The 64,013-nt window shown below is 47.0% G+C and overlaps 2 protein-coding genes across 2 annotated transcripts; one reads left to right on the forward strand and one right to left on the reverse strand.

Annotated features, from left to right (window-relative positions):
• Positions 1-272: 272 nt before the first annotated feature.
• Positions 273-8,590, forward strand: LOC135270923 (NACHT, LRR and PYD domains-containing protein 4-like). Its single transcript, XM_064367335.1, has 6 exons — positions 273-358; positions 645-812; positions 1,369-1,539; positions 4,739-4,909; positions 6,346-6,516; positions 8,497-8,590. Exons 1-6 carry the CDS (start codon positions 273-275, stop codon positions 8,588-8,590), a joined length of 861 nt encoding a protein of 286 aa, XP_064223405.1.
• A 7,782-nt stretch (positions 8,591-16,372) lies between these two features.
• Positions 16,373-46,842, reverse strand: NLRP13 (NLR family pyrin domain containing 13). The gene is made up of 13 exons (XM_064367329.1): positions 46,524-46,842; positions 43,405-43,470; positions 43,031-43,033; positions 42,360-42,425; positions 41,384-41,449; positions 37,322-38,909; positions 34,774-34,944; positions 32,092-32,256; positions 29,315-29,485; positions 25,616-25,786; positions 23,176-23,346; positions 20,595-20,722; positions 16,373-16,488 (listed from the first exon to the last, which is right to left on the reverse strand). Exons 1-13 carry the CDS (start codon positions 46,840-46,842, stop codon positions 16,460-16,462), a joined length of 3,114 nt encoding a protein of 1,037 aa, XP_064223399.1. The 3' UTR covers positions 16,373-16,459.
• Between the last annotated feature and the right edge of the window lie 17,171 nt (positions 46,843-64,013).

Raw genomic sequence — 64,013 nt, forward strand, 5'->3', positions numbered from 1 at the left:
AGAGTAAGTAAGGAGAGTGGCTGAGTTGACACAAAACCACAACTACTGGCCACCCAAGTCATCTCCAGCCACCGAAAAAGGAGCCCCGTTGGACTCGGGTTCAAGGCTTCTTCCATGCTCTTTGAGGAGATATTACTTGAGCGAAGACCCAAACGATAAGGATGTGTCTAACCACAGGCCGGAAAAAGAGCATTCTACTTGGGGTGCACACGTGCAGAATGCCCCAAGTTCGGTAAAGGAGCTGGGGGAGGTGAGTTTGGGGAGGATCGAACATGAATAATACCTTACGAGTGAAACCTGGTGTCATCAAGCAACTGAAAAGAACCAGGGTGTCTGGGACACGGGGACTTGGGGACAGGTAGGAGCCTCATGGATCGTGGTGTGTGTTTTGAGGTTTTCTCTAAGTGCAGTGAGGTAAGTTGCTGGGGGAGGCTGAGCCAAGCATGGTTGTGACTGAGACTGTGAGTCCCAGGTTGGCTGTCACCGTACCCCGGAGACTGGGTGGAGAGGGGTCAGGAACGGAGTTGGGAGGACTGAGTTTCTCAAGGCCATCAAGTCGGGCTTCCCGACTCCCCTAGGATCAGCTGGAGGAGCGGGTCTGGGAACCGGAAACCGGCAGAACGTGACATGTTCCCTTCCTACAGGCTGGTCAGTTGTGAACTCTCACCAATGGATTGTGAAGTCTTTGCCTTCGCTCTGACCAAGAACAGGAAGCTCAAGTATCTGAACGTATCCTGCAACCACATAGACGAGGGCGTGCGCCATCTGTGTGAAGCCCTGGGCCGCCCAGACACGGTCCTGACATACCTGATGTGAGTGGGTGTTGGGGGGGCCGTGGTGGCAGTTCAGGCTTTGGCTTGTTGACCACGATGTGCTCATTGATGGAGCCCACACAGCAGAGGTTTAAAGCTCACACTCGGCTGGGTATAGTGGCTCACGCCTGTAATCCCAGCACTTTGGGAGGCAGAGGTGGGCAGATCACGAGGTCAAGAAATCGAGACCAGCCTGACCAACATGGTGAAACCCTGTCTCTACTAAAAATACAAAAATCAGCCGGGCGTGGTGGCACATGCCTGTAATCCCAGCTACTTGGGAGGCTGAGGCAGGAGAATCGCTTGAACCTGGGAGGCGGAGGTTGCAGTGAGCTGAGATCACACCACTGCACTCCAGCCTGGGCGATGAGAGCGAAACTCTGCCTCAAAAAAAAAATGAGAGGAGATGTTTTCAGATAAGCCAGAGCTTCATCTCAGTTGGGGAGTTTGTAAGATTGTAGAGATACCACCCTCAGTGTGGGGTGAAGCAAAGTTCCCCGAGATGACACTTCCCTCTTCCCTCTCCTTCTTTTCTTCTTGGCTTTTGTCCCCGTAGGTTGGCTTACTGTCACCTCAGTGAGCAGTGCTGGGAATACTTCTCCGAGATGCTTCTGCGTAACAGCAGCCTGCGCCACGTAGACCTCGGCGCTAACGTCCTGAAGGATGAAGGTCTGAAAACCCTCTGCAAGGCCTTGAAACACCCAGACTGCCACCTCGATTCGCTGTGGTAGGCCCTTTGCCATTTCTTTGAAGACCAAGCCATCTTTTCAAGGGTTTGCATTGCTGGGAAGGGGCACCTGGAACTGAGGAGGGCCACAGTGTCTGTGCCTGGGAACGTGAAGGTTAAAAGATACTTGCCTCAGTTTCCTGTAGGATGTTCATGTAAACAAATCTTTACCTTTAATATGGTGCAAATAGTTCTCCACTGGAATACAGGTGAGGAGTGAGAGAGCCAGAATCATGTCTGGGACCTGAGGGCCAATTTTACGGCAAAGATGACATTTGGTATGTATTCCACAACATTTCATTTGCACCTGATGAATACATTTCATCAGGTGCAAAAATAAAGCCAAAATTCCAGATAGAAGGGTAAAACATGAAGGTGGGAGATCCAGAAATAACATGTGAGAATTAACATGAAAATACTTTAATTCTTAAAAATACTTTATTTTTGCACCTGATGAATACATTTGAAACACCTGGAATTCTAACATCTTCAGTTTATGCAATACTTATAAAAAAGGGGGGAGGACAGGAGAATTATACGCATTTGTGTCTATTTTTTAATCACAAATGTCACTGGAAGAAACAGAATTATAGGTTGCCTGTGAGAACCAGAACTGGGAAGCTGGGAGATATAGGGTGGGAGGGAGATTTAGGAATACATTTCATCAAGTGCAAAAATAAAGCCAGAGTTCCAGGTAGAAGGGTAAAACATGAAGGTGGGAGATCCAGAAATTACCTGTGAGAATTAACGTGGATAACATAGAGAATGCTTTAGAAGGGAATCAAAGGCAGCATGAGCTAAGCAGGAAGGGAGACAGTGAAAAGACTTAATCTCACGTCACCAAACAGAGAAATATTTGGGTAACCCCTGCAGCGGTGGTGCTGGTGTTTTGGAGTGACCGGTTAGGATAACATTTCATTATGCTCTTTCCCCGAAAAATCCAGAGACTTGTGAAATCTGGCAGTGTGATTTTACCTAATCCATTAGGAAATCAGACTTGAGAATTTTGTATTCCTCACTTGAGGAGGATGTTAAATAATGTGACAAAAACACCAGATGCATTCTTTCTCTAACAGTGGTGGGTCAGGCTATCTGGGCTAGTCTTTGAAACCGAAAGATACCAAAAATGTCAGATACAATATTTTTAAAAAATTTAAAGCATCCAGAAGCTAAACAGAAATATTCTTAAGTAGCAGGCTAAGTATATAGCACTTAAGGCTCTCCAAAAATCCTTAAGATGTATTTAAAAAAACGCAACATAACCTTAAACTAGTACCGAACAGACGCCTGAAAGAAAGAAGAGACAGTCTCTGGAGGTACGTAATAGGATGACATGGTTCTTGACCTTGGCTTATTCCTTAAAGGATTTTTAAGGTCAGCAAATACTGCACAGTTAAAATAACCCAAAGCACAAGGAAATAAAGCACACTGAGCAACAACAAGTCAAAACACGAACACCTACCAAACTTATTTAATTATCTATAAAGCAAACATATTTACTGTGTTTACAGAAAAATTACAAGTTTGAATCTTAGGGAACAGGAAGCCATAAGATTAAATAAGCAAATAATAAAGCATCTAGAAATTATAATATTAATAACCGAATATATGGGGTGAATAGTAGATTAGACATAATAAAAGAAAAAATTAGTAAAATAGAAGATAGATTATAATTACCCAGAAAGCAGCATGAGAACCGAAAAATACGTAAACTGTGGAAGAGTTTATGAGACTTAGATGATAGATTAAGAAGTTCTAACACACTTACTGGAATCCCAGAAAGGTAAAATATTTTAAGAAGGCTAAAATTTTTCTGTAACCGACGAAAGATTCCACTTCAGATTTAAGCATCCAAATAAGTTCTTAACAGGATAACTCGCAGAGAAACTGCAGAACACCAGATATGAAGATGTTGATCTCTGAACACTTAACAAGGGGCCGGAAGCTGGGGGAAATGGTGATATCTACAAGAGGACAGACAGACGTGGGTGGAGAGTCACAGTGGAAACCAAGGGCCGTACAATGAGATGCACAGTATGGCGGGGAGAGGGGAGGGTGGATTGTCAACCCAAAAACTATCAGGAATGAGGATAAAAACACATTTGCAAACAAATAAACACAAAGTTTCTTACCAGCAGATCCTTCCTAAAAGTAATCCCAAAGACTGTTTCCTTAGACAGAAGTAAATTATTCCAGATGGAAGACATGTGGAGCAAAGAAAGTGGTGATCTCTGGATAAATGTAAACAAAACATGGATTGTATATAAAATAATACTGTCTTATGGAAATAATACACAACAGCCATAACAAAGTGCGAAGGGGTAAATCAAAGTGAATACACAAATTAGTAGAAAAGGGGAGATCTCAGAAACAGACTGATCCCCGTGTGCTCAGAGATTGCATCATGGAATAGTGTATCACCAGTGCAGAGAGAGGATGGACCTTCAAGGACCGATGCTGAGACAGTTCCAGTTGTCCCTCCATGTCTGTGGAAGTTGGCTACAGAATCCCCCTGAGGATTCCAAAATCTGCAGATGCTCAAGTTCCTTATGTAAAATGGTGTAGTGTTTTTGTTGTGTTGTTTTTTGAGACAGTCTCACCTTGTCATCCAGGCTGGATTGCAGTCGCACGATCTTGACTCACTGCAACCTCCACCTCCTGAGTTCAAGTGATTCTCGTGCCTCAGCCTTCTGAGTAGCTGGGACTACAGGTGCGCACCACCATGCCTGGCTGATTTTTTAGTAGAGATGGTGTTTCACCATGTTGGCCAGGCTGGTCTGAAACTCCTGACCTTAGGTGATCTGCGTGCCTCAGCCTCCCAAAGTGCTGGCATTACAGGTGTGAGCCACCACGCCTGGCCCATAGTGTTTGCATGTAACCTACATGCATCCTCCCATGATACTGTAAATCATCTCCAGGTTACCGTGATACCTGATACAATGTAAATGTCGTGTCAAAAGTTGTTATACTTAGTTGATTTTCTACTTGTATTATTTTTTGTCGTCGTATTGTTATGTGTTGTTGTTTTAATTCATGGGTAATTCCCATCTGCAGCTAGTTGAACGTGTGGATACGGAGGACTGACGGTACCTGTCCACGCGAATGACAAAGGCTGTCGTGCTTTGGTCCCTTTCTTTTCCTGATATCAGACCAAGGTGTCATGGCCTTTAAGTCTGGTACCCTGACTCTTCTCTTGCAGTTTGGTAAAATGTTTTATCACTGCTGCTGGCTGTGAAGACCTCGCCTCGGTTCTCATCAGCAATCAGAACCTGAAGAATCTGGAAATTGGGTGCAATGAAATAGGAGATGTGGGCGTGAAGCTGCTGTGTGGGGCTCTGACGCATCCGGATTGCCGCGTAGAGGTTCTTGGGTGGGTATCGCCAAGTTCCTGGTCATGTTTTCATGAGTGGCAGAGATGGAGGATTGATGGGAACAAGGAGAAAGATGAAAACCCCAACAGGACAGCGTAGCAGCTAGCCGCGGTTGCATAATGAACCAGCGTGAAACGTCAGGGCTTAAGGCAATGGGCACTTAGATTGCCGGTGGCGCGGCTTGTCTGGGCGGGCGTCACTGACCTCGGCCACGTGTGCTTAGGAAGCTGCGGTTAACTGAGGCGTTGGCCGGGCTGGGTTGGCCTCGCCGTATGCTGTGGAGGTTGGCCGGCTGGGCTGGCTGTCCCCTTCGGGATGACAGATGTGAGTGGGCCGAGTGTCCTTACCTGACGGGTTAGCCTGAGCTCATTGACGTGGCATCTGTGTCAGTTTTCCAGGGTTTAAAAAGTACCACGGACTGCGTGGCTTAGATAACAGATGCATCGTTTCGCAGCTCTGGACGCTGGAAGTCTGAGATGAAGGTGTCAGCAGGGTCGGTCCCTTCTGAGGGCCCTGAGGGAGAATCTGCTCAGGCCCTTCTTGTCTTGTCGATGGCTGTCTTCTCCCTGTGTCTTCGTGTTCTCTTCCCTCTATGTGTGTTTGTCCAGATTTCCTCTTACAAGGATACTAGTCATACGATTAGCACCCCCACAATGTTGCCATTTTAGCTTAATTGCCTCTATAAAGACCGTGTACTCAAATACCACGTTTTGAAGTACTGGCGTTAGGACTTCAATGTAGAAATTCTGGCAGGGACAGAATTGACCCCAGAGTAGCACCTCAGGAGTTCAAGAGATGAAGTGCAGAAAGAATCCAGGATCACTGGGTGTGATGGCTTATTCCTGGGATCCCAGAACTACAGGAGGCTGAGGTGGTCCAATAGCTTGAGCCTAGGAGTTCAAGACCAGCCTGGGCCACATGGTGAAACCCCATCTCCACAAAAATCAGCCGGGCGTGGTGTGTGCGTGTAGCCCCAGCTACTCAGGAGGCTGAGGCAGGAACTGCTAGAGCCCAGGAGGTTAAGATTGCAGTGAGCCATGATCATGCCACTGCACTCCAGCGGGGATGACAGAGAGAGACCCCACCTCCAAAGAATAAAAAAGCGTCCAACATGGTGGCTCAGAACCCTCCTAACCTTGCTTCCATTGTATTAGATGATCCAAAGCAAGGTGTGAAGCCAACTCAGATTCAGTGGAAATAGACTCTGGTAGTGGAATGAGCTGCAAAGTCACATCGCTGTGGGCAGGGATACAGAGAAGAATGGACACTTTTACCACCTACCACAGAGGCGTGATCCGATGTCACACACGGTGGACTGTGAGAGACTGCACTTGAGGCAATGGGGCGTGCCTCAGCCAGACATCTTAGCTCACATCCCGTCCTGCCTCCACCCTGAGGCTGGGGCCGCTTCTCACCGTGTGTCTTTTTATTGCAGGTTGGAAGACTGTGCGTTAACAAGCGCCTGCTGTAAGGATCTCGCGTCTGTTCTCACCGGCAGTAAGACCCTGCAGCAGCTAAACCTGACCTTGAACGCCTTGGACCACGGAGGGGTGGTTGTGCTCTGTGAGGCCCTGAGACACCCAGAGTGTGCCCTGAGGGTGCTCGGGTGAGTGGGGTCTGTTGTTCTCTGTGGGGGAGTGCTCGGGGCTAAGAAGGCATTGGCGGGGACCTGCAGTGTAATCACATTGCATTTAAACTGCAAATGATGTTCCTTGTCATCAACTCCTGGTTGTTGCATGAGTAAGAACCAAGCAGGTGAGTATAAAACTCTTACTTAACAGTAAGTGGTGAATGGTGAGTGCCCAACAAATGGAAGTGCTTGTGAAGCAGCCTCCTCGTCTGGGGTAACACCCACAGCCATGGAAATCAAGGATGCGCACACACAGAGGAGGTTAAGAGCAGAAGTTTAATAGGCAAAAGAAAGAGAATAGCTCTGTGCTGCAGAGAGGGGTCTTGGAAAAATGGATTGCTGGATCCACAGTGAAATGCAGGGAGTTTTACAGAGGAGCCGGTGGGGAGGTGGTGTCTGATCTACATAGGGCGTGAAAAACCGTTATGACCAGGTGCGCTGTAAGCACAGAGTGCACATGTCTGGCAGCCCCGCCCCAGTTTCTCTGCCTGAGAAACCCACAAACATTATTTTACTAGATAACTATAAAATCCTTAACACTTATTTTTCTCATTCATTTTCCCCTACTGTTTTCAAACCAATATGAGGAGATCAAGGCACTCATGGGCAGTTATTAGGCTGTTCATTTCCAGAAAAGAGAAAGATGACATGATGGGTTAAAACTGTTACGACTCGAACACTGAACAACATTCACTGATTTTCCCCTTTTGTGAAGATGCAGGTTTGTTTTCTTGAAGTCTGTCCTTACAAATCTCCACCTGGAAAGGCGGAGAGCCAGCATCATTCCTTTCTCATTTGAATGTTTGCTAAAGAGTCGGAACGTAGACTCCCAAAGCGGATGCGTGGTTAAGGGGAAGGGCTCGAATTGCCTGTTCCGAGTCATGGTGGACTCTCTGTCCTCTGGCCTTGCCGTGCTTGGCCCTAACCCTGAGCAAGGCATTTGTCCTCTTTGATGATCAGCCTCCTGTCTACAAAATAGGGGTGATTATTTGGCATGGTAATTATGAAAATGTACACCAGATAATGTGATAAATATGACAGAAGTAAATGAGTTTTCATCTTTGACTACAGTCTCAGCCATGGATAGTCTCACAAAGATGTGTGTTAAGATACACAACTGCACTAAAGAACGTAGCTTACCACAACAGTGGGGGACAGTGGCACATAAACAGATGCCAGATGGAGAGTAGACATTACCCACAGAAGGAAGGACCAAGACATGGTGGTACTTAATCCTTCCGTCTGATTCAAAGCAATGATACCACGTATGGGGGGCTCCAGAAACAAATGGCTGGAATTTGTATCCAGGATGCCACTTTCTGGTTTTGTGACCTTAACATCGCTTATTCTCATTGTCTTCATCACAAGTCGGGACAGTCATGCTACCTCCTAAAGCTGTTGTGAAAATTAAATGAGATGTGTGTGTAAAAGCCTTAGCAGAGGGCCGGGACCCAGGTGCTCGAATGATGGAAACTGCTAATATTTTATCTTTGAAAAAATAAAAATAGCTTCAGGCTTTCTCCCTAGCTTCCCTTGACTTCTTGTTGCAAACAGAAATGTTTGTGTAGTTCACGCCTTCTATTACCAATTCTGGACATTCGTTCCGTCCAGTAGCATGTTGGAGCCAGCTCCTACAAGCTGGGGAGAGCCAGTTGTGTGTGTACATCGCTCTGTAACTGTTTAGTGACAGCAAGTGGGCAGCTCGAAACTGGCCGTGACTGACTTGGAGAATTTACACCACAGAAAATGGCAGAGCTATAAATTAGGACTTTTTTCCTGGAGATCTGGGGTAACATTTATCAGCATACCACTGCATTTGGTGTGTACGCCTTTCCTCTCGGAGGTAACATCAGGGTTTCCTAGGCTTGTCCTGGGATGAGTTACGGAGAAAGATGAGCTCCAGAAAGGGAGAAAGAATGTGAAATAAAAACAGAACCTTTAAAAATATTTTACCAGGCTGAAAAAAGCTGATTTTGGTGAGGAAACCCAGGCACTTCTGATGGCTGAGGAAGAGAGAAATCCCAAATTGACAATCGTAGACCACCTCTGAAGCAGACACAACCACATGGGCAGAAATCTGATGGCGAGGAGCCTGGCTCTGACTCGAACACCCGCCGAGGACAGGGATTGGGACCCTTATAACACTCTGCACGCAGGAGCTACAAATCATTGGCACTCTGAGTTGTGAGTTTTCTGGCACCCCATTCACGTTTTATATGATGTTTGTGGTTTTTATTTGCTCTGTGGCCTTGGACGAGCCACTGGAAGACCTTCATGGTTAAATTTCATCTTAACCCCTCAATAAAGTGTTGTATTTCCACACATTGGAAAACCTTTTTGCCTTATTTGTATAAATTTAAGGTCCAAATGCAGTTTTGTTACATGAATATATTGTGTAGTAAAAGCTGGGCTTTTAGCATACCCATCACCCAGATAGTGTACATCGTACCCGTTAGGTAATTTCCCACCCTGCACCTCCCTCGACCCTCCTGAGCCTCCAGTGTCTACCGTTCCACACTCTTTACGTGTTTAGCTCCAACACAGAAGTGAGAACATGTCTTATTTGACTTTGGTTCTGAGTTACCTCACTTAAGATCGTGGCTTCCAGCTCCATCCATGTTGCAGCAAAGGACATGATTTTTTTTTATGGCTGAAAAGGATTCCATTGTATATAAATCATGTTTTCTTTATCCAGTCATCTGCTGCTTCCATGACTTTGGAATTCCATGCTGATTCCATGACTTTGCTATTGTGAATAGTGTTTCAGTTAAATACATGGATGCAGGTATCTTTTTAATGTGATTTCTCTCGCTTTGGGTGGAACTCAGTAGTGAGATTGCTGGGCAAAACGGTAGCTCTATGTTTAGTTCTCTGGGACATCTCCATACTGTCTGGAAAATCTTGAAACAGTGTTTGCTACTGGTGAATGACTGGAACAGAGTATAGGTGGAAGACAGCGTGCCCCCCACTCCTCTGCCATGTTGACCTGGAAAGACGCTGGCCATGCTGAGAGCACCAGAAAGGCTGGTCTGAGCTGGGCACCCTTCTGTCGGTCCTCCTGGGATTCCAACTTGGGCTGTTGCTCTGTTCTCGCCTGATGAAAGTACCTTTTTTTATGGGTATGTAATAGTTGTACATATTTTGGGGTTCATGTGACTGTATGGATCATTTCCTTGGCATAGCTAATATTACCTCTCCCTGCAGTCTTGGCCTCTCGTATTCCTCCCCAGACCCCACTCTGGCTCGTCTTTGCTTATTGGGTCTCCCCTCCCTTTGAATAAAGAGCTCTTGGGAGTGGGAGCCGGAAGGAAATTCTAGGGATGTGGGTATTTCGCTTCTGAACTTCTGTGCCACGATTTACGAGTGAAGACTGAGAAAATCAGCAATCTGAAGGTCTGTCGATGGATAAATGGATAAACAAAATGTGGCATAGACATAAAATGAGTCTTCAGAAGGAAGGAAGTTCTGATACACGACAGAACATGGAAGAGCCTTGAGGACGTTACGGTAAATGGCACGAGCCAGTCACAGAAGAACAAACACCATGCATTCTGCTTCTATGAGGTACTTGCCGTAGTCAGATTCACAGAGGCAAAAAGTCAAATGGTGGTTACCGGAGGCCAGGGGACGGAGGAGAAAATGGGGAGTTATTTAACAAGGACAGAGTTTGCTTGGCAGGATGGCAAGGTTCTGGGGAGGGATGGTGCTGACGGTCGTACAGCGCTGTGAGTGTGCTTAATACCGCAGGGCTGTACGCTTCAAACGGGTTAAAATGGCAAATTACGCATGTTCTAGCACAATAAAAAAGTGGGGAAAGAAAGATAACGAGGGAAAGAAAAAGGAAATTTGGAAAGTCATTTAGTCACCTGTGAAATGGTGATGATGAAGGACTTCCCATCGGGGTGAGATGGAGGTGATAAAACACAAAAGTGGCTCGAAGAACCAAAGAGTGGACTTTGCTAGCTACCTTCCTTATGTTCACGAGCTGTCCGTTTCCATCCCCAGAGGAACATTAACATTTTTCTCCTAACAGTCCCCCCCACACACACTGAAAGTAGAGGTCAGTGGAAAAGATGGAGAGGGAAAAGCTGATAGATACTGAGCTGGCCGGGCACAGTGGCTCACGCCTGTAATCCCAGCACTTTAAAGGCCAAGTTAGGAGGATCACATGAGCCCAGGAGTTACAAACAAGCTTGGGAAACATACCGAGACCCTACCTCTACAATTGTTTTTAAAAAATGATCCAGGCCTGGTGAGTCATGCCTGTGGTCCCAGCTACTCAGGAGACTGGGGAAGGAGGATCACTTGAGCCCGGGAGGGTGAGGCTGCAGTGAGCCGCGATCACACTACACTCTAGCCTGGGTGACAGAGCAAGACATCGTCTGAAAAACATTTAAGTCATAAAAGAGGTATTGAGCTATAAAGTCTAAGATACAAGTAAAGAATTTTAATGACAGGACTGAAGGAGATTGATTATTCACCTAATTAACACATTGACAGGTGCTTACCACAAGCGGGCTATTTTGTGTTATTTTAATTCTTGCAAAATCTGAGGTTGATGCTATAAGACCCTTCTTGTAATGAGAAAATTGGTTTAGAAGGTACAAGTAATGGCTGCCAGGCTAAGAAGCTGCCACTCCTGCTGGTTTCACTCTGGGCATCCTTTTCTCCATCAAAACTCCTCCATTATTCCTGGAATTCCATCTGTCTCTCTTCTTCAGTCTAAGGATCTCCTGAGCTGTTCCAGTACGCTACCACCTCTGTCTTATGCCCCGAGATACGTGCCAGCCTGGACTTGCCCCAGCCACACACTACTCCTGGGCACATCTAGCCACGCTTTTAAGATTGCAAGGTGCTGGGTAAGTGAGGAAGTTGTGTGTCAAAAGAGACAGCAGGGTGGGTAAGAGGAGGAGTGGGAGGGAAGGTGAGTGAATGAGTGAAGCTGGAGACATGGGCAATCCCGTGACCTTCCTCATAATCACAGGCTTGAAGTTAGACAGTCGGTCACAAGCTAATTAGTCTGTGTCGGTTCACGGGCTTGATAATTTGGAGTGAGCCTAGAAAAAAAGTTCAGCAGTCAAGATACACTGGAATCCCGTCTCTCTCTTTTCCTGAGTCACCAATCAAACCTTCCAGACAGGCAGGACCTGTTACAGACTTCCCCAGTCCTCCAAAGTAACATTGGCATGACTGTAGAGTGGCTTTGGAATAATCTGACTACTCTAAAAAAATGTTGCTTTAAGATACTTTGATGTAATTGAATTCTAGGACAAACTTAGGAATTGGAGAATAAAAAATCCCCAAATGCAAGCATTTAGGGAGTAGACTAAATGTGATTGACTTGAGTATTGATTATTAAATTGAAATTTTGTAATTGAGAATTTGTGGATCAAGCACTAAACAGAGGATATCCCTGTGTTTTTTATTTTTAAGACAGTCTCACTGTCACCAGGCTGGAGTGCAGTGATGCGATTTTGGGTCACTGCAACCTCTGCCTCCCAGGTTCAAGTGATTCTCATGCCTCAGCCTCCCAAGTAGCTGGGATCACAGGCATGTGCCACCACACCCAGCTAATTTTTGTATTTTTAGTAGAGATGGGGTTTCACCGTGTTGGCCAGATGGTCTCGATCTCTTGACCATGTGATCTGCCAGTCTCGGCCTCCCAAAGTGCTGGGATTACAGGGCATGAGCCACCACACCTGGACATACCTGTTACTTTTAAAGAAACAATGGAGAAGTCGTGGGGTAGTCTTTACCTTGTCAGATTCTTAGAAGTAACATCGTTGGCTGGTTTGCAGTGGCTTATGCCTGTAATCTCAGCACTTTGGGTGGCCAAGGCTGGAGGAATGGTTGAGCTCAGGAGTTTGAGACCAATCTGGGCAACATGGCAAAATCCTATCTCTACTAAAACAGATTTCATGGTGGCATACACCTGTAGTCCCAGCTACTCAGGAGGTCAAAGTGGGAGGACCCCTCGAGTCTGGGAGGCGCAGGCTGCAGTGAGCCAAGACGGTGCCACTGCATTCCAGCCTGGGTGACTGAGGAAAATAAAAATTTTAAAAAGCCAATTTTAATAGCTGGTAACAGAATATGAATCGATGAGATGAAGACTAAGGCAGTTAACCTGTGTTCTTTTTATTTTTAATCTTTATTGCCTTCACAATTTTTTTTTGAGATGGAGTTTTGCTCTTGTTGCCCAGGCTAGAATGCAATGGCATGATCTTGGCTCACTGCAAATCCTGCCTCCTGGGTTCAAGTGATTCTCCTGCCTCAGCCTCCAGAGTAGCTGGGATTACAGGTGCACCACTGCACCCAGCTAATTTTGTATTTTTAGTAGAGATGGGGTTTCTCCATGTTGGTCAGGCTGGTCTCGAACTCCCGACCTCAGGTGATCCACCTGCCTCAGCCTCCCACAGTGCTGGGATTACAGGCATGAGCCACCCTCCCAGCCGACAGTATTTTTAAAATCAGTTCACATACGTCTTTGTATCCCAGACTTCATCTACAGAGGGCAACAAAAATACAGAAAAAGGAAGAGAATAAAGTACTTCAAGGACTCTGGGTTTTGCTATGTCTAATAGTGAGAACGTGGATAGACAGAAGGATTATAGCATTCAATTTATTGAAAGATCCCATCGGGTGTTGTCAAGTGGGTCAGATATTAAAAGAGAAAAGTTGGATTTACAGGGCAATTATTTGACTTACTATCTCTAATCTGTTGTAAAGCACTCTTTCAATATCTTTGCTTTTAAATCAGTGAAGTAAGGCTATTACAGGGCTTTAGTAAGGATTTAGACCCTCTACAAAGGTGTTTTAAGCTACAAAATGCTAAATGGATCTCCAGCTATTCCATAAGCCTGCTTTTGATAGAATCTGGTTGTTGAATAATAGTGCAAGAAAGACTCTTGGTGTTGGGCTGGAGAGAGAAAATTATAACTTCATATCTTATTCTTTCTAGAAATTTCCATCCATGACATTGACTTCACATATCCTGTGCAGGATACAGCTTCTTTCATATTTTCGGGTGAGTAAAGAACATTTTAGACAGGTTACACAGCCACAGAGCTAACCAAGGCAGAAGTGAAAGTGAAAATTGGGTCTAATTTTATTATAAATTTTTTCTGCCCTCATTTTGAAGATGAGGTAATTAGGTCCAGAGAAAGGAAGTGACTGGCCCAAAAGTAACAAAATAAGGAATGATCCTGGGGTCTAAAGACAGTCTATGGCTAGAGGGAGAGCATCATAATTCCATGCAAATGGACAGGACGGAGTGGTGGTTAGTTCATGGAGGAAGGACGGAAGACCACATCTTTGGCATCTAACACTCAACCAAAATGATTAAGAAAACCTTGATCATACACCGTGGAATACTATGCATCCATAAAAAAGGAAGAGTTAATGTTTTCCTGCAGGGACATGGTTGAGGCTGGAAACCATCATTCTCAGCAAACTAACACAAGTACAGAAAACCAAACACCGCATGTTCTCATAAGTGGGAGTTGGACAATGAGAACACATGGACACAGGGAGGGGAACATCACACACCGGGGTCTGTGGCGGGGGCGGTCGGGGGGCTGGAAGAGGGATAGCATTAGGAAAAATACCTAATGTAGATGACTGGTTGATGAGAGCAAACCACCATGGCACATGCATACGTATGTAACAAACCTGCACGTTCTGCACGTGTCCCAGAACTTAAAGTATTAGAAAATGTTCAGAGGTGGTCCTTATGATGGTTTTGTGTTAACCTGAATGTTATGATCTCTGTAAACAGGGTCCCATTCTGGTTCCGTCCATGTCCTGCACATCTGCAGAACATAGAAGGCAGACTTTCACCTTCCAGAGAAAAATTTCTAGTCTCCTTGATCAGTAGTCTTCGGTCCCCAATCCACAGCATCCAGGCCTTTGTGTATTAGAGGATTTGGCTCTCTTAGCCTGAAGTTAACTCAGGTTGACACTTTCTCTGCCTCAGAGCCTTGATTTTTGGCTTACTGGGATATAGACGCCGGCGGATGTGGCAGTGGGCACTTGTGGAAGATTCCGATGCTTTTTTGTTTTTTTGAGACGGAGTTTCACTCTTGTTACCCAGGCTGGAGTGCAATGGCGCGATCTCGGCTCACCGCAACCTCTGCCTCCTGGGTTCGGGCAATTCTCCTGCCTCAGCCTCCTGAGTAGCTGGGATTACAGGCACGCGCCACCATGCCCAGCTAATTTTTTTTTTTTGTATTTTTAGTAGAGACGGGGTTTCACCACTTTGACCAGGATGGTCTCGATCTCTTGACCTCGTGATCCACCCGCCTCGGCCTCCCAAAGTGCTGGGATTACAGGCGTGAGCCACCGTGCCCGGCTTTCTTTTTTTTTGAAGATGGAATGTCACGCTCTCACCCAGGCTGTAGTGCAGTGGTGAGATCTCAGCTCACTGCAGTCTTCGCCTCCTGGGTTCAGGCAATTCTCCTGCCTCAGCCTCCCGTGTAGCTGGGACTACAGGCATGCACCACTATGTCCTACTAATTTTTGTGTGTGTGTTTTTAGTAGAGACAGGATTTCACACCATGTTGGCCAGGATGGTCTCGATCTCCTGATCTCATGATCCACCCACCTCAGTCTCCCAAAGTGCCAATTCTTCTTTCTTAAAGAAATATCTAAAATCAACTGAGTGAAAATGGAGACCGACGAGGCAGATGCAAGTTGAGTGGAAGAACGCCTTAAACCAGGACGCTGCCGTGTCACGTGCAGCGCTGTGACTCATGCTGAGGAATCTCTTAGACATAAGCAGAGTTTAACATCTGTCTTCAGCATGTTCAGCTCTGTGGATACAAGTGTGAAGCAGGTAGAACACTGGAGTGAAAAAGGTTTGTGGTTTTGTCGAGCGCATACAACAAAGTGAGGGGCATGCAGAGCATGGAGAATGCTGACAGATTCGAAGGGTGTCAGCTAAATAGATAAACTCTAGAAGAAGTGAAGTGTAGTGAAAAGGTAGCTGTCTCCAGGAACTGAGAAGGGTTTCGGATTTTATTCTACTTACGAGCCAAAAAGCTAGTCTATTCCTATTTCATGGAAGCTAGCAGAGGATATGAGACTCCTGGCCCAGAAACAATTTTATCATCCATGACAAAAGCATGAGTCAGCATGTCCTGAGGCAGGTGGATCCATTGAGGCCAGGAGTTCAAGACCAGCCTGGGCAAACAGTGAAACCCCATGTCTACTAAAAATACCAAAATTAGCCAGGTGTGTTGCTGCATGCCTGTAATCCCAGCTACTTGGGAGGCCGACGCAGGAGAATCACTTGAACTCGGGAAGTGGAGGTGGCAGTGAGCCGAGATGGTGCCACCATACCCCTCCAGCCTGTGTGACACAGTGACACTCCATCTCAAAAAAAAAAAAAGTCAGTACAGAATCTAATACTTCTTACAGGCATCAATATAAGATACGGGCATCTTAGGAGAAGTTCTGGGTGTCTGCGTGGCTTACTCACAGTATAGTAATTATGGAATTACACTTTCATCCCAGTTCTCAATCCATGAGGAATGAGGCTTTTGGCTTTTCCGGAGCTATTCTTATATCCTTTGCTTTATTCAATTCTCTCCACACCTCGAAGAATTAGAAACATACTGAGGAGGACATAAATAAGACAAGGCACAGCCAACTTACGATCTTGGGACAAGACAGTTATTAGACAAATTCCAGACCTGGGCGTGAAATGGGCTGCTTCCAACGACCGTACTGAAGCCTCCTGCAGGGAACAGCTCATTTGTCCCCATGATGGTGATACTGGAACGACACACAGGCCAGGAGGTCCTGGTGGCTTTACTCCAAGGTCCGTGGCATCACCACCACCACTTGTCTTGAAGGTCATTAAAATCCCAAGTACACTTGACCTTCAGACAGTGCTCCTTCTGTGGCATCCGGATCTCCTCTCTCACGACTCTGTGCAAGTCTTTTTGAAGCCTGCAGCAAAACAAGTACTGAAGTTTAGAAGCAGTGAGAAAACTCAGAAGTAACGAATTTTTAAGGTTCAGGGGAAGATGTGCAGGTTTGTTACGGGGGTCTGTTGAGCGGCCTCAAGTTTGGTGTGTGAATGATCCCGTCACGCGGGGACTGAGCACAGTACCTGAGAGGTAGTTCAACCCTCGCAGCCTTCCCACCCTCCCCGCTCCAGGAGTCGCCAGTGGCTACTGTCAACATTTTTTTTTTTTTTTGAGACCGAGTCTCGCTCTGTTGCCCAGGCTGGAGTGCAATGGTGCGATCTCGGCTCACTGCAGCCTCCACCTCCTGGGTTCAAGTGATTCTTCTGCCTCAGCCTCCCGTGTAGCTGGAATTACAGGTGACCATCACCATGCCCAGCTAACTTTTTTGTATTTTTAGTAAAGACGAGATTTCTCCTTGTTGGTCGGGCTGGTCTTGAACTCCTGACCTCAGGTGATCTGCCCACCTCAGCCTCCCAAAGTGTTGGGATTACAGACATGAGCCACCGTGCCCAACCCTTTTTTTTTTTTTTTTTTATATTAAGACGGAGTCTGTCTTTGTCACCCAGGCCGAAGTGCAATGGTGTGATCTCGGCTCACTGCAACCTCCGCCTCCCGGGTTCAAGCAATTTTCCTGCCTCAGCCACCTGAGTATTGGGGATTATAGTTGCCCACCACCATGCCTGGCTCACTTTTCTGTTTTTAGTACAGACAGGGAGTCACCATGTCAGCCAGGCTGGTCTCGAACTCCTGACCTGAGCTGATCTGCCGACCTCGGCCTCCCAAAGTGCTGGGATTACAGGCATGAGCCATCATGCCTGGCCTATTGTTACTATCTTTAAGTCCACATGTACTCATTATTTAGCTCCAACTTGTGACAACATATGATATGTGGTTTTCTGTTCCTGCATTAATTCACTTAGGCTAATGGCCCCAGCTGCATCCACGTTGCTGCAAGGGACCTGATTTCATTCCTTTTTGTGGCTGTGTAGCATTCCGTGGTGTATATGGACCACATGCGTGTGAGTTCATCACAGCACTATTCACTATCACAGTGACATGGACCGAACCTCGGTGCTCATCACCAGCGGACTGGACGGAAGCAGGGAAGTGTCGGAAGTGAACGTACAGGCGTGGTGCAGAGCAAAGTGATGCAGTGAGAAAGCAAATAAAGGTTTAGGTGCCGCGTAGGAAGACTGACAAATGCGGCCGGGCGCGCTGGCTGACGCCTGTAATCCCGGCAACTGGGGAGGCTGAGGCAGGTATATCACAAAGGCGGGAGACTGAGACCAGCCCGGCCAACATGGTGAAACCCTGTCTCTCCTAAAAACACAAAAAATTAGCCGGGTGTGGTGGCGGGCACCTGTAATCCCAGCTTCTCAACAGGCTGAGGCAGGAGAACTGCTTGAACCCGGGAGGCGCAGGTTGCCAGGAGCCGAGATCATACCATTGCACTCAAGGCTGGTGACAGAGCAAGACTTCATCTCAAAAGACTAATAAATGAAGGGAAACTTTTGCTTACCCGTTGAGTGGGCCCTCCCACCTCCCTAGCCTTACCCACAGATGTCGGGAGAAAACTTGATGGCACAGGAGCCCCTTTTCATAGAGAAAAGGCACACCCACAAAAGCAGAGGTTGAGGAAACCCCGGTGAAGATGACACAGGAGACCTCGCGGGCAGGCCAGGCTCACTCAGGCCACTGACGCTGAATAAATCTAAGCACTTCCTTGCAACCTGTGTCTGGCAGTTTTTGGAAAATAAAAGCTGGGTGTTCTCTTCAAGAGTAAGCGAGGGTCTGGGCACCCAGGCAGAAGGTCCCTTCTGCACACATGCACGACTGACTGCAGAGAAGCTTCAACTGTAACAGTCGCCGTCCCAGAGCCCCCACCCCCTTTCTTTTTTTGAGATAGAGTTTCACTCTCGTTGCCCAGGCTGGAGTGCAATGGCGCGATTTTGGTTCGCCACAATTTATGCCTCCCGGGTTCAAGCGATACTCCTGCCTCAGTCTACTGAATACCTGGGATTTTAGGCATGTGCCACCACACCCGGCTAATTTTGTATTATTAGTAGAGATGGAGTTTCTCCATGTTGGTCAGGCTGGTATTGAACTCCCGACCTCAGGTGATCCGCCCACCTCGGCCTCCCAGAGTGCTGGGATGACAGGCGTGAGCCACTGAACCCGGCCCCGGAGCCCTTTTTAAATTCACCACTCAAATGGGAAGTTGGCAACATCGTATCTTAAATCTAAATGTGCAGATTTTGACGCGCTTCCGAAAATAAGCAAGGTTTCGTGGCATCGGAGATGACTCCTGCTGAAATGTACCTAGTAACGACTGGGAACTGCTTTCCTTTCTCCCGCACCCCTCAACTTTTTTTGAGAGGGGGTCTTTGCTCTGTTACCCAGGCTGGAGTGCAGTGGCATGATCACAGCCCACTGCATTCTCGCACTCCTGGGTTCAGGCAATCCTCCCACCTCAGCCTCCCACGTTGCCGGGACCACAGGTGTGTGCCTCCATGCTGAGCAATATTTTAAAACTTTTTCTGTAGAGACAGATCTCCCTATGTGGCCGACGCTGGTCTCAAAATCCTGGCCCCAAGTGATCCTCCTGCTTCGGCCTCACAAATGCTGGGATTACAGGCATGAGCCACTGCAGTGGGCCTGCTTACCTTTTGGATTTCTTCTCAGAATACTGAATGGGGTTGAAAGAGTTCCAATTAAATGATCTTCTTTCAGTGCCTCAAAGGGGCAACATATAGCTTGGTGCAACCTCAGGGCCTTTGCACATGCTACTGAAACATCCTTAGTACATTCCACCCTTCAGCTCCAGTCACCTCTCGTGGTCCCTTCCTGATGCATGGACTCCTCCTTCCAGCCTCCTTGGGACTCAGCATCAATGGTACCAGCTCAGGCAAGCTCCTTGCTCTTCTGATCACCCTCCTGTCTCCACATCTCAACTCAGACGTTCTTTCTCAGCACTCATGACACAAGATTGCTTGTATGTCTCAGACCTGCTATTTCCTGGAGGAGAACTCAAGGCTCAGGAGGACAAGGCTCCTGTCCATTCGTTTTCCTCCTGCCTACCAGGCCGTGGTGCTTGGCCCAGAGTCGGTATTGAAGCAGCAGCCATGAGTGAATGGCTGTGGAGTGAAATGTAGAGCAGGTCTGAGAATGATGAAAGTAAGTGGGCGCTCAAAATACCCAACAGTCTCTAGGACTGCACCATCCAATACGGCAGTCATTGGCCATATGTGGCTGTAAATATTTAATCATAGCCGGGTGAGGTGGCTTACACCTGTAATCCCAGCACTTTGGGAGTCCGAAGCCGGTAGATCACGAGGCCAGGAGATCAAGACCATCCTGGCCAACATGGTGAAACCCCGTCTCTACTAAAAATACAAAAATTAGCTGGGCATGGTGGCGCGTGCCTGTAGTCCCAGCTACTCAGGAGGCTGAGGCAGAATTACTTGAACCCAGGAGGCAGAGATTGCGGTGAGCCGAGATTGCCCCACTACACTACAGACTGATGGCAGAGTAAGACTCCATCTCAAAAAAAACCAAACCAAAACAACAACAAAAAAAAGGAAAGCAAACAGTCCAGGCGCGGTGGCTCAATCCTGTAATCCCAGCACTTTGGGAGGCTGAGACGGGTGGATCACCTGTGGTCAGGAGTTCAGTGGTGAAACCCTGTCTCTACAAAAATACAAAAATTAGCCAGCATGGTGGAAGGCACCTGTAATTCCAGCTACTCAGGAGCTGACGCAGGAAAACTCCTTGAACCCGGGAGGTGGAGGTTGCAGTGAGTCGATGTTGTGCCACTGCACTCCAGCCTGGGCGACAGAGCGAGACTCTGTCTCACAAAAGAAAACAAAACTATTAACTCAGGTCCCAGTCACACTAACCATATTTCAAGTGCCCAATTATGAGATGCAGCTAGTGGCTATGCGGCAGGTGCACAGCGCAGATAGAGATCATTCCCATCCTACTGAAAGCTCCATCAGCCAGCACTGCCTGAGGAAACGGAGTGCAATGTTGTCAGTGGGGATTACCCGAGTTTCTGTAGCCTGCACGTCGACTTCCTCAAGGCCTTACATAGCATCTTGACACCATCAGGATCCAGCTCATTGCCTAGAAGGTTCAGATTGACCAGGGTCTTACTGCTGCGGAGAACAGAGACAAGAGGCGGGCAGCAAGCCGTCGTCAGATTGCATTTTGCCAACCTAGGGGCGGGCGAGAAGAAAGCGTAACAGATACCTCTGAGACTCAGGAGTTACACGAGTGATGCTACATCTAGAGGGAAAAACTTACTAAAACAGTGCTTAAAAGTGGAGCACTTACTCCATCTTACTCCATGCTGGGAACCTTTTTTTTTTTTTTGAGATGGAGTCTCGCTCTGTCACCAGGCTGGAGTGCAGTGGCCTGATTTCAGCTCACTGAAACTTCCTTCTCCAGGGTTCAAGTGATTCTCTTGCCTCAGCCTCCCAAGCAGCTGGGACTGCAGGTGCACGCCACCATGCCCAGCTAATTTTTGTATTTTTAGTAAAGATGGGGTTTCAAAATGTTGGCCAGGATGGTCTCAATCTCCTGACCTCGTGATCTGCCCACCTCAGTCTCCCAAACTGCTAGGATTACAGGCGTGAGCCACCACACCCAGCCACTCTTTAATACTTGCACGTAACTCATCCAACCCATCTATCAAGCCCGTCAAAGGTAGATAGTACTTTAAACTCTATTTGACAGAGGAGGAAACAAAAACTTGCCCTGCCAGCATGTGAGACAAACCATTTTAATGTGAGTTTAGTAGATCTGTCAAAGAACTGAAATAGCAATATTATTCCTGGTTTATACTTTTTTCCGTCTTATTTCTAAATTCAACAATACAAAATTTGAACATACGATTGACTAGCTACCAGAAACACAAAGACAAAAGGAGAAAGTGTATTAGATCGGTTTAACACAGCAGAAATCTCCGAGTTCACAGTGAACTAGGACACGCTGGCCAAGCACAGTGCTCGTGTCAGCAATCCCAACACTTCGGGAGACTGAGGCAGGCAGAGCACTTGAACTCAGGATTCAGGACTAGCCTGGGCAACATGGTCAAACCTCATCTCTTTGATCAACACAAGAAAACAGGCAATGTCATAGCATGCACCTGTTGTTCCAGCTACTTGGGAGGCTGAGCGGGGAGGACTGCTTGAGCCCGGGAAGCAGAGGTTGCACTGAGCCGAGATCACACCACTGCCCTCCAGCCTGGGTGACAAAGTGAGACCCCATCTTAAAAAAACAACAACAACCATAAAGCCCTTCTTTTATAAAGAAAAATGTCAGAATGAGTCTCGCTCAAGGAAATAGTTCAATAAATTGCTTCATTGACTTTTTGGAAGTAAAGATGAGCTTGATCCAGAATGCGTTTATGCCAAACTATCTTAAATTTGGCACTGCAGATAACATTAACCTATTCATGTCTCTTTAAGGCTATGAGAGAACAAGTCTAGTTTATGTTTAAACCAATAATTTAATTCGTGATGTCTATAAAGTAGATTTAACAATCTCTGAATAGAAGTTTGAGGTGGCTGCTAAGTTTGACTCAGTTCATTCGATACCAACAAATCCTAATAAACACCTTTTCTGCAAACATCACTGAGCTATTGTATTAACCAACCCTGGAGCCATTCCCTACATAAGAGATTGCTATCACGTCAGCCACATTTGGCAAAAAATCCTAGGTTTGAGAACAAACCATCTTGGTCTGCTGAGTACACATCATATGATGGTTAACAGTGCAGAGAGACGGCTGCACCCCACCCCCAGCACCTGGCACCCACAGTGGGCAGACTGGGAGAAACAGTATTTACAGTGTACCAGGGATGGCGGTATCAAGAGTAAAACACCTCTCTAAATTCAGAGCTTATCATCCAGCAGGAGAGAATTTTTCTTTTTTTTACTTTGAGATGGAGTTTTGCTCTTGTTGCCCAGGCTGGAGTGCAATGGTGCAATCTTGGCTCACTGCAACCTCCACCTCCCAGGTTCAAGCAATTCTCCTGCCTCACCCTCCCAAGTAGCTGGGATTACAGGCACATGCCAGCACACCCAGATGATTTTTATATTTTTAGTAGAGATGGAGTTTCACTGTGTTGGCCAGGCTGGTTTCGAACTCCTGACCTGAGGTGATCCACCCACCTCGCCTCCCAAAGTGCTGGGATTATAGGCGTGAGCCACCGCGCCTGGCCAGGATTTCTTTCTTTCTTTTTTTTTTTTTTTTTTTGAGACGGAGTTTCACTCTTGTTACCCAGGCTGGAGTGCAATGGCGCGATCTCGGCTCACCGCAACCTCCGCCTCCTGGGTTCAGGCAATTCTCCTGCCTTAGCCTCCTGAGTAGCTGGGATTACAGGCACACGCCACCATGCCCAGCTAATTTTTTGTATTTTTAGTAGAGACGGGGTTTCACCATGTTGACCAGGATGGTCTCGATCTCTTGACCTCGTGATCCACCCGCCTCGGCCTCCCAAAGTGCTGGGATTACAGGCGTGAGCCACCGTGCCCGGCCCCAGGATTTCTTAAATGAGGCCTTTGTTCTTACACTGTCTCACTTTCTAACCCCTGATGGGATCCTACCGTTGGACCTCCCCAAGAATAGAGAAGGGAGACTGTGAGGAGAACAGCGTCAACTCACCCCAGTGTGTACAAAGCATGATGTGAAGCTTTCAGAGCCTCACACAGCAGCTTTACTCCATCATCCCGAAGATCATTTTCTCCAATGTCCAAGATTTTCACATTGTGATTGTGCTTGAGGGCAGTAGCCAGATCTTGACAGCCCTCTCTTGTGAAAGAACAGCCTGACAAACTGCAAAACAAAAAGATACAAAGGGGGAAGAGAGATCGCACCCTGAAGCTCTGCTGTGCTCACACCTGCCCATCTCACATCCGATGAAAGGAGACACTGAGGCCAGACGTTTGTCCCACACCTGGAGTCAGGAGGGTGCGAGTCAGCAGGGCCCAGGCACCTCCAGGGGCTCCATTTACCTGCGATAGAAAGAGAGCAGATGGCACAGCAGTGCAGCCCTCTCCCCCCGTGCCCCCTGCAGGTGTGCCAGCGTGAAGGGCATCTCTGTGGTGTTTGCCACCCAGCACCTGGAGGTGGCCTGGTTGCCACGGTGCACCTGTCTAAGCCTTCAAGTGCAACCGAAGAGCTGAAGAGACCAGAAACCTACCCTAATGTCAGGTCTACATTTTCCAGACTGAATTTCTATGCCATAGTAAGATCAAAACAGTCCAGGTGACTGGAGAAAATACGGGAATATGGGGTAGGGATGAGGAGAGGAGGAAGGAGGAAGAGACGGGAGGAGAGAGGAATGTTGGAAGGCTGATACCCTTCTGTGGAGAAGGCACAGGGAAATTCAAAATCCTTAACCCATTAAAAAAAAAAAGGTTTGAAAAATGTCCATGTGGCTAAACCACCAAAGGCCAAGTCTGAGAACTGCCAGCCTGAGAAACGATACGAGCAAATCAAACCCAAGACAGCCAGATTGCCTAGAGCTTAGACGTGGTGGTCGAAGGGTGTAGCAGTCTCCGTTAGCAGGAATATCGTTGTTTTGGGGGTTTTGTTGAGAAAGAGTCTCACTCTGTCTCCCAGGCTAGAGTGCAATGGTGTGGTCTCGGCTCACTGCATCCTCTGCCTCCCAGGTTCAAGTGATTCTCCTGCCTCAGCCTCCCGAGTAGCTGGGATTACAGGCGTCTGCCACCACACTCAGCTAATTTTTGTATTTTTAAGTAGAGATGAGTTTTCACTATGTTGGCCAGGCTGGTCTCGAACTCCTGACCCCATGATCTGCCCGCCTCAGCCTCCCAAAGTGCTAGGATTACAGGCGTGAGCCACCACACACACCCAGCCTTGCGATCTGTTGCACAGCATGATGAATGTAGTTAATATTCTGCCTTTCAAAATTGCTAACCTAAGCACCTCCAAATGTTACCACAACAAAAGGTACTTGAGGTGATGGGCGTGTTAACTAGCTTAATTATTCCACATTGTATTGATAATCATAACACTTTGAATCCCAAAATATATATACAGATGGTAAATTTACAATAAAAAGATTAAAATTTTAAAAACAAGAAAAAATACCTCCAAGTTAGTATGGGAAAAAATGCAGCAGGTAAAAAAAAAAAAAAAAAAAAAAAACCCATCAGCAAATGTTATCAACAGGTTTTTTATCTGGACGTTTACATAAGTGGTTGTCAGCATTTGAAAACACAGTCAACTTTATTCTTATAAACGCGGATACAAATGTAAAACTATGTTGCATTTACAAAGGAAGACATATGACCCTTGGGATGGGCCTCAAGGTAATCTTAGAGGAAATTATTTCAACCATTGTGGAAGACAGTGTGGCGATTCCTCAAGAATCTAGAACCAGAAATACCATTTGACCCAGCGATCCCATTAGTGAGTGTTGGTGACGTTTTAGATGTAAGGGGATAGGCTGCGAATCAATAATTGTTGAAGTTTCAACATGGATTAGGTTATATGCTTTTCTCTCTACTCTTAAGTTTCAAATTCCCCTGGAAGAATAAAAATACGCTGACTGGCCAGGCGCGGTGGTTCACGTCTTGGAACATGCTAAACCACACATTACCAGCACCCAGTAAAAATTCAGGACACGGCGTCTCCAATGAGCCGCCCTGGTAGACCACACTTTGCGTGATTGCCGCGGCCGCCTGCTGGAGGAATTCGGTGCGTCTTGTGTGGCTGCACGGCGAGAGGACTCCTGGGAGCTTGTGTCTGCTTTCCTCTGGACTTGGTCCCAAGCCCCTTTCACCATGAAGTGTAGCCACGCATATGACTCCGGGCTGACTCCCGAGTCCTCCCAGAGAAACAGCAAAAACCTGAGGGCTGGTCTCAAGGAACCCCGGAAACACACATGTTCATAGCCATCCCACTTTCCCCTCACAGGGACCACCCCATCCCATACCCCCAAGAAAACCAGAAGCTCCTCTACAGCAAAGCGCTAGTCCACACTTCCCTCAACCCCCTTCAGGGACTCAGGCATTGGTGGGTCAATTTCCCTTGCTCTCTTCCAACCGCTAAATGAGACGCAGCCAAGAAAACTTACTTCAGGCTCTGCAGGTTACAGTCTGGGCGACCCAAGGCCGCACACAGGAACCTGACTCCCTCATCTCCCAGGCAGTTCTTGCTCAGATTCAGGTGCATCAGGGTCCTGTTCTGCAAGAGAGCATCTGACAAGTGCCTGCAGCCATGTGCTCCCAGCTGGCAAAACCAGAGCCTGCAGGGTGAGAGCCACAGAGACGGGTGCTCAGGAAAGCAGGCCAGACCCAGGCGCCCGGGGCCGAGCCTCAGGCCCCCTAAGTTCACCCATGCAGTGGCTCCCTGGACCACTGTGTCTTTCTTTACAGCTGGACACCAAGCCAGGCTGTGCCAGTATCTTGCGTACCATAACCCTCCCTCCGTCCAGATTTCTGCAATGAGCACACCAAATCTGTGCTTATTAGTGGTTGATTTAGGAAAACGAGAGAAAAAAACTTTCAAGGCTCCAAGGCAGTGGCGATAAACCCCAGGCTGTGGAGCCGGTTGGTTGTGGGTCCAAATGGGCTTTTCCATCCGCAGCTGGGAGACCCTCAAGCTGCTGCTCTCCCTTCAGGCTTCATTGCCTTCCATCCTAAAGTGCAGCAGGACGGTCCATCAGAGCTGTCGGCCGTCAATACATGAGCGATACGTGTGCTTGGGACAGCACTCGGCAAACAGGCAGTGCGCAGGTTACGGAAGATAAATTACATCACAAATGGAGATGGCTATATCAGATATGTGTCTACTGCATAATATGTTTGTGTTAACATGTTTTATGAAAATATATGTAGCTGTAAACTATATTATATTAAATATTAACTATAATCACATAATATGTAATATACATATTACATATTTCATCGCATTTCACATTATGATACATGTTACAGTTATACACGTATATGCATATAATTATAATCAATTACATTATAAATTATAATTTAATCATAATTAATTATAATTAAATATATAATTGTTTACATATAGTCGTGATTATATAATTACAGTTAAAATTATAATGTATAATTGTATGTGTATGATCATGTTCCAATGTGTAGAATTATAACACAATTATAATTATACTAATTATTATTAGGATTATAATGGTTATAATATATTAGGGCTATAAGTTATATTAGGGTTATAATACTAATTATAATTAGTTATGATTATAATGGTGTTAGTTCTACACACTGTATCATGATCACACACGTATCATTACACATATTATTAACTCACATTATATATATGAATCAGCTATGGACGTTCCTGGTCATGGAGAGTCAGTGCTCAGTGATCACTGGCCCTTTGCTGCTTTGCTGGTTCGAAGTCTGTGGTTCTCCACGGTAATTGACTTGGTGACACCTAGAGGCCCTTGGCCTTTTCTGTGTTTTTTATACTCACCTGACAATTGTCCAGTCTGAGGAAAACCCAGCTTCCCCTCTATTCCACACCTGCACCAGAGAAGCACCATGCAGCTGGGGAGGAGGAGAGCTAAAGCGTCTCACCATGTGTGCACCACGCACGGGGTCTCTCACCCCCACCCAGCAATCCCCTTCACTCCCGCGGTCCTGCCTACGACTGCTCACGCGCCGCCGTCTCTGCATGGTTGTTGGACAGGCATCTCAAGCTCCTGTGTCCCAACCCAAACGCTTTCCCCAGCCCCTGCTCTGCCCCCGACACTCCCTGCGTTGGAGAATGGTCCCGCCCTTTCCCTAGCTGCTGACCTCACCTCTGGCTCCGCCCCCGACACTCCCTGCGTTGGAGAATGGTCCCGCCCTTTCCCTAGCTGACCTCACCTCTGGCTCCGCCCCCGACACTCCCTGCGTTGGAGAATGGTCCCGCCCTTTCCCTAGCTGACCTCACCTCTGGCTCCGCCCCCGACACTCCCTGTGTTGGAGAATGGTCCCGCCCTTTCCCTAGCTGACCTCACCTCTGGCTCCGCCCCCGACACTCCCTGCGTTGGAGAATGGTCCCGCCCTTTCCCTAGCTGACCTCACCTCTGGCTCCGCCCCCGACACTCCCTGTGTTGGAGAATGGTCACGTCCTTTCCCTAGCTGACCTCACCTCTGGCTCCGCCCCCGACACTCCCTGTGTTGGAGAATGGTCCCGCCCTTTCCCTAGCTGACCTCACCTCTGGCTCCGCCCCCGACACTCCCTGTGTTGGAGAATGGTCACGTCCTTTCCCTAGCTGCCGACCTCACCTCTGGGAGGTGTTCTTGGTGCCCTCCCTCCTAAACTACCTGGAGTCCATCAGCAAACCCTATTAGCTCTACTGAACAGGGAAAAGAAATAAAATTAATGCAGCAAACAGAAGCAGGAATTAAATTTTCTATGAGTCCTTCCCCTCCCGTGGAATTGTAACCTACTCTGCAAGTTTTATAAGTTAACGAATTCTTGCATTCTTGTTCTCTATAGCGGATAACTCTAAGTTTCTTGAGCACAGCGAAGGTCATAAGAAACGCGCAAGCAGGCAAGACGCCGGCCTTCGGGCGCTGCAGCAGAGGGCAACGGATAGGGCCTGTGCTAGAATCCTCGAGCTCTGCATATAGTGAACATCTGGGTCTCATAGCAACAGTCATATGTGAGCCTAAGTCAGGCGCCTGTCACTGCTTGATGAATTGCCTCTGTTTTGCACCTGCAAACTCATTTTAGCGCCAGTGTGTACTTCACGTGTAAAAAGTTAAGCCCTGTCTTTGTGGGGCACTTAGCCACCTTGGATGCGAATCTGAGCTGGGCCAGGTACACCAGAACTCCTTCTGCAACCTCAACAGTCTCTCCTGCCTCTGAAATTCTCCAACACTACCTTCTGATCTATCCCGAAATCCTATAGCCACCCCACGGGCTGCTCTCTCCTGTCCTCGCCCGGTGGAGCCACCCCACGGGCCGCTCCCTCCTGTCCTCGCCTGGTGGATAGGAGTCCCATCTCTTGCTTGCACTGGCATCTTTGTCCCCACTGCAGTCCACCCTTCAACAGTAGCCTGCACTGTCTTTCAAAGTAGGTCAGATGAAGATAACGTCCCCCTTCCAAGCCAACGAAGGCTTTCCACGTCACTCCAAACAAAACACAGATTCCTACACAGCCCAGCACATCCCAGGCGCCTCCACCTGCTACCACGGCCACCCTCACTCACTTTACCCCAACTATGCCAGCTCCTCACTGCTCCTCCAACACTCCGGGCTCACTCCGACCTCAGGCCTTTCCTTCTGCTGTTCCTTCTCTGCATACAGCTGCCTCCCTTCTCCATCCGAGTCTCTGCTGAAGTATCACCTCTTCACAAAGGTTGGTGAGACAAGACTTCGCTGGGACATCAACCCCATCCCTGTCATCCGACTCTCATTCTTTGTTTTTCTTTGTATCTATTGTCTTTACCTGTCACTCATAAAACTATCTCCCACATGAGTATGAAGTGTATCTGACCGATTATCTACCACCTAGACCTTCAGGCCGCGTTCTGTCTCTGCTAGGAGCTCACATACCAGTGGACCAAAAAATTCATCACTCCTAGGGTCCTTGTGGAAATTAAGTTTCTCGGCATAACCGGAGATGGAAGCAACAAACCCAGGATGCCACTCAGAATCTGTTTTACAGCAATTCCCGGCCACAGTAACTACTCGATGAATGTTACTTTTTAAAGCTGTAAATAGCTCTCAAGTGAAGAAGGCATTGCTCTTGATATCTGTGTGCACAGAGTCATTTCTAGAAGTGGAGCCAGGGAACACTTACTCCAGCCTCTCTAAGGCACACTTGGGGTGAGTCAGGGCAGCACCCAACAGCTTTATGCCGTAGTCTTGGAGCCGATTAAATCCCAGGCACAGTCGAGTTACTTGTCGGATGCTGATCAGGAACACGGCCAGGTCCTGACAGCTGGCCCCTGACAGGTTGCATTTCTCCAGGCTGCGGAAGGTGCAGGAGCAAGGTGAGCCTCAGCAATGATGCCCAGGTCCCTTCTCTCTCTTGACCCCTTAACTCCTGAGACCCGAACATTACAGGAAGATTAAATTGGAGAAAGAACAAAAGATTCAAAGAGAAAAAGGGCCGGGCATGGTGGCTCAAGCCTACAATCCCGGCACTTCGGGAGGACAAGGCAGGCAGATCACCTGAGTTCAAGAGTTCAAGAACAACCTGGTCAACATGGTGAAATCTCGTCTCTAAAAAAAAAAAATTAGCTGGGCATGGTGGTGCATGCCTGTAGTCCCAGCTACTTAGGGAGGCTGAGGCAGGAGAATCGCTTAAACCAAGAGGCAGAGGTTACAGTGAGCCAAGATCATGCCACTGCACTCCAGCCTGGGTAACAGAAGGAGACTCCCTCTCAAAAAAGAAAAAAAAAACAAAAAACACAGAAAGAAGATAAAGATGAGTCAAGATAGGGTTTTCTGACCCTCAGGCCTAGGGATGTGTGAGCGGGATCACGCCTAGTTGCAGAATGAGAGGACCACCCTGTGCCTTACCAGATGTCAATCATAACTGGCCTTTACCCTCTAGACGTTACTCATCAATAGCATCCCTTGCACCTCTGGGACAACCAGCCATGTTGTCCAGGCATTGCCACTTGTCCCCTGGGGGGCAAAAGTCAAAATCACTCCCAGTTTCAACTAATTTAATAGAATCCAGTTGAAAACCCCTAGATCTGGGGAGGATCAAAGAAGCCTAAGGAGATTATGCAAAGAAAGACTGCCTGGTCAGACAGCCATGACCGAGGGAGGGCAAAGCTGGCTGGAACTGAGACCCACAGTGAGTGGTGGGAAGACAGAAGAGGCCAGGCGCCGCGGCTCATGCCTGTAGTCCCGGTAGTTTGGGAGGCCAAGGCAGGTGGATCACCGGAGGTCAGGAATTCAAGACCAGCCTGGCCAACATGGCAAAACCTCATCTCTACAAAAATAAAAAAAATAAAAAAAATAAAAAAAAAGGCCAGGGGGCATGGTGGTATGTGCCTGTAACTCCAGCTACTCGGGAAGCTGAGGCAGGAGAATCACTTGAACCCAGGAGGCAGAGGTTGCAGTGAGCCAAGATCGCACCACTGCACTCCAGCCTGGGTGATAGAACAAGACTCCATCTTAGAAAAGAAAAGAAAGAGAAAAGAGAAAAAAAGAAAAGAGACGCATGTCAATGTGCTAAGTAAACACAGTAGGCGGATCCCTGAGGTTCCCCAAAACACACCCAGTGCCACCCGCTGTGCCACTCAAACTTGCAAGGAAGATGCTCTGGAAAGGCAGCGAGACTTACGACAGCTCCGTCAGGGGATTCTTTGGTAGCGTGGAGGACTCCCTCAGGCTTTTCATATCAGAGAGATCGTTGTCCCCCAGGCTGAGGAAGTTCAGACTCGAGTTCTGGGCGAGTTTGAGAAATTGCTGACAAATGTGATGGGTAAGACCACAGGATTCCAACCTAACACAGAGGCCCCGAGACGGACCATTAGTTACTCTTGGAAGGAGTGCTCTGCGTTTAGAGACCCCCCTGCTCCATGAACAAAAGCTGACTTTCTCCCTCTTCCTCATCCCTTTCCGAGGTTGGATGGCCTGCATGTCAATGCTACTCAAAGTGTGGCCCGTGGTCCAGCAAGAGCAGCATGACTTGGTAGCCTGTTAGAAGTGCTCATTCTCGGCCTGCTGCAGTGGCTCATGCCTGTTAATCCCAGCACTTTGGGAGGCTGAGGTAGGCGGATCACCTGAGGTCAGGAGTTCGAGACCAGCCTGGCCAACATGGTGAAACCCTTTTTCTACTAAAAATATAAAAATTAGGTGGGTGTGGTGGCGGGCGCCTGTAGTCCCAGCTACTCAGGAGGCTGAGACAGGAGAATTGCTTGAACGTAGCAAGCGGAGTGCAGTGAGCCAAGATCGCACCACTACACTCCAGCCTGGCAACAGAGTGAGACTGACACACACACACACACACACACACACACACACACACACACACCCCTCTTTCTCAGGTCCCACCCTAAACATGCAGGGTCTCTGCAGTTGAGTTCCTGGAATCTGTATTTTAAAACACCATCTAGCTTGGACCAGGCACAGTGACTGACGCCTATAATCCCAGCACTTCAGAGGCTGGGGCAGGAAGATCACTTGAGTCTAGGAGTTCAAGACCAACCTGGGCAACATGGCAAAATCGCATCTCTACAAACAATGCAAAAATTGGCTGGGTGTGGTGGCACACAGGTGTGGTCCCAGCTACTCGGGACTCTGGTGGGAGGATTGCCTGAGCCAAGGAGGCAGAGGTTGCAGCAAGCTGAGATCGCATCACTGAACTGCAGCCTGGGCAACAGAATGAGACGCTGTCTCAAAAACAAAACAAAATAAAAAAAATAACCTCCCCCGAGGTGAGGCTGATATACAGTAAAATTTGAGACCTACTTCTCTACACATAGGAACTTTTTCCTTTGCTCATCTTTCTCTGTCTCCTTTTGCTACAATCCTTAATGCTGTCAGCCCTCCCAATGGATCGTGGAAGCTAGGGGTGTTCTCTCAACCCCCGACAGATCTAGGGAGCCAAAGACTTACCACAGATACTTGAGTTTGCAGGCTGAGTGTTTCAAGGCTTTAAGAATCAGGGGGGCAGTCACTCCCAGCTTGTTAGAGCTCAAGTTCAGATGGGTCAGCTTGCTGTTACCCTGGAGGGCAAGAATGAGCTCCTTGAGAATCCACTCAGGAGCTACCGACTTGCACCTGCAGATGGGAAGGGACACGAAAGCTGGATCAAGGGAGAGGACTGGTTTCCAGCATCCTGCCTGCCACCTCACGCTGCCCTCCAGCACACCCGCTGCCAAGGTTATACAGGGGACACAAGGAATCAACAAAACAAGGGCTGAGTCATGGGACTGGACCTTGGAAATAAAAACTAAAAAATACTCCCCAGAAAGCCAGGAAGCTCAGTGGGATGTACTGTCAGCAATCCCTCTCCCCCCCTCCCTCTCCTAGAGACCTGTGGTGAAGAGGTCCTGGGGCCGCCTCTCTTCTGGGAAATGACAGCCCCCCCCCCGACACACACATACAATCCAACCTAGAAAAGCCCAGCAAGAATAATTATCTTGTATTTTCTGGAACTTTTCTCCTTATCTTGAGAACTATGTAAGATCGAAATTTAAATATTAAAAGAAAAATTTAAAAAGACTGCCCAATCCCATTACTGGATATATGCCCAAAGGAACACAAATCGCTCTGTGATAAAGACACATGCACATGTATGCTGATTGCAGCACTATTCACAACAGCAAAGACATGGAATCAACCTAAATGCCCAGCAGTGGTGGGCTAGACAAAGAAAATGTGGTATCTATACACCATGGAATACCATGCAGCCATAAAAAAGAATGAGAACATGTCCTTTGCAGGGACATGGATGGAGCTGGAGGCCCTCATCTTTGGGAAATTAATGCAGGAACAGAAAACCAAATACCACATGTTCTCACTTTTAAGTGGGTGCTGAAGGATATGAGCACATGGACACCGAGGGGAACAACACAGCCTGGGGCCTGCTGGGAAGAGCGGGGAACGGAAAAGGATCAGGAAAAAGAATGAATGGGTACTGGGGTTAGTGTCTGCGAGATGAGGCCGGGCGCGGTGGCTCACGCCTGTAATCCCAGCACTTCGAGAGGTCGAGGCAGATGGATCACGAGGTCAGGAGATCGAGACCGTCCTGGCCAACATGGTGAAACCCCATCTCTACTGAAATACAAAAATTAGCTGGGCATGGTGGTGGGCGCCTGTAATCCCAGCTACTCGAGAGGCTGAGGCAGGAGAATCACTTGAACCGGGGAGGTGGAGGTTGGAGTGAGACAAGATCGTGCCGTTGCACTCAGCCTGGTAACAGAGTAAGACTCCATCTCAACAATAAAAATATCTGGGTGATGAAATAATCTTGACAACAAACCCCGATGACACACATTTACTCATGTAACAAACATATACCTGTACCCCTGAACTTAAAAGTATTAAAAAATAAAAGAAGGCCACGGCCACCTACGGCTGCCCCTCGTGGGTTTGGTCCAGCTCACTCAATACACTGAGGTTTGAAGAAAGTCATTATGATCAGACCTTTCACTCTTAACTGGTTGAGTCAATATACTCACCTAGGTTTTAGCCCTTGAAAGTAAGACCTAATGGTGGTGGAAAAGCAAGACAATTCACTGGCCAAGACTCCAGATCGTTCAAACAAATCCCACCTGAGATTCAACGCCAGGCATTCCTCTCTCCTCTACAGCTCTTTTTCCCCCTTGCTGGCCATACAAGGTCCACCTCCATTTGCTAATTCCTTCCTATCTTCAAGCCAGATCTGACACCCTGTCATTCATTTCTCCTTGGATCATACTAGCCGGGGACCAACGTGCTTCAGTCCACAACGGTCCTCCAGCTCCAGAGAGGACGTTCCCCCTTGCTCACCCACGCCCCGTGACGCCCCTCTTGGTATTACGAAGCATGGTCTCCTCATGGAGGGCACGTGTTCTCCACGGCGCCTTCTATCTTGTTTTCTCGGCTTGGAATGATCTTTTTCCCAGGTGTCCACAGGCACAGTCCCTCTTCCTCCCCTACAATCAGTCAAGTCAGTCTTTACTCAAATCCCTTTTCGGTGAGGCCCTTCTGCCTTCCCTACCTAAAAACACAAGCCACCCTTCTCACACATCCTTTCTGAGCCCCCGGTTTTCTTCTTTGGAAGATGCCACCCTCTCGGATGCTATTACGATTATTTTGCTTGCTTCCCTGACATATGTAAGATACCTGATGGCATGAGTTATCTGTGGGCTTCACTGCTAGAACCTCTGAACTGAGAGCAGAACCTGGCACACAGAGATGCCCAATACTCACTCAACACAGGAGTGACCCATGAAATACTACCTACTTTTTCTTAAGACACAAGACAGTTCTCACAGACTACACGTCTGTAGCTCTTCTCGAGTGCTCTGCCTCCACCATATCCTAGACATTTTCCACTCCTTCAAATCCAGCTCAAAACAGCAGGACTGAGGTCCCGAGGAAAAATTACTTGTCTACAGGTGCTCCAGTGCAAGATCATTCGTGACGGATCGACATTTAAAAATCTCAGCCTGCTTTGCCTGATAGCACTTTCATAAATACAAGCACAGTTTAGCTTTCCTCCTGGAAAACAGAGCCAACTGCACTGATCAAGAGAGAAGTGGGCCGATTCTCCTAGCGTACCCTCTTGAACTGCCAGCGTCTCACACTTACGTCAGTTTTTGGACTTTGCATCTTGGATTTTTTAGTGCAAGACATAGAGCTTTCACAGACAAGGCGTGGAGCTTGCTGTTACTCAGGTCCAGTTCACGCACATTCTCATTTCTGACCAACGTAGAGCAAATACCGTTCCATGCGTGCATCCTGGAACTGACCATGCTTGTCCTTCATGAAGGAGAGAGAACGCAGATTAGAGCAAATTAGCCTCAGCAACACCCAGAATACAACCTTTGGGACACAGAAAGAAGCCCTAACAAAATTATTAGAATTTTCCTCATGTGGCTGGGTGCGGTGGCTCACGCCTGTCATCTCAGCACTTTGGGAGACCGAGGCCGCAGATCATTTGAGGTCAGGAGTTCGAGACCACCCTGGCCAACATGGTGAAACCCTGTCTCTACCAAAAATACAAAAATTAGCTGGGCATGGTGGCGTGTGCCTGTAGTCCCAGCTACTCAGGAGGCTGAGGCAGGAGAATTGCCTGAACCCAGGAGGCAGAGGTTGCGGTGAGCCGAGATCGCACCATTGCACTCCAGCCTGGGTAACAAGAGCAAAACTCCGTCTCAAAAAAAAAAAAAAACCACAATCAAATCATTCACCCCTACAAAACACAATCACCCACCTTAAAAAAAAAAAAATCAAATCACCCACCTTAAAAAAAATCAAATCACCCACCTTAAAAAAAATCAAATCACCCACCTTAAAAAAAATCAAATCACCCACCTAAAAAAAAAAAAAAAAATCAAATCACCCACCTTAAAAAAAAAATCAAATCACCCACCTTAAAAAAAATCAAATCACCCACCTTAAAAAAATCAAATCACCCACCTTAAAAAAAAATCAAATCACCCACCTTAAAAAAATCAAATCACCCACCTTAAAACCAAACAAAATAAAAATCACCCACCTTAAAACAAAGATCCACCCACCCACCCCAAACATCACCCAGCCCAGGTTCTGAAACTCCACAGACATCCTCCTCTGGCTTCCTGCTCCTGAGACATGACTCGACTCTATAAGCTGTCTTTCCCTTACTGAAGTAGGACCAATAAACTTGGTTTTAGGTGACCAGAAGTATCTGTGGTCTTCTTTTTGGCCAGTCGTGAGATGCATGCATGGTGACATGGGCATGCGTACGTGCTCATTCCTATGTTAAATATCCCAGTTAACTCGGTAATAACAGTCTATTTAAAATCACGGAGGAAACAGGTAAGATGAATGGACAAGTGGCAAATGACCACAGCATCAGAATTTCTAGTACCAACTTTTGGGAAGGCATGAAATCTTAAATTGCAGGGTGAACATACGTAAAATGAGGAATGATGCCGATGTTATCAGTCCTCACAATAAACGAAATTATTCCTGGGGAAGCGTTTTAAGAGCAGTTAGTCGCATGCTCCCACACTGAATCCTGTCTAAAGAAGTTCCCAATTTATGTTGTAGGGATTCCAAGACATGACCAATTACATCCAACACATGTCGACATACAGCCATCCTTCAGTATCTGTGGGGGTTGGTTCGAGGACTTCCCATGTACTCTAAAATCTGAGGATGCTCAAGTCCCTGGTATAAAGTGGCATACTGGCCGGGGGTGGTGGCTCACGCCTGTAATCCCAGCACTTTGGGAGGCCAAGGTGGGTGGATCCCTTGAGGCCAAGAGTTCGAGACCAGCCTGGGCAACATGGTAAAACCCCATCTCTACTAAAGATACAAAAATTATCAGGGCATGGTGGTGGGCGCCTGTAATCCCAGCTACTCGGGAGGCTGAGACATGAGAATCACTTGAACCTGGAAGGTGGAGGTTGCAGTGAGCCAGGATTGTGCCACTGCACTCCAGCCTGGCGGAAAAAGTAAGACTCGTCTCAAAAAATTAAAATAAAAAAATAAAATGGCGTATTTGCACATAACCTAAGCCTATCCTCCCACATACCATAAATCATTGCTAGATTACTTACAACACCCAACATGATGTAAATGCTCTGTAAATAGTGGTTAGACTGTGTTGCTATGGGCATGATGACAAGTGTGAGCCGGGCGTGGTGGCTCACACCTGTAATCCCAGCACTTTGGGAGGCCGAGATGGGTGGATCACAAGGTCAGGACATCGAGACCATCCTGGCCAACGTGGGAAAACCCTGTCTCTCCTAAAAAATCCAAAGACATTAGCTGGATGTGGTGGCACACGCCTGTAATATCTGCTACTCAGGAGGCTGAGGCAGGACAATCACTTGAACCCAGGAGGCAGAGATTGTGCCACTGCACTCCAGCCTGGCGACAGAGCAAAACACCGTATTAAAAAAAAAAAAACAACAATAAAATATATAAAGATCTAAATCTATCTCTAAGTAGATCAATTAAATGAACTGAGAAACTATATGATGCCTAAGGGAAAATGTCCTTTCGAGATGGAGCTGCTCCAGAACGTTTGGTCAGAAATAACCCGTGATACATAACGACCACAAATCCCCAGGTTTGCATGAAAGAATTTGCACAGAGCCTGAGAAGACAGGAGAAGCTGAGAAAGAAATGGTTTTGTATTACTCACTCCAGAGTGTCCAAGTCCCTTTCAAGGATGTGACTGCCAACAGAAAGCCTCAGCTTATTTAACCTTTTACACCGCTTTAGGCAAAATGAAGAAGCTTTGAGTTCTTTGTCCCTCAAAATATTCAGGTCCACTTCAAAGGTATGATCCAACATCTTCTCTACGAAGTCTTCCTCCTGGGACTCATGTAGGCAGTGAAAAAATCGTAGAACATGAGAATGGACGGAGGCATTTTCTGCCTTATCTAGCTCTTCCCTCCACTTTAATAATTCCTCCATTCTTCTGGGAGACATTTTACAGTGCAAAGTCTCTTCCAGTTCTCTTGCTATGTTTCTGTTTAAGAGCCCGAAGGAGAAAAGAACCACCGGAGTCCAGTAGGGCTCTTTGTTGAGCAAGGCATCCTGCAGTAACAGCTTCATCTCTTCATACCTGGTAGAACGCTGAAGGAATTCTTCCTGTTCCTCCAGCACGAAGGACATGGCTGCAAAAAACTCCTGCAAACTTGGGTGGGTGAAAGTGAAGCAACCCCCGCAGTCACTGACCTTTTGGAGAATATTGAGCTGGTAGAGATAATCAAGGAAAGGCACTTCCAGGCCCTCGCGCTCAGTGGCCTGTGTGTTAAACGTGAAGGCCATAGACCACAGCCCCTCTATGGCCAGACTGCAGAGGGCCCTCCATTGTCCTGGCCAGCTGTCATCTGCCAAATCCACCTCTGCTGTGGAGAACAAGCTGGTGAAAAAGCAGGCGTACAGACTGGTGGTGGTGTCAGTGACAGACTGGAGCGCGTAATACCTCACCGTCGGCTGCTTCAGACAGGAACATACAATCCAACACACCATGGGGGCACTGCAGGAATCAAACAGAGTTTCGTTTTTTCTTATCTGTTGCAGGATTTTCTTCACTTCACTTGAGTCATCAAAGTGTCTCATGAAATATACCCACAGGTCTTCCTCTGTGAACCCTGTCATTTGTACAAAGCATGGATTCACCGTCAAGCCCTTAAGATCCATCAGATAAAAGGTCTTGATCGTGATCAGTAAGGTGGCCTGGGGAACCAATTCTTTCTTCAACAAGCTGAGTAGGATTCTGGTCACCGGGAGCTCCTGGTACCAGTCTGTACACGGCGGGCCATCGTCCAAGCCGTCAGAGCCTGGCTCAGCTACGATCATGTTCTCATAGCCATCAACGATAAACAGGAGCTTCTCGGGCTGAGACGTGAACTCTTCAATGGGGGCATCAGAATTGGGCCAATCTCGAGAAATCAATTCGGCAAAGGTAGTTTCCTTCATGTACCTCGTCATATGGCAGCTGACATAGAAGACATAGGAGAACCTTTGCTGAAAGAGAACTCCATCCGCCCAATGCAGCAGAGCCTTCATTGCCAAGGTGGTCTTCCCAACCCCCGCCCTCCCCGCCAAGACTATGGTCTGGGCCTGGGCTCCGGTCCCGTGAGGATCCAGCAGGCGCTGCAGCTCCTCGTGCTCATCCTCTGATGTACTGCGGATATACACGTGATCTTCAGGCCAAGGGATGTCGTCCCATTTCTCCAACACTTTAGCCTTCATTTTCTCTCTGTATTTTCTTCTGTGGTCTACAGCAGAAGTGAGGCAAGACAGACAGACAGACCTAACAATGGTCAGAATAAACTTCAGAGTTAGGAATGATTCAATTACAAAGTTCCCACACAAAGACTTGAATAAGACAAACTCTGCCTTCCAGGGTTTTGTGGGAATGCAGTGGTAGAAAGCTGCAGAAAGTGAAGACAGTTAAATAATTTGATGATCTGGCCGGGCGTGGTGGCTCACACCTGTAATCCCAGCACTTCGGGAGGCCAAGGCGGGTGGATTGACTGAGCTCAGGAGTTCGAGACCAGCCTAGGGAACATGGTGAAACCCTGTCTCTACTAAAAATACAAGAAATTAGCCAGGTGTTGGCAGTGTGCACCTGTAATCCCAGCTACTCAGGAGGCTGAGACAGGAAAAGGGCTTGAACTTGGGAGGCAGAGGCTGCAGTGAGCAGAGATCATGCCACTGCACTCCAGCTTGGGCGACAGGGTGAGACTCCATCTCAAACAACAACCAAAAAAAAAAAAACAAAGAAAAAAAATAACCAACGTCTTCTAAGAAACTATTTGTGGATATGCACAATATGATATGGACATTTATCAAAGTATTGCTTAGTGTTTTTTCAAAAGCCTGGAAGCCAAGATTTCTGTCAACAAGAAAAGGTTACATATAAACCATGACATATCTATAGAAAGGTATATGGCTAAAGAATAAATATTACCTGCTAATATCCCAGAAAGTGATTAGTTAAGGATCTGGAGAATAGGAACTTATACTGGATTGTCCGGGGTGCTAATACACTTGCACATATCCTCCCAAAGTAGGAGCACAGGGACATGAGGCACCAACACCCAGAGGAGAAGACTTAGCAGGTGGCAGTGAGACCACAGAGGTGGAGATGAGAGTGATGAGGCCACAACCCAAGAAATGCTGGCAGCCAGCAGAGCTGGAAGAGACCAGAACAGATCTTCCCCTAGAGCCTTTCCAGAGAGTGTGGCTCTACTGACACCTTGATTTCAGTCATTCGGAGTATTAGTCTGTTCTCACACTGCTCTTAAAGACACACCCAGGACTGGGTAATTTATAAAGAAAATAAGGTTTAGGCCGGGCACAGTGGCTCAAGCCTGTAATCCCAGCACTTTGGGAGGCCGAGGCAGGTGGATCACGAGGTCAAGAGATCGAGACCATCCTGGTCAACATGGTGAAACCCTGTCTCTACTAAAAACACAAAAAATTAGCTGGGCATGGTGGCGCGTGCCTGTAATCCCAGCTACTCAGGAGGCTGAGGCAGGAGAATTGCCTGAACCCAGGAGGCGGAGGTTGCGGTGAGCCGAGATCGCGCCAATGCTCTCCAGCCTGGGTAACAAGAGCGAAACTCCGTCTCAAAAAAAAAACCACACACAAAAAAAACGAGGTTTAATGAACTCACAGTTCCACGTGGCTGGGGAGGCCTCACAATCACAGTGAAAGGCCAAGGGGAAGCAAAGACGCCGCTTACATGGTGGCAGGCAGGAGGGCGTGTGCAGGGGACTCCCCTTTATAAAACCATCGGATCTCGTGAGACTTAGTCGCTATCATGAGAACAGTGGGGGAGAGACCCACCCCATGAATCAGTAACCTCCCACCAGGTTCCTCCCATGACCTGTGGGAATTACAGGAGCTACAGTTCAAGATGAGATTTGGGTGGGGACACGGCCAAACCCTATCATTTGGCCTCTCCCTCGATGAGTTGTTGTAAGCTATCCAGTTCGTCATAAAATTGGTTAGCAGCAGCCCTAGAAGAGTACTGCCACACAGAACCTTCACTGCAAGACTCAGCATCAGTTTATATGCCCAGGATACTGAATGCTGACGCTGCCACACACAGGAGAAATAACATTATTGAAGGACAGAAGGGAAGAGAGATACCTACCATGACAAGCAGTCAGTAGGTAACTCATTAGAAAACTAAGAAAAAGCAGGAAATTGTAAATCACTTAGAACCATAGAAACGAATGCCAGAAGTGGCCCCCCAGAGTAGTGCGTGGGTGTCCCTGTAGGGCAGACCTCAAGAGCTGGGCAGAAGGCGCTATGTCCCTGTGACTCTTCGGGGCTTATATACATGCACACATATTTCTTTGATCAAACTAAACTTAGTACTAGAATGTGCATCTTACTTTCTCAGTGTGAAAATTTTCATAGGGTCACTGGTACAAAACCTACAGATGCCTATTAATTAACCTATTGATAGGTAACCTAAATATCGATTATGCCACAAAAGCACGAAGTCCAGAAGTAGACACCAGTGTCTGAGAATGAATGGGCAAACTAGAGAATCCCATTTATAGTAACTTATTTTTCAGTAAGTTGCACTGGAACAACTAGCTGGGAAGAATTTATCACGTCTTGAATACTATAAATGGAAGAAAATGTCAGAGAGAAGGCAACTCTACGCAGGACCCAGTGAAGGGAGTGTTCCTCAAGCAACCTGTCCATTATCAACATAAAGTACTGTACACACCTGCTTCTTCTGGCTCCTCTGGTTCTTCTTGGTTTGGATCTTGGCATCCCTGCGTCTGCCCATTCCCTGAAATAAATAATGATGAGATATGGAAATACCCTAGGCTGAAAATGGGCCAGCCATGATAGAGGTTCTCAGCAGACCAACTCTATTTGTTTTTCTCCAAAACGGAGTGTTGCTCTGTCACCCAGAACTGGAGTGCAATGGCACCATCTCGTCTCACTGCCACCTCTGCCTCCCAGGTTCAAGCACTTCTCCTGCCTTGGCCTCCCGAGTAGCTGGGATTACAGGCGCCTGCCACCATGCCTAGCTAATTTTTGTATTTTTAGTAGAGACGGGGTTTCACCATGTTGGCCAGGCTGGTTTTGAACTCCTGGCCTCCTGATCTGCCCGCCTTGGCTGCTCAAAGTGCTGGGGTTATAGGAGTGAGCCACCGCACCCAGCCAGAACCAACTCTTTCTATGGCAAACTTGAGAGTGAAGAGACTAGAGAAATCAGAGAATGTCCAGTTTATATTTTTTGTTTTTAGATATGGAGTCTTGCTCTGTCTCCCAGGCTAAAGTGTAGTGCTGCAATCTCAGCTCACTGCACCCTCTACCTCCCAGGTTCAAGACATTCTCCAGCCTCAGCCTCCCAAGTAGCTGGGATTAGAGGCACATGCCACCAGGCCTGGCTAACTTTTGTATTTTTAGAAGAGGGATTTCACCATATTGGCTAGGCTGGTCTCGAATTCTTGACTTCAAGTGATCTTCCTGCCTCGGCCTCCCTAAGTGCTGGGATTACAGACATGAGCCACTCTATCCAGCCTTAAGTTATTATTTAATAAGAAATACTGGAAGAACTAGATAGAAAGAGTTTTTAATTTTTTATGTACTGTAAGTTCCAGCAATTTCAGCATAGGCAGCAAGTGTGGACCAATGAAACGAGTGCTCCATCAAGCGATCTGTCGATTGTCGACATGAAGTAGTGTACACACCTGTTTCTTCTTCCAGCTCCTCGGGTTCTTGGTTTGGATCTTGGCATTCCTGAGTCTGCACGTTTCCTGAAATAAACAGTGATGATGAGATAAGAAAACACCCCAGACAGAAAATGGGCCAGCAATAACAGCAGCCCCAGTGGAACCAGCTCTTTCTATGGCAAACAGGATTGAAGAGACTGGAGGAATCAGAGAATGCCCACTTTATATTTTGTGTTTATTTATTGAGACAGAGTCTCATTTTGTTTCCCAGGCTGGAGTGCAGTGGTGCGATCTCGGCTCACTGCAACCTCCGCCTCCTGGGTTCAAGCAATTCTCCTGCCTCGGCCTTCTGAGTAGCTACAATTACAGGCGCCCACCACCATGGCTGGTTAGTTTTTGTATTTTTAGTAGAGATGGGGTTTCGTCCTGTTAGCTGGTCTCGAACTCTTGACCGCAAATGATCCGCCCCCCTCAGCCTCCCAAGGTGCTGGGATTACAGGTGTGGGCCTCCACGCCCGGGAATAAGTTATTATTTAATAAGAAATACTGGAAGAACTACATGGAAAGAGTGTTTAATTTTTTATGTGTATAGATTCAAGATATTTTAGCACAGGCAGCAAATGTGCACCAATGAAACGAGCGCTCCATCAAGCAACCTGTCGATTGTCGACATGAAGTAGTGTACGCACCTGCTTCTTCTTCCAGCTGCTCTGGTTCTTGGTTTGGATCTTGGCATTCCTGGGTCTGCACATTCCCTGAAATAAACAGTGATGATGAGATATAAAAATACCCCAGGCCGAAAATGGACCAGCAATAACGGAAGCCCCCAGTGGAACCAACTTTTACTATAGCAAACGGGATTGAAGGCACTGGAGGAATCAGTATGCCCCGTGTACAGCAAGTTATTATTTAATAAGCAATACTGAAAGAATTAGTTGCAAAGTTTTAAATTTTTTATGCAGTATAAATTCAAGGAATTTCAGAGTAGGCAGCGAATGTGGACCAGGCAATAAGGGCTTCATCAAGCAACCTGTCTGTTACCAACTTAAAGTAGTGTACACACCTGCTGCTTCTAGCATCTCTGCATCTTCTTGGGTTGGATCTTGGGGCTCCTGGGTCTGCACATTCCCTGAAATAAACAGTGATGACGACATTCAAAAATGCCCCAGACCCCAGCTACTCAGGAGGCTGAGGCAGGAGAATTGCCTGAACCCAGGAGGCGGAGGTTGCGGTGAGCCGAGATCGCGCCATTGCACTCCAGCCTGGGTAACAAGAGCGAAACTCTGTCTCAAAAAAAAAAAATGCCCCAGACTGAAAATGCACAAGAATGGAGGCTCTCAGTAGAACCAACTCCTATGACAAACTAGAGATTTAGAGTCCGATTCTTCCAGTTTTCTCAAGCTCCATTAACCCAACTGAAGATGCAACGTGAACTCTGGAAAGCCCACAGCACGCGCTAAGCACGATCCTGCCTGGGGCCTTGGCTCCAGCCATCCTGCCTGCCTGGATTCTCAGACATCTGCCTAACTCACTCTCAAGGCTCTGCTCAAACCTCATCTCCGCAGTGGTGCCTGAGAAGCCTAACCATGACGACCTCGTATCTCCTTAATCACATCCCTTAGCCTCTCCCGTCTGCCCTATCCTCTGTCGGCACTTGCCACCTTTTAACACAGCATGTAACTTACTTATTATATCTCTGACCTGTCTAGGTAGATGACTGTTCATCAATTCATGCCAAGTGTGTAGAACAGTACCCCACAGAGAAGCCATCCTAGTATCTTTGGAATAAAATACCATAGGAATAAAAGCACCAAGAATTGGGTTCAAACCAAGTCCCTCAAGGCGCTGCACACACCCACTCTGAATGTCCGCTTTCTCATGAGCTAGACGACCTCTTCTGTGACTCACAGTGGTCCAGCTCATCTTACTGTGTAGTACATAGCTGCTCTGAGCCAATACCGCGTGAGGGATTTGCATCTCAAGAGACACGGCTCTAATATTTGAACTCCATTGCTGATCACTGTTTACACGGCTTGTTCTGGTTAGCAAGCCCAGTCCTGGGCTTTCTCCAGATGCTCCACGTTCCTTTGAAGAACCACTCCTTCAAAGACCAAGAACCGTCATTCTCCACCCGTGGTAGCCTGGACTAAAGGATCCCAACTCTCTGAAGCTCCACAAATCCTACCTGTGCAATCTGTGAGCCCTACGTATGTCCACATTCTTCAAGCTCAGGTCTGTCCTGAATTCTAACCCTCCTAGAAGCAGGGAACCCAAGTGGGAACCTTTTTCTGGGCATAGCCCAGGCAAAGGAAAACTAGATCATTTTCCCTCATCAGTGGCTCAGTTTATCCAGAAGCCAAGTGTTTGACATGTTGCATTCCTCCGTTGCAAACAAGCCCGATGATGTGAGCCTTGCAGGTTATAACTTTACTGTCAAGTATCGGGTATCACCACCTGGATCTCAGTACATTAAATACAAGACTCTACTTTTAGCTGGGACCACTTAGAAGAGCCAGGCTGCTCCAGATGAATAGCCTAGCAGGACTGATGCATGGCTTCAAAGAGAAAATGAATGTTGAAAGTTAGTTGTTGCTGGCCAGACGCAGTGGCTCACACCTGTTATCCCAGCACTTTGGGAGGCCGAGGCGGGCGGATCACCCGAGATTGGGAATTCAAGACCAGCCGGACCAATGCAGAGAAACCCCGTCTCTACTAAAAATATAACAGTTAGCTGGGTATAGCGGTAGAGGCCTGTAGTCCCGGCTACTCGGGAGGCCGAGGCAGGAGAATCACTTGAACCTGGGAGGCGGAGGGTGTGGTGAGCTGAGATTGCGCCACTGGACTCCAGCCTGGGCAACAAGAGTGAAACTATGTCTCAAAAAAAAAAAAAAAAAAAAAAAAAAAAACCAAGAAAAAAAAAAACCTTAGTTTTTGCTTTTTCTCCCCAGTGCTTGGGGAACTTTGCAGGGACATAAAAGAACAGCCAAGATCAGGCCTAGGAAGTCCATCGGTCACTTGCCATGCCTAGGCGTTCCTGTCCTCTGGAGAAGTGCACTTATCTGAGTGTGTTTGAAGTGCCAGAGGAGCGTGACTTAGGTAAGCGGCCCACCCTTCCTACACCCAGCTTGACTCCCCCGGGCTCCCTAGAGTTACTTAGCAAGCCCTGGATGTAGGGAAGCCCCAGTGACGTGCACACAAGCAGGCGGGTCAGTCAGTGTGGTCCCTGTTCCCTTCGCACGCTAAACCTCGCTGCTCATGCGGAGGGAAAATGTTTGGCCTCGTCTTAAAGGTACCCCCACAAAAAATGCTTTACTGGAAAAGGACTCCTAGGTAATTAAAAATGCAATGAGCTAAGAATATGTAGTGACTTTAAGCCTTGTACATAATGAAATAACTTTGAAAAGTATGAACTCTCCACACAAGCATGGCCACGTGATTTCTGACGAAGATGCAAAAGCAATTCAATAGAGAAAGAGCTCTTTTCAGCAAACAGTGTTGGAGCGGATGGAGACCTACGGGCAGAAAAAGGATAAAAAGGAACAGCAACCTAAACGTTCCACCTCATACAGAAAAAAAACCCAACCCAAAAGGATCAGATTTAAACATAAAACGTAGAAACCAGCCCAGTGTAGTCGCTCGCGCCTGTAATCCCAGCATTTTGGGAGGCTGAGGCGGGTGGATCACAGGTCAAGAGGTCAAGACTATCCTGGCCAACATGAAAAAACCTTGTCCCTATTAAAATACAAAAATTAGCTGGGCCTGGTGGTGCACACCTGTGGTCCCAGCTACTCCGAAGGCTGAGGCAGGAGAATCGATGGAACCTGGGAGGCAGAGGTTGCAGTGAGCCAAGATCGCACCACCACGCTCCAGCCTGGCAGCAGAGCGAGAAGACTCGGTCTCAAAAAATAAAAAGAAAAAAGAAAGAAAAGAAAAAGAAGCCTTATAACAGAACTGAACATGCCTCTTCCAATTCCATTTCTTGGCTTTGCTACTTCTTTCCAGGCTAGAGCACTCAATCTTTATAGCTTTTATGCCTTTAAAGGTTACACTGTCCTAGATCATCAAGGAGGATTTGTAGGGGGAGACCAGCAATGTGGAAAGACCCCATGGAAACCCAGCGGCTACCTCCTTCTCTCAGGGGTGCCGGGCCGCCCTCCCACTGTCCCTCTGGAAGACTCTCACCTTTCATCTCGGCTCTAACTTTCTCACACAGTGAGGTCAGGTTCATTGTGTGGAAGATGCCGAGGGCCACGTTCCATGCCTGACCTTTTGGGAAGTGTTCGTCCAAAAGAAAGAACAGATTCAAGGGGTCAGCAGCTCTCAAGTTTGCCCAGGGGATATGCGGGAAGTGCCCCTGGGGGGCCGACCAGAAGTCCATCAGCATACGGGGTTCCAGGCAAAGCTTGAATTCCTCCAGCTGATACTGATCCAGGGCCATCAGGTAAGGCAGGAGACCATCGTTGCTACCACCGTCTGCAGAGGTGGCTACAGAAAAGCTCATCTTGCCCAACAGGTACAATTTCTCACTTTAACAAAGGACTCCTACATCCACACAACACTTGGGACCTACAGAAGAGCAGGAGAAAGTTGAAATCGTAACCCGTAAATATCACCTCCTCACACTGTCTTGCCTACACGTTTCAGTATTTTCTCTTCGCGGTACTTCCTGCTACTGGTGTTATACCCTTCCTTCTGTTTGAAATAGAGTCTCACTCTGTCACCCAGGCTGGAGTGCAGTGGCACAATCTCAGCTCACTGCAACCTCCGCCTCTCAAATTCAAGCGATTCTCATGCCTCAGCCTCTCAAGTACCTGGGATTACAGGTGCGCGCCACCACGCCCGGCTAATTGTATTTTTAATAGAGATGGGGTTTCACCATGTTGGCCAGGCTGGTCTTGAACTCCTGACCTCACATGATCCGCCCACCTTGGCCTCCCAATGTGCTGGGATTACAGGCGTGAGCCACCATGCCTGGCCTTGTTCACTTATTTATGTCCCCCTTCTGCAAGAACGTAAACTCCGTTTGGACAGAGACCTTGCCTGTATCACCTGAGTGTTCTAGGCGCTGCCTAGAACAGAGCCTGGCACATACGAGGCACTCGGCCGCGAAGGATGCAAAGCATTGACTCTACACCGTGCACTGTGACCTCTGTTTTATTCTGTCAACAACCAAAGGCATAGGAGGCTTCTCTCTATTTTATAAAAGTGAATGAAATGACATCTTTAAATTGCTATATATTTTTTTGAGATGGAGTTTCGCTCTGTCACCAGGCTGCAGTGCAATAGCATGATCTCGACTCACTGCAACCTCGGTCTCCTGGGTTCAAGCGATTCTCCCGCCTCAGCCTCCCAAGTAGCTGGAACTACAGGCACACACCAACAAGCCCAGCTAATTTCTGCATTTTTACTAGAGATGGGGTTTCACCGTGTTGGCCAGGGTGGTCTTGATCTGGTGACCTTGTGATCTGCCTGCCTCGGCCTCCCAAGGTGCTGGGATTATAGGTGTGAGCCACTGTGCCTAACTTAAATCGCTATTCTTAAAACCTGCCAGTCTAGATCGTGTGGCCAGTGAAACTGTCCTTCACATAGGAAGACAAAATAAAGATGTTTCCAGTCCACAGGTGAGACGATTTGCTGCTGTCAGTATGTGTATCACACAAAAATACCTAAGAAGTAGTTTATCAGGAAAGGATGGAAGTGTTTTAAAAACATAGCCAGAGAAATGATCAGTATGTGGATAAATGTAAAGGAAAAATGACTCCTCACATCATCTTGTGGAATTTGTAACACAGAGTAAAATATGAAGACAAGGGCAAAGGGGCAGAGGAAAATACACAAAGCTAAATAACATCAAAGATGAATATTGAGGCCAGACACAGTGGCTCACACCTGCAATCCCAGCACTTTGGGAGGCTGAGATGGGTGGATCCCCTGAGGTCAGGAGTTCAAGATCAGCCTGGCCAACATGGTGAAACCCTGTCTCTACTAAAAATACAAAAATTAATCGGGCATGGAGGCAGGCGCCGGTAATCCCAGCTACCTGGGAGGCTGAGGCAGGAGAATCTTTTGAACCTGGAAGGCAGAGGTTTCAGTGAGTCACTGCACTCCAGCCGGGGCTACGGAGCAAGACTGCCTCAAAAAAACAAACAAAAAAGATTAATACTGAAATTTCTAGAATAACCATCATAAGACTAAAGGATGTATAACCAAAAAGTTAACAGAACTTGGATAAAATATATTTATTCAAAAGATGAGAACACATGGACACACAGAGGGGAACAAGGGATGGACGGACGGAGGACAGATGGAGGACGGACAGAGGACGGACAGAGGACGGACAGAGGGACACTGGGGTCTGTCAGGGGGTGGACTGGGGAGAGGAGCAGGAAAACCATCACTGATGGGTACTGGGCTTAACTCCTGGGTAATGAGATAATCTGAACAACGAACTCCTATGACAAAAGTTTACCTATGTAACACACCTGCACATCTACCACTGAACTTAAACAAAGATAAGAGAAATAAAATAACAGGAAACAGATGGAATAAACAGAAAAAAAGATGATGTGCTGAGACTACAATGTGTCAATTATGTAAGTGTAAATCAACTAAACATTTCAATTCAAGGAGAACATCTGTTAAACTAGATTAGATACAGAAAGGCATACTTTAAATCTAAGTGCATAAAACATTAAAAATAATGAAAATCTAGAAATATCACTTGACCCAGCAATCCCATCACTGGGTATATACCCAAAGGATTATAAAACATTCCATTATAAAGACACATGTTTATTGCGGCATTGTTTACAATAGCAAAAACTTGGAACCAACCCAAATGCCCATGAATGATAGACTGGATAAAGAAAATGTGGCACATATACACCATGGAATACTATGCAGCCATAAAAAAGGATGAGTTTATGTCCTTTGCAGGGACATAGATGAAGCTGGAAACCATCATTCTCAGCAAAGTGACACAAGAACAGGAAACCAAACACCTCAAGTTTTCACTCATAAGTGGGTGTTGAACAATGAGAACACATGGACACAGGGAGGGGAACATCACACGCCGGGGCCTGTTGAGGGGTGAGGAAGCTCGGGGAGGCATAGCATTAGGAGAAACACCTAATGTAGATGACAGGGTGATGGATGCAGCCAACCACCATGGCACGTGTATTCCTACGTAACAAACCTGCATGTTCTGCACGTGTAGCCCAGAACTTAAAGTATAATAAAAAGAAGAAAAAGTTAAATAATGAAAAAATACAGCATGAAAACCCTAACCTGAAGAAAGCGGGTACAGTTTTATCATGTTTCAAAGTCGATTTTAAGGCAAAATTAATTATTAAATATAGAGGACATTTTATAAGAAGAGAATTCCAATATGAAGATATAGCAGGCTAATATGTATGTACCTAAAACTATAACTTCAAAATACGTAACACGAAAATACAGTTAAAATAATTAGTTGAAGATTTAAACACACATCGCAATAACTGAGGGAACAAACAGAAAATGTTAAGATATAGAATATTTGAACCACATAATTAACCAACTTGACCTAATTGATTGAACAATTACAACAATATACCCAACAAATGCAGTGAAAACATTTCCACTTTTGTAAATGGGCAGAATGCAGCATCAGGATAATCTCACAAATGAGGTTATCCAAATGGCCAAATGCATGACTCACTGGAAAATTTAAATTAGAATCCCAGTAAGATAATACTATACCCACACTGGGCACAACGGCTCACACCTGTAATCCCAGCACTTTGGGAGGCTGAGGTGGGCAGATCACCCGAGGTCAGGAGTTCAAGGCCAGCCTGGCCAACATGGAGAAACCTGTGTCTACTAAATACAAAAAATTAGGCAGGCCTGGTGGTGCCTGCCTGTAGTCCCAGCTACAGGAGGCTGAGGCAAGAGAATCACTTGAGCCCAGGAGGCAGAGATTGTGCCATTGCACGCTAGCCTGGGCAACAGAGCAAGACTCCATCTAAAAAAGAACAAGAAGGAAAAGAGAGGAAGGAAAGGAGGAAGCAAAGAATAAAAAAGATAGACGGGCAGATAAAGACGGGCAGACGCAGACAGATGCAGACAGACGCAGACAGACGCAGACAGACGCAGACAGACGCAGACAGACGCAGACAGACAAAGACAGACAAAGACAGACAAAGACAGACAAAGACAGACAAAGACAGACAAAGAGACGCAGACAGACAGAAGCAGACAGACAGGCGCAGACAGACAAAGACAGACAAAGACAGACAGAGACGCAGACAGACAGAAGCAGACAGACAGGAGCAGACAGACAAAGACAGACGCAGACAGACAGAAGCAGACAGACAGACAGACGCAGACAGACAGGCACAGACAGACAGAAGCAGACAGACAGAAGCAGACAGACAGACGCAGACAGACAGACGCAGACAGACAAAGAGACAGACAGACAAAGAGACAGACAAAGACAGACGCAGACAGACAGGCGCAGACAGACAGAAGCAGACAGACAGAAGCAGACAGGCGCAGACAGACAAAAACAGACAAAGAAAATGGAACAACCTCATCTCTTTTTGCCCCTCCTTTCCTTTGCCACATGAGGACACAGCAAGAGGCGCCACTGATGAAGCCGAGAGCGAGCCGTCACCAGACACCGAATCTGCCGGCATCTCCACCCTGAACTTCCCAGCCTCTGGATCTGCCAGAAGTAAATTTCTGTTCTTTATAAATTACCCATTTAACATATTTTCTTATAGCAGCAGGAACAGACGAAGACAACTCTGTAAATGCAAAAGATGACTATCCGGAAGGTTGCTGAGCCCTCTCTATCCTGTGATAGGCCTTCAAAACATCCTGCTCAGAAAAACTCAAAGACTCTTTTGCTCTGCTCGAAGTCTGCTTTCTCTCCTGACCCCCACCAGACAGGAATACCCAAGATATGCAATGTCTCTAAGACCCAAGTCGTTTTTTGTTTTTGTTTTCGGCAGGGGGCGGCGGGGGGGTGTTTTTGAGATGGAGTCTCACTCTGTTGCCCAAGCTAGAATGCAATGATGTGATCTCAGCTCACTGCAATCTCCACCTCCCAGGTTCAAGCAATTCTCCTGCCTCAGCCATCCAAGTAGCTCAGATTACAGGCACCCGCTAATTTTTGTAGTTTTTAGTAGAGCAGGAGTTTCACCATGTTGGCCAGGCTGGTCTCAAACTCCTAAGCTCAGTTGATCCGCCCGCCTCAGCCTCCCAAAGTGCAGGGATTACAGGCGTGAACTACCACACCTGGCCCCAGGTAGTTTCTTTCAGTGAGCAGGGGAAGGGGAAAAAGAGAAAAGAGATTGATAAATGCAAACATCTTTTCACTTAAAAAGCAAGCACCTATTTCTGTAAGAAAACCAGTAAGATTTTGAAAATAGTAACTGCTCCTTCTGGCAATCTGAGGATCAATCAGTTGGGCTGACCCTAGCTCGTGTGTCTTGTTTAGCACCCCTGAGGAAACCGAAGCGAGACAGCAAGCGGCGATGGCCATGTTGATAGCGTTGCCAGATTCAACCAGCAAAAACACAAGATGCTGAGTTCAATCTGAATTTCAGGTCAACAACGAATGCTATTTGGGATATACTTAAAAAGTTATTTGCTGTTTTCCTTAAATGCAATTCCAGATGGTGCTGATTCCCATTAAATTCTGGATACACAATGAGTGACATTTGGAACATACGTATACCAAAAAAAAAAAGGTTGCTTATCTGAAATCCTGACTTAACTGGGTGTTTTCTCTGGCAACCTTATCTGGACTCGAGACCACTGGTTTTCATCCCATCCCAAAAGTAAGGATACCGTCAGCACGTGATTTATCGTCCTTACTCAAACAGCGACAGCTGGGCTATAAAAGCTACCGGTTCAAGACACTACTTACCAACCCACATTCAGAGGCTCACCTGAAATGTGAATACAAAGAACACGGAAGTGAGCTAGTCACAGCAAAGATCAAATACACGTGAGATGGGAACAAGGGGTGCTACGACTTGAAAACATCGCGGAGAAAAACCCTTCCAGGTATTAGCAGGGAGGATAAAGACTAGAGAAAAAGCGTATTTAATCAGGGAGAAGGACTAACAGAGAAAATAGAAGTCAATGCTGCATTATACCCATCACAATGTCGGCCACCAGGCAGCTAACGGTGATTGAGACGGACCTGCCGCTATTCCCCCTCAGAACCTGGTCCGGCATGTATGCTGGGTCATCTCAAAATGCCAGGTAGCATTGAAGGCAACAGAAAGCCAGCAAAACAAAACATTTTTTTTTTTTTTTTGAGACAAGAGGTGAGCTCTGTTGCTGCCCAGGCTGGAGTGCAATGGCACGATCTTGGCTCACTGCAACCTCTGCCTCCCAGGTTCAAACGATTCTCTTGCCTCAGCCTCCCGGGTAGCTGGGATTACAGGTGTCCGTCACCACGTGTGGCTAATGTTGGTATTTTAAGTAGAGACAGGGTTTCGCCATGTTGGTCAGGCTGGTCTCGAACTCCTGACCTCAGGTGATCCACTTGCCTTGGCCTCCCAGAGTGCTGGGACCACAGGGGTGAGCCACTGTGCTCGGCTCAAAGCACTTTTCTTGAAGCTACTGGTGTGTGACCCCCACATGTCTCCCAAAGAGAAAACCTCAGAAGAGATGTATGTTAGGACCCACCCCGGCAGCCCAAATTCACTGGAGTCCAGAAATTGTTGGAGAAACGATGGGGAAGGGTGCACAGAGGAAAGTCTGAAACATCATGGAGAAAAACCCTTTCAGGTATTAGCAGGGAGGATAAAGACTAGGGAAAAGGCTTATCTGAGATTCAAATGGCATTAAGCTATCATCGAACTCCCAGTAGAGGCTGAGCAAGGGGGCCGGGCGTGAGTTCAGTAGATGAACTCACAGACGTGCAATCTGCAAATAAGGAGGATCAACTGTAATGAGAGTTAAGCATGGTGAATATGAGACCTGCACGGTGCCATGAAGTCATGCAGCAAGGAGGTCCGATACCTGGGCCTAGGAAGGAAATTCCTCCAAACTTGAAGCATGCATTTGATGGAGCCAAGGAGGGTAGCCAAAGAATGAGGGGGTACGGTGGTCAGTGAAAACAGCAAGGGCAACAGCCCTGCAGGGAGACATTACGGGAACAGAGAAATTCAGCTAGACAGTCTCCCAGGACCGCGGAATCCCTTTGGCCAAGGAGGTGGGACTCGAAGAAGGAAGTGAGATGGAAACAACAGCAGGATACAGTGGAAGGAAAGATCCTGCAGAAAGACGGAGCCTCAAAGCAGAGAGAGGAGCCGTCTCTTACCAAGCAGAGTTTGAACCTCACACTGGTTTCCAGAGGCTCTGATTCCGGAAACCCGACAGAAGTAGTCACCGCCACCCTTTCCTCTCCTGTGCCCAGCCCGTGGGCAGCTGCCTCCTCTTAGCTGCCACCCCTTCCTCCCCTGTGCCCAGCCCGTGGGCAGCTGCCTCCTCTTAGCTGCCACCCCTTCCTCTCCTGTGCCCAGCCCGTGGGCAGCTGCCTCCTCTTAGCTGCCACCCCTCCCTCACCTGTGCCCAGCCCGTGGGCAGCTGCCTCCTCTTAGCTGCCACCCCTTCCTCTCCTGTGCCCAGCCCGTGGGCAGCCGCCTCCTCTTAGCTGCCACCCCTCCCTCACCTGTGCCCAGCCCGTGGGCAGCCGCCTCCTCTTAGCTGCCACCCCTCCCTCACCTGTGCCCAGCCCGTGGGGCAGCCGCCTCCTCTTAGCTGCCACCCCTTCCTCACCTGTGCCCAGCCCGTGGGCAGCCGCCTCCTCTTAGCTGCCACCCCTTCCTCACCTGTGCCCAGCCCGTGGGGCAGCCGCCTCCTCTTAGCTGCCACCCCTTCCTCACCTGTGCCCAGCCCGTGGGCAGCCGCCTCCTCTTAGCTGCCACCCCTTCCTCACCTGTGCCCAGCCCGTGGACAGCCGCCTCCTCTTAGCTGCCACCCCTTCCTCACCTGTGCCCAGCCCGTGGGCAGCCGCCTCCTCTTAGCTGCCACCCCTTCCTCATCTGTGCCCAGCCCGTGGGCAGCCGCCTCCTCTTACCTGTGTCTCGGGGCCTTTTGGTTTATAACTCTCTTCCCACTCCCTCTCCCCAGGACGACTCAGGGTCAGGTGAGAAGCCAACGAGATTCAGCTGCTATATACGATCTCTGGCTCTTCTTCCTCCAGGTCTAGATGATCACGGGATTCTTCAGGATGGGAGGCAGAGTCGGGTTCTAATGAAAAAGCACGCTATCCTGAAGTCAAGGGAGTCACTACTCCAGCAAAGAGCCACCGATGTGAGGAAGGCCTGTGAATTCCCCTCCCGCCACCTGGGAGACCTCACGGCGCCGTGAAAGACGAGAGGAAGAAAGAGTTGGTGAGACCTTAGCATCACGGTTGCTGCCACGTATAGGACTGTTTGTTCTTCCAACTGCAGGAAAAAGGCTCCTTCATTCATTCGATCGTGAACACAAAGGATGTTCCACTGAAGTCAGAAAGAAGACGAGGGTAGCCTTAACTCCACTGCTATTTACCATTCTGCTGGAGATGTTAACCAATTATAGCAACAGTGTTAACTAGTTTCAAACTCAGGTTATGGGCTTTAAGTTGGCAATTGGAACGCAATTAGAGAGAGGAAGAATAATTAGAAAGCAACAGGCAAAACTATTTGCAGGCCGGGCGCGGTCGCTCATGCCTGTAATCCCAGCACTCTGGGAGGCCGAGGCAGGTGGATCACGAGGTCAGGAGATCGAGACCATCCTGGCCAACATGGTGAAACCCCATGGTTTCTACTAAAACTTCAAAACTTAGCTGCACGTGGTGGCATGTGCCTGTAATCCCAGCTACTTAAGAGGCTGAGGCAGGAGAATCACTGGAACCTGGGACACAGAGGTTTCAGTGAGCTGAGATCACACCACTGCACTCCAGCCTGGCGACAGAGCTAGACTCTGTCTCAAAAAAAAAAAAATACTATATTTGCAAACTTGATTATGTATCTGGAAAATGCAAAAGACTGCATGGGAAAACTCCTACCAACAACAGAAATTGGTAATACAGCAGGTAATAAAATAAGTATTCAAAAATCAATAGACTTCAAATACCCAAACAAAAAATAAGAAACAATGAAAAAGAAAACCCCTATTTACTATAGCAAAAAAAATTGAAAGTAAAATAGTTAAAAACTTAAGAAATATCCAAAACTTACATGAGAAAAACTATAAAATACATTTTTGCAAGACCCAAAAGTCGACTTAAGCCTTAAAGAAATAAATACCACATTTTTGCATGGAAAGCTCAACCTAAGAAATATGTCACTTCTCTCTAACACAAATACATCATGGTTTTACCTGGAGTTGCAGAGGTGGCTTATAAAATTCAACTGGACAAATTAAATTTGTAGGAATAGCCTGGAAAATCCTGAAAAGAAAAAGGAGGAGGGAGTAACCTAGCAGATAGGTTATAAAAATAGAATTATAATTTAATTATAATTAAAATATAGTATTGGCACATGTGCAAACAGACTGAGCAAAAGAACAGACTAGAAAATCCAGAAATAGAATTATTAACATGTAACATACGTTATGTATTAATAGAATTATGTATGTTATATATATTAACATATAACAAATTTGATAAGTATTGCATCACTCATAAGTGAGGGAAATGGATTTTTAATAAGCGTGGCGGCACTACATAATTTTCAAGTACATCAGAAGTTTAAATGAATAAATAAGTAAAACCTTAGAAGCACCAGAAGAAAACAATTGAATTCCTCTAGAACCTGATGGTGGAGACAGCTTTCTTAAGATTTAAAATTCAAAAGCAATTAGAAAAAAACAAATTTTATTACGAATGTTTTTTAAGCATTTCTAACAAAAGTTGCATTAAGCAAGGTAAGAAGACAAACTATTAGCTGGTAAATGTATTTGCAACTTAGATGGCGCTTATATGCCTAATTTTTTTTTTTTTTTTTGAGATGGAGTCTTGCTCTGTCTCCAGGCTAAAGTGCAATGGTTACATCTCGGCTCACTGCAGCCTCTGCCTCCCAGGTTCAAGCGATTCTCCTGCCTCAGCCTCCCTGAGATTATAGGCATGTGCCCCCATGCCCAACTAATTTTTTTTTTTTTTGTATTTTAGTAGAGATGGGGTTTCACCATGTTGGTCAAGCTGGTCTCGATCTCCTGACCTCAAATACTCCGCCTGTGTCGGCCTCCTAAAGTGCTGGGATTACTGGCATGAGCCACCACACTCAGCGTATGTCTAATCTATAAAGAGCTTTGAAAAATTACCAAAATGAAATGGAGGAATCAGTAACTGTTTGTAAGCAAAGAAAAGCCAATGACTCTTAGCCATCTGAAAACATGCTGAATCTCCTATATAATAAAAGAAAGGAAAGTTCAAAACTCTGCGGAGGTCTCATTACTTATTATGAGGTGGCCAAAAATCCCCAACATCTGACACATAATCTTGCTTATTTCCTGTAAACCTAATGAAAACGATTTTACCTTCGATTTTCTCTCTGCTGATGTTTGAAGACACATCATCATAACCTGTGTGATATGAAACTCATACATAGGCTGGGCATGATGGCACATGCCTGTAATGCCAGCAGTTTGGGAGGCTGAGGCAGGAGATTACTTGAGGCCAGAAGCTCAAGACCAACCTGGGCAACATAGTGATACCCTCGTTTCTACAGAAAATTAGCCATGAGTGCTGGCATGTAGCTATGGTCCCTGTTGCCAGAGGCGTGTGAACCAGAGCGACTCCATCTTGAATAGGAGCTGGGTAAAATGAGGCTGAGACCTACTGGGCTGCGTTCCCAGACGGTTAAGGCATCCTAAGTCGCAGGATAAGATAGGAGGTCAGCACAAGATACGGGTCATAAGGACCTTGCTGATAAAACAGCTTGCAGTAAAGAAGCCGGCCAAATCCCACCAAACCCAAGACGGTGACGAGAGTGACCTCCGGTCATCCTCACCGCCACACTCCCACCAGCACCATGACAGTTTACAAATGCCATGGCAACGTCAGCAAGTTACCCTAGATGGTCTAAAGAGGGGAGGCATGAATAATCCACCCTCGTTTAGCAAATCATCAAGAAATAACCGTAAACATGGGCAACCAGCAGCCTCTGGGGCTGCTCTGTCTACGGAATCGCCATTTTTTTATTCCTTTATTTCCTAATAAACTTGATTTTACTTTACTCTTTGGACTCGCCCTGAATTCCTTCTTGTACAAGATTCAAGAACCCTCTCTGGGGATCTGGACCGGGACCCCTTTTATGTAACGCTGCTACTAGAGAGGCTGAGGCAGAAGATCACTTGAGCCCAGGAAGCCGAGGCTGCAGTGAGTTATGATCGCAACACTTCGTCCTGGGCAACGGATCAAGACCCTGTCTCAAATATACATAAACAAAATAAAATTTAAAAAAATTTAAAACTCATACTTAAAAACTGCTGATATTCCATCATGAGTTGATGCAAACTTGATAAAGCTGGTTATTTGTGGGTTTTCTCCCATTCGACTATAGGTTTTTTTTTTAATTCCTCAAGCCCGTCCTTCCCAACCCCACCTCCCTTGCACACTCTGCTGGTGAGTGTTCCCTTTCCCACAAGCTGTGTCTCTGGGCCTCCCTGAGACAGGGCCTGTTGTATGTGGGACCTCAACTGGGCCCTGATGATACTGAGACCCCCCTTTTGCTCAATACAATTGTATCCCAAGTAGAACAGATGAACACGCGAACAAGACGAGCCCGTGAATTACCCTAAATGTTTCCGAATGGGAAGTCGTACTTGAGGACTGAATATGACGCTCAGTTCAGCCTTCTAATGAGCTTGGGAAGCTCTCTAAATTTGTAATTTTCTGTTGCTTCTTCTAGACCTAAGAGGCAAGGGAGAAATTCCTTCACAAATCAGAAGCACCTGTAAGGCCAAGTCCTGCAGCCCATTAATTCTGAATCAAGGGAGCTACATGCTTTCCAATCAGGGCAAGGCAGAGGAATTCTAGCCAGCCAGCCCCGGCCAATGGGAAGAGAAGGTATCAGTTTACTGAATTCCCCAGCACCTATAAGGGTTGCGGGGTGGGGCAGACCAAGTGAATTCTGCTTTGACGGGAAGGAGCTAGGAAGAGTAATTCTCTGAAGGGGTGAGTTTTCTTTTGTTGATTAGTATTGTTCCTTTCTCTTTTCAACCTACTGTTCCTCATCATCCACGTCCTGACAGTTACAATGGCAGACATTGAGATGGCCGCACCCAGTGGGCCCATATTGAAAATCAGGAGTGAGAACTAGAGATTCAATGGTGAACGTTACCCGCCCTCATTCATAATATCCTTGCCAGTCTCTGAAACTGAGCTTTCCCGACTCTGAAGTGGAGTCAGGTAACTCACAACACTCGCAAAATCCTAAGCCTGAAAGAGACGTTGTGGCGTCTCCAGGTGTCCAGAGGTCTAGGGTAGCCACTGGCTGATGCATTCAGGAAAAATCACGATAGCTGTAGACACGAAGGTCTACAGAGAGGCGCAGAGAAGAAAGCCGCCAGAATTAAGCAGCGCTGACTTTGAGATGCCCCTCTGCAAGTATTCCTCCTCAAAAACCGCAGGCGTCTCTCACCCCCACGGCTTGGCTCCTGGGCTTAGGAATCCCATCAGGTTCCAAGTGCCAGTTCCCAACAGTCACAGCTTGGGCTGAATGTACTGTACATAGTTCAGCTTCACTTTTCTCCTTGGTAGAATGGACAGAAAAGGATTCATGGGATGTAATTCTTTTTTTTTCTTTTTTCCCACCCAGGCTGGAAGGTAGTGGCCTGTTCTCAGCTCACTACAACCTCCACGTCCCAGGTTCAAGGGATTCTTGTGCCTCGGCCTCCCTAGTAGCTAGGATTACAGGCACCTGCCACTATGCCCAGCTAATTTTTTGTGAGCTGCCCTCACCAGACACTCAATCTACCAGCACCTTGATCTTGGACTTCTAGCCCCCAGAGCTGGGACAAATAAATGTCTGTTGTTAATAAGCCACCCAGTGTATGGCGTTTGTTACAGCAGTCCAAACGGACTAAGACGGACTGGCTTATGTCTATGGCACCTCACATGTGCACATAGATCTGTAGGGTGCAGTTTTAGAAGTAGAACCACTGGGTTCCCTGGCAGCGCACACATGACTGGTAGATATTGTTAAAAGGACTTTCAGACTGGTTCCCCTGCTTATGTTCCCTTCAGCAGTGAATGAGAGTAAAACGAAACGATGATGTAATTGCCAACATCCTCCCTGGCCCTGCAAATTTCTTTTCTTTCTCCTTCTTCCCTTCTTTCCTTCTCTCCCTTCCTCCCTTCCTTCCTTTTTTTCTTTCCTTCCTTCTTTTCTTTCTTTTTTCTTTTTTGACACAGGGTCCTGCTCTGTCACCCAGGTTGGAGTGCAGTGGAGTGTTCTCAGCTCACTGCAACCTCTGCCCCCCGGGTTCAAGCAATTCTCCTGCCTCAGCCTCCCAAGTAGCTGGGATTACAGGTGCATGCCTCCACATCCAGCTAATTTTTGTATTTTTAGTAGAGCCAGGGTTTCACCATGTTGGCCAGACTGGTCTTGAACTCCTGGCCTGAAGTGATCCACCTGCCTCGGCCTCCCAAAGTGCTGGGATTACAGGCATGAGCCACCAGGCCCAGCCAGCCCTGCAAATTTCTTAAAGCCGCAGCTCATGGTGGCTGGAATGTGGTCAGCTGGGTTAGGCTCCTCCTTGCAGTGCCACCCACTGGACGGGAGGAGCACTAGCAAGAGTCAGCCTCCCAGGCGCCCTTCACCTTTGTCCTGGGACCAAGCCCAGCTACTCTGGACTCAAGGGAAGACTGAGTCAATTAAACAAGTTTATCCAGGGGCTTGGGTGTCAAATAAGTTATAAGGGGGAAAAGTGTTAAATTAGAAGCTACTGGCCAGGCATGGTGGCTCACGCCTGTAATCCCAGCACCTTGGGAGGCTGAGGTGGGTGGATCACTTGAGGTCAGGAGTTTGAGACCAGCCTGGCCAACATGGTGAAACCCTGTCTCTACTAAAAGTACAAAAAAAATTAGCCAGGTGTGGTGGTGGGTGCCTGAAATCCCGGCTACTTGGGAGGCTGAGGCAGGAGAATCACTTGAACCCAGGAAGCAGAGGTTGCAGTGAGCTGAGATCGCACTATTGCACTCCAGCCTGAGTGCTACCGTGAGACTCCATCTCAGACTATATAAATAAATAAAAAATAAAATAAGAAGCTATTATGGGAAGTTGGGGTGAGGGGGACAAAAATACACCCATGATCCTTTTTTTTTTCTTTTTTAATGTTTCTTTTAGAAACAGGAATACATGTGCAGCTTTGTTATATAGGTAAATGTGTTATGGGGGTGAGTTTGTTGTACGGATGACCTCATCACCCAGGTATTAATCCCAGTACCTACTGGTTATTTTTCCTAATCCTCTCCCGCTTCCTGCCCTCCAGCCTCCACGGGCTCTGGTGTGTGATATCCCCTCTCTGTGCCCACGTGTCCTCATCATTTAGCTCCCACTTACAAATGCGGACATGTGGTATTCAGCTTCCTGTTCCTGTGTTAGTTTGCTAAGGATAATGGTCTCTGTCTCCATCTACATTCCTGCAAAGGACATGATCTCATTGTTTTTATGGCTGCATAGTGTTCAAGGGTGTATGTGTACCGCATTTGTTTTATCCAGTCTATCACTGATGGGCGTTTAGGTTGATTCCATGTCTTTGCTATTGCGAATAGTGCTGTAGTGAACATACACATGCATGTGTCTTTACAGTAAAATGATTCATATTCCTTTGGGTATATATCCAGTAATGGGATTGCTGAGTTGAATGGTAGTTTTCTCTTTAGGTCTTTGAGGAGCTGCCACACTGTCATCCACAGTAGTCGAACTAATTTACACTCCCACACACGGTGTATAAGTGTTCCTTTTTCTCTGCAACCTCACCAGCATCTGTTATTGTTTGACTTTTTAATAATCACCATTCTGACTGGTGCGAGATGGCATCTCATTGTGGTTTTGATTTGCATTTCTCTAATGCATGATCCATTTATTAAGAATAAAAACTTTGTTCAATTGGAGATCACTTTTAATCTCATGGAGTCTTCTAACCAACCATATGTTTTCCAGATTTTAGCTTCGTTGAATTATTTTACCTGCCTCTATTTTTCCTTTTTGCTAAACCTTTTATGAAGGCTTTGATATTTTGCTTGCCTCTTCCCCAAAAGGAGGCACAGAGAATAAAATACAAACAGTCCATTATTCTAATAGACCAATCCCAAATATTCAATGCATCTTCAGGTTTTCCATAGGGCAGAGAATCTTTGAAGAAAGGAGGTAAACGGGGTACCTGGCACACAGAATATTCTGCCAAGTAAGCATTAAATGAATCCATCCTCTTGGGTGGTGTTTCCATTTTCTTGTTTTACTGTTCTATGTCTCCGCAGGTCTCATGTTTCTCTCTTCCGATTGGTTGTCTTTATCGTGGACGCTGAGGTGTTCTCTGCCTTGACTAAAGATGAGTGATGTGAATCCACCCTCTGACACCCCCACTCCCTTTCGTCCTCCTCCACTCACGGTTCTTATCTTTCACCCTGGACATTGTCTGGCTCCCCGGGCTCCCCGTGTGAAAATGGGGTCATGCTGTACATGAAGTATGTGAGCGATGAGGAGCTACAATGGTTCAAGCAGTTCTTACTCAATGAGCTCAACGCTGGCACCGTCCCTGTCACCTGGGACCAGGTCGAGACAGCCAGCTGGGCAGAGGTGGTGCATCTCTCAATAGAGTATTTTCCTGGACGGCGAGCTTGGGATATGACTTGAAAATCTTTGCCATGATGAACTATAATAACATGTGGGTTTGGGTACTCAGGGATTTGAGTGGTGAGTGCTGATTTGGTGGAGAAAGTGGGGGTGGGCTTGGCTGCTGGGCAGCTAAATATTCTACTCACCACCCCTGTCACTTACTGGCCATCTGAGAGAGAATGTAAACAGTGGAGGCAGATAATGGATCCAACCCAAAGGCAAAGGCTGTCATATGGGCATATTTAAAAAAAAATTAAGTGAATACTGCTTCTATGACATGAACATTAAACGAAGACATAGAGGGCCAGGCACAGTGGCTCATGCCTGTAATCCCAGCACTTTGGGAGGCTGACGTGGGTGGATCACCTGAGGTCAGGAGTTCAAGACCAGCCTGATCAACATGGAGAAACCCCATCTCTACTAAAAATACAAAAATTAGCCAGGTGTGGTGGCAGGCGCCTCTAGTCCCAGCTACTTGGGAGGCTGAGGCAGGAGAATCGCTTAAACCCGGGAGGTGGAGGTTACGGTGAGCCAAGATCTGCCATTGCACTCCAGCCTGGGCAACAAGAGCAAAACTGTGTCTCAAACAACAAAAAAAGAAGACATAGAGAAGTAAAAAGTCAAATAGTGGAAAAGCGTGTGCTGTGGAAACAGGAAGCTGCTGTAGCTAGTGTGGTGTCCACAGTGTTATCTGTAAAGCAAGAAGCTTAAAGATTTTAAAGGCCATTTTGCAGCAATGAAGGGTCAGTCCCGCAGGAGAATACTGTAACCCTAAGCCTCGTCTTCAGTATGTATGAAGCAGAGCTGGACTACACTGGTCCCCTTATCTAAGGTTTTGTTACCTATGGTTAATCATGGCCAAAAGCAGGTGAGTACAGCACAGTGAGATATTCTGAGCAAGAGAGAGACCACACTTACATACCATTCATGATAGTAGCATATTATCATTGTTCTATTTTGTTAATCTCTCCCTGTACCTAATTTATAATTTAAACTTTTATCATAGGTAGGTATGTATTTTTTTTTTTTGTATGCTGCACTCCAGCCCTGCTCTGTCACCCAGGCTGGAGTACAGTGGTGCAATCTCAGCTCACTGCAACCTCTGCCTCCTGAGTTCAAGCGATTCTCCTGCCTCAGCCTCCCAAGTAGCTGGAATTACAGGCACGTGCCACCACGCCTGGCTAATTTTTTGTAATTTTAGTAGAGATGGGGTTTCACCATGTTAACCAGGATGATCTTGATCTCCTAACCTCGTGATCCGCCCACCCTGGCCTCCCAAAGTGCTGGGATTAAAGGCATGAGCCACTGTGACTGGCCTACAGTGAGACATTCTGAGAAAGAGAGACCACATTTACTTATCATTTATAATAGTGGAGTATTATAATTGTTCTATTTCGTTATTATTGTTAATCTCTCCCTGTACCTAATTTATAATTTAAACTTTTATCATAGGTAGGTATGTATTTTTTTTTTTCTATTTTGAGATGGAGTCTCATTCTGTCACCCAGTCTGGAGTGCAGTGGTGCGATCTCAGCTCACTGCAAGCAACCTCCGCCTCCCGGGTTCAAGTAATTCTCCAGCCTCAGCCTCCCTGGTAGCTGGGATCACAGGTGCGCACCACCAGCCTGGGTAATTTTTGTATTTTTAGTAGAGACAGGGTTTCACCATCTTGGCCAGGCTGGTCTCAAACTCCCGACCTTGGGTGATCCACCCGCCTCGACCTCCCGAAGTGCTGGGATTACAGGTGTGAGCCACCGCGCCCGGCCTGGATACGTATCTTAACAACAACCGCGTCTGTATGGTTCAGTACTATCCACAGTTTCAGACACTCACCGGGGATCTT

This window comes from Aotus nancymaae, unplaced genomic scaffold (genome assembly GCF_030222135.1).
Source record: "Aotus nancymaae isolate 86718 unplaced genomic scaffold, 86718_ANA_hifiasm-v0.15.2.pri h1tg000069l, whole genome shotgun sequence".
Taxonomy (NCBI): domain Eukaryota; kingdom Metazoa; phylum Chordata; class Mammalia; order Primates; family Aotidae; genus Aotus; species Aotus nancymaae.

Coding starts and splice junctions, on each gene's coding strand:
- LOC135270923 (XM_064367335.1), top strand. CDS start 273: ATGAATAATACCTTACGAGTGAAACCTGGTGTCATCAAGCAACTGAAA. Junction 359..644: donor ACACGGGGACTTGGGGACAG/GTAGGAGCCTCA, acceptor CCCTTCCTACAG/GCTGGTCAGTTGTGAACTCT. Junction 1,540..4,738: donor TGCCACCTCGATTCGCTGTG/GTAGGCCCTTTG, acceptor CTTCTCTTGCAG/TTTGGTAAAATGTTTTATCA.
- NLRP13 (XM_064367329.1), bottom strand. CDS start 46,842: ATGAGCTTTTCTGTAGCCACCTCTGCAGACGGTGGTAGCAACGATGGT. Junction 41,450..42,359: donor GGAGCTGGAAGAAGAAACAG/GTGTGTACACTA, acceptor TATTTATTTCAG/GGAATGGGCAGACGCAGGGA. Junction 38,910..41,383: donor AGAGGAGCCAGAAGAAGCAG/GTGTGTACAGTA, acceptor CTTCTGCTGTAG/ACCACAGAAGAAAATACAGA.